The 72,089-nt window shown below is 46.0% G+C and overlaps 2 protein-coding genes and 1 long non-coding RNA gene across 4 annotated transcripts in view; 1 reads left to right on the top strand and 2 right to left on the bottom strand.

Moving 5' to 3' along the window:
* Positions 1–16,786, top strand: part of LOC149337055 (uncharacterized) — a 17,551-nt gene extending 765 nt beyond the window's left edge. The window contains exons 2-4 of one of the 2 annotated variants that reach the window (XM_089554813.1): positions 2,507–2,651; positions 6,417–6,806; positions 16,493–16,786. In XM_089554813.1, coding sequence (XP_089410939.1) covers positions 6,537–6,806; positions 16,493–16,774 — 552 coding nt within the window. In that variant the 5' untranslated portion in view covers positions 2,507–2,651; positions 6,417–6,536 and the 3' untranslated portion in view covers positions 16,775–16,786. The remainder of the gene's footprint in view (positions 1–2,506; positions 2,652–6,416; positions 6,807–16,492) is intronic. The other variant, XM_089554812.1, reaches the window with a different exon arrangement.
* A 12,634-nt stretch (positions 16,787–29,420) lies between these two features.
* On the bottom strand, positions 29,421–30,574 carry LOC149337056 (uncharacterized). The gene is made up of 2 exons (XR_016284596.1): positions 30,452–30,574; positions 29,421–29,727 (listed from the first exon to the last, which is right to left on the bottom strand). It is a non-coding gene; the product is annotated as an uncharacterized LOC149337056 (long non-coding RNA).
* Positions 30,575–36,692: 6,118 nt separating this feature from the next.
* On the bottom strand, positions 36,693–60,102 carry LOC149337057 (uncharacterized). The gene is made up of 5 exons (XM_089554314.1): positions 59,968–60,102; positions 52,926–53,062; positions 47,423–47,509; positions 45,087–45,186; positions 36,693–36,931 (listed from the first exon to the last, which is right to left on the bottom strand). The coding sequence occupies exons 1-5, from the start codon at positions 60,062–60,064 to the stop codon at positions 36,693–36,695; spliced, it is 660 nt and encodes a 219-aa protein (XP_089410440.1). The 5' UTR covers positions 60,065–60,102.
* Positions 60,103–72,089: the final 11,987 nt, after the last annotated feature.

Consider the following 72,089-nt stretch of genomic DNA (forward strand, 5'->3'; position numbering starts at 1 on the left):
CACAAATCGGTTGGCACCGCTTGGAATGTCCTACGTTAATTTGGCCGTAATGAACGATTTAAGTTTCAAGAAGGCATTGTTTGGGGAAACAAAGGTCGTCGGTGCGAATCCCTATGATGCTCTACGCTTTGATTTCACGAGTAATCTAATGCTCCGTAACATGCTGAACCGTTTGAGGCCACTCCCAAAATTCTACGCCAATTAGGTGGACCACAATTGGTGTACCAGCCAACTGGTCCCATTTGAACTCCTCACTCACTGGAGTATACGTATATAGGGAAACGAAGGTATAGTACAGCATGCGGTGTGCCGCGCTGTGTACTTAGGTTTGGTTAACACCTAGCGCGCACGGACGGACACTTGCGCCGCTCACAAGTTTCCCCTCATGACATATACACCGATCATGTGACTTGGCATGACGTCGACTTGTGGCATCACGTGTTTGATTGAGAAGTTCGCGCGGACGGACACGCTGGCAAGCCATGAGCCTGATAAGACTTTCGCCTTAATACAGCGCGTCGCTCGAGCGCTGTAGACAAGTTTGTGGACATCTGTATAAGTTTGTTTTCATGAGTATTGTGCCATAAGGGGAATGAGCGTACTTTTGTGGACTTGACAGGGTTGAACTATTTTTTCATTACAATCCTCTTGAAAGTATAACTGCTCTAGTCTGAAAGTCGCATGGCACTTACAAGCTTTTCTGCTGCGAAGATCAGAAAGGTCATAAAGAAAATTCAAATTGCTGGGATCATGTAAATTCGCAGCCAAGTAGCGGATGTTTGATTTCCGCGTACATATATGTCACCCTTTACTACGCTTAAATAATTGAGCAGAAGAGTGTACATAAATGAGGGATTCGTTCTGGATATTTAGAGGTGAAGCCAACAGCCACCGAAACAAAGAAAAGCGCAGGGGAACATTTTTCTTCTCATTTGTAGAGTCGATCAATTATTTTTTTTTATTTCTGGTTTATAGGGTTTTAATTTCTAAAAGCGACTCTGGCTACCAGGGGCGCCGTAGTTCAGAGCTTCGGATAATTAGGACCTCTTGGGGTTCTTTACAGTGCGCTGACATCGCACAGTTCACCGGTTTATAGAATTTCGCCTCCATCAAAATTCGACCGCCGTGGTCGGGATCTAACCAGTGTATTTCGTGTCAGCAGCCGAACACCATGCATAACCACTGAGCGACCGTAGCGGCTGTTGATCAATGGGAAATTAACAATGTAATCATTACTTGCCACAAGACTGGCTGATTAAAAAATCTACACAGAATGTTTAAAACTTTCCAATCAGTGCGAAAGCATAAACTTCTGCTACGTAGAAGACGACGATGAACGGGTAGAGCCACAGGACGGAGCGCTTTAGCTAAGCCCATAGAGTTTCTAACTATGGCTAGTCCAGCTTCTTGTACATGCTCCGGACGATTCTGCTAGGCTCCGAACCTCCGCATTAGTGGCATGTAGAAGAAGTTGATGAGCGGGCAGTGCCGTTTCTCCTCTTTACAGAGCCACCTGCTAGAGCATCCGTTACGACAGCTAGGTCTAAGTCTGTCAGCTGCGGTTGTTCTCTCTCTTGGTGCTTCCTCCCTTGGGCACAGTAACTGGAATGTGCTCTCCGCCATACAAAACTTCCTTGCAGACACTAAACGGCTGCCGTCTTAAGCTCTGCTCTTTCTCATGATCAATATTTCTCTGCGACGAAATCTTTCCTAAACATGGAATATTTAGCCCCGTTCTCTATTTCAGTCACCGACCTCACAGTACTTGTTTAGTTTACTTCAATTTACACTTCTGAAATTCTTTCATTTATTTCCTAATTATTAATATTATTACCATTGCCATTACTTGTTTATCATTCTGAGTACCTATCAGTTGCCGCTTGTGTTTTAGCCAATCCCCCGCAGTAGGTACGCGCCATTATTTAGAGGACAACAACAACAATGATGCGCTCGCGCTAGGCCAGTTTCTCGGACGTACAGTGGTGAGCAGCCTTGTCTAGAGCGCTTGAGAAGTGCGCACTTGGTAACAAAAAGCGAAATTAGAGAGCAGCCCCTCATTACAGGGCAAAGTTTTCGTGCCTGCTTTGTTTACGAGGCGATCTGGCGCTACTTCCGTGCATGCGTTGCAGCTGGACCCTAGAGGCTGCCACAAAATCTGGATTTGTTTGCAAGGAAGTGCACCGCCCGAGCGCTCTAGACAAGGCTGCTCACCACTGTACAGTAGGCGCTTTGACTAGGTTATGAACCTCCGTATTAGTGTTTTCGGACTAACAAAGAAACAAAACCACTTGGTGCCAGTAGGATCGATAGCCATGACCTCCCTTTATCGCGTACGGGGCCCTAACGATTGAGCTATGGTGGTGGCTGTCCAACCTTCTGCTTTCGAGTGTATTCATGTTGGGCGCAACCTACACTTGTGAGAGTTCACCAGCGACAACTTCGTTTGTAGCGGTTAAACGTATAGCATTCTGTAATAATGCAAGTGCCGGGTGCCTATATTCTGCAGGCAGCCGGCCGAGTGCAGCGCGCCATGGAGGCTATGGAAGCGCCATGAGGTGCAGCCGCCTGCGACATAATGCGGCAGTTCACCGCAGCTAGCCATTTGCAGATGGACGCTGCACAATGCGTCCACGTTGCTTCAATTTAAAAGCGTATGTGTTCTGGCGGAGCGCGTTTTGATATTGCTCGTGAGCTCGTGCGCTCCATCCTCCAGCCGCGGATAGTGTACCAGGCCCAATTTCATCGCCTCACCCATCGACAGTGGGACTCCCTTGAATCAATCAATCGAGAGGCTATGCGCGCCATGACTTATCGTCCTCGTATCACACCCATACCCATTCTACAATAGTACGTTCAACTTAATACATTAAGTGAAATCATCGACCAGCGAAAGGCAAAATGAGCACGCAAGATGCCGCTTCAGCTTCATCGTTTACAGACTCTTTCACCATGGTCATACTGTCAGCTCACAGACAATCGCTCCTCTGCTTCAACGCCGATATCAGCCACGCATCTACCTTCAGTGTGCATAATATGCACCGATGCATCTCACACGCCACTGCAGGCAGTTACCGCACTTTACAGTCCCTCCCATCCTCATCTTAACTCCCGCGCTACTTATAGGGCGGATACTTGCTGCCCCCTTGCATTATAGCTTCAAGCGATACACAATGTAAATGCTTCCCTTCCACTCGTACCCACTTTCGATATCGCTCACATTTACACTGAATCCCTTGCCGCCCTTAAGCAGCTTAAGGCTGTCCGGCGCACATTCCAAATTACACAATCCATCCACCAACTTTGCCCAAAATACCCCTCTTCTGTGCGTATACACTTCGCGGCCATACGTACGATCTGCATAATGTTCCTGAGGATACAATGACACACCTTGACACATCCGATATCCCGCCACCTTCCCCTCTTCCCTCAGATCCGTTCCTGTCCCATGTTTCCGAGAAACAGGCTTTGCGTCAGCGAACACGTGCTCTAATTCCTCCGTGTTTGTACCCTCTCCCCCCTAGTCTCACTCAGGACGAGGAGGTATCTGTGCGCCGAATTCGGGCAGGAGCGGCTTTGACTCCCGTACGTCATCGGTGGCGAGACAAATGTTTTGAAGTGACTGACAAATGCACCCATTGTGCTGCTGCGCCAGACCTGTGTGACGAAAAACACTTGCTGTGTACTTGCCCGGCTACAGCTTCCGTGAGACGACGCTTCCTAAGAAAGGTAGGCCTGCGATGGGATGTTGCAGGCGACCATCGCAAGTGGACACTGGATAATCGATTTATCGAGAACCTTTTGCCACTTTTAGGCGAGGCTTGTTTACACTCCTTCTTCTAAATTTCTCTCTCTCGCATTATGCCTAATGGCAAACATCTCGAATAAAAAAAAAATAGCTACTCTCTATGCGCAATGCCTTATCAACTCGAATGTACCAGAAGCTTAGAACGCTAACATCATCTTAATCGATAAGATAGGAGAGCCGCCGCGGTGGCTCAGTGGTTATGGTGCTCGGCTGCTGACCCGAAAGACGCGGGTTCGATCCTGGCCACGGCGGTTGAATTTCTTTGGAGGAGAAATGCTAGAGGCCCGTGTACTGTGCCATGTCAGTGCACGTTAAAGAACCCCAGGTGGTCGAAATTTCCGGAGCCCTCCACTACGGCGTCTCTCATAGCCTTAGTTGCTTTGGGACGTTAAACCCCATAAACCAAAACCAACCAAAACCGATAAGATAGGAGACACCAAGTAACTGAAAAATTACAGATCGATCAGCTTACTGTGTTGTCTACAAAGCATTTACTAAGGTAATTGTTAGGACAATCTTAGACTTCAGTCAACCAAAGGATCCGGCATACTTCCGTAAAACGTACTCGACAGTCTACCTTATTCGCACTCACCCAGGTGATAGCGAAATGCGCAGAATATAAGCAACCCCTGTATATAACTTCCATAGATTGCGAGAAAGCGTTTCAATAGTCGAAATTCCAGCAGACATACAGGCATTGCATAATCATGGTGTAGAAGAGCCTTATGCTAAAACATTGGAAGATACCAATAACCAGTGCACAGCTACCATAGATCTCCAGAGTCAGCAATAAAATTCCATTAAGAAACAGAGTCAGGTAGGGAGGCATTATCTCGCCAATGCTGTTCACCACCTGTTTGCAGGAGGTGTACCGAGGGCTAGATTTGGAACAGTTGCGAATAATATTTAATAGAGCATACCTTAGTAATCTACGATTCGCTGAGAACATTGCCTTGCTAAGTCACTCGGGACGTTGAGAGCAAAACATGGTCAAAACATGAGTTGCACAGGCAGAATATTCCTATGGGTCTAAAAATTAATATGCAGAAAACTAAAGTAATGTTCCACCGTCTCGAGAGGAAACAGCAGTTTACAATTGGTAGTGAAGCTCTGGAAGTGGTCAGGGAATACGTCTACTTAGGCCAGGTATTGACCGCTGATTCGAATCACGAGGGTGAAGTAACTACAAGGAGAAGAATGGGGCTGAGCGGATTTCGCAGGTTCTCTTAGATAAAGAATGGCGTTTACCAGTATCCCTCAAGAGAAAAGTATATAGCAAGTGTATATTAGCGGTAGTCATCTATGAGGAAGAAACGTGGAGGTTAGCGAAAGGGCTGAATTTAAATTAAGGACAGCGCAGCGAGCTATATAAAGAAAAATGATAGACGTAAGAGATAGCAAAACGGGCCGAATGGGCAGGCTTGTTGCCAAATAAAGTCGATGCATCTCTTATGTCAGCGACGGTAAGCTGTTATCGATAGACCTGCTTGCTTCTTCTAGGTCCATAAGTTGCTTGCAGCTAGAACAGGGCATCTTGATGAAAACTCGATGTCATTCAGACCTCAAGACTTTGCACACCGTAAGTCCATTACCTTGTTATGGTAGGTAACCTCCAAGTAACCAGCAAAGTTTGTCGAGTAAAATGTTGTTACAAATATTGAATCCGAGTGCTCTAGACTTGCAGGTGGCCGTGGCGATGAGAGGAAGAACAGTACCCGGTCGTAGATAGAAACAGCGAAAGGTCCTTGGTAGAAGAAATTAAATTAACTAATTTAGAATTTTGAGCAAGTTGATGGCAATTCATTTTAAAACCGCGCGGAAAGACACGGACTCAGGGCAGAGACGACACACGAGCGCTGACCATAGCTACCAATTTTTTGGAGGCGTTTTCTTCAGTGGAACAGCGAATTGAGGTCCCAGTTCCAGCACACCGAACACATCATGAAGAAGGGAAACCCCACCCCACATATGCAGTGGACGGCGCTCGCAGCGGTGTGTGCCTTCTTTGGAAGTAGAGACTGCAGATAGGGCGAGGCTTGCTGCCAGATGAAGTCGGTGCATTTGTAAGTGATGGTAACGTGTTGTCGGTCGACCTGCTCGCTTGTTGTAGGGCCATAAGTTGCTTGTAGTTGAAAGAACAAGGCATCTCGATGAAGACGGATCAGGTCCTGCCATTCAGAACTCATGAGTATCCTTCCCTGAGTCAGCGCCTTCTCGCACTGTTTTGAAATGGATTGATGGAGGGCTACATTACTTTCTCCCGATGGTACAAGCAAAAAAAAACAAAACGACCTTAGCCATTTTTGCGCACAGTTCTTAGTTGTGCCACTGACATCATTATTTGTTTTCGGCAGGTCTATTGCAGATCGAGTCATGTTAATAGAAAGTAATCCTAAAAAGCCCGAAAGCATTCTCTCTGTTGTATAGAAAATTTTAGGTGAGCCCCTTCATGTTCCGAAATGGAAGCTTGGAAACAGCGATTGTAAAGTGCCTCTTGGGTTGAAATAATCGAAACAGGCGCTGGTTTTTTTTGATGAAAGCATGCTCAGATCGCCCATCCCCGAATTTAATGCTGGTGCATTTTTATCTCGTTTTGCTGTCCACGCTGCAGGAAACCTGCTGTAAAAAACTTTCCACACCCAAAGGTTCTCCTTTGAGCTTCGACATTAGGAGCCCAACCTCCAACCATCGTCTTTCTGAAGAGGCAGAGCCGTGGACGGGTCACGTGAAGATGGCCGATTCTACGAGCTCTTCCGACCTTTGCAACGTGTACCTCTGCAGCACGCCTATTCAGCAAGCCGGTTCGCAGGCCCTCTCTTTCTTCGCCTCCTCTTCGCGGTCGGTGACAGGACATAGTTGGGAAAAGCACTGGCTAGTGGCGTTCGACTACGGCGGACAACAGGTGTTCATCTGCGATGCCGACATGGACCATGCAGGAGATTTGACCGCACGCAGCACATGGAAGAGGAGGGCTGTCTTGGAGGAGGTGTACCCGTACAAGGTGAGGAGAGGAAATGCATACTGGAACAAGAATGCGCGCGGAAAAAATTTAACTAGAAACTGTGATTCAAAAAGGTATCCTGTAATGCTTGAAAGTAGCAAGCGACAAGCAGACAAGCTATGCTGGAAGAGTGGAAGCCACAATAATTCTGAACGTCAAATAACATTAGGACGTAAATAACTAAAACAAAAAAGAAAACGAAACCTGCAATGGTAACCACTGCACTAAAGAATTATAAATAACGTTTGACGACATCTCGTCTGGTCGGACAGTTAATTCAAGCCGCATGAAAAGGGTCCCCGGCCAAAGGTTGTTGGTTGGTTTGGTTGGTTTATCGGGTTTAACGTCCCAAAGCTACTAAGGCTATGAGAGACGCCGTAGTGGAGGGCTCCGGAAATTTCGACCACCTGGGGTTCTTTAACGTGTACTGACATCGCACAGTACACGGGCCTCTAGAATTTCTCCTCCAAAGAAAATCAGCCGCCGCGGCCGGGATCGAACCCGCGTCTTTCGGGTCAGCAGCCGAGCACCATACCCACTGAGCCACCACGGCGGCTCCAAAGGTTGTTGTCAAAAATGTTTGACATTTCGGCTTGCGTATGAAAGCTTTGCTCAATGAACGGAAAGCCGAAATCACAAAGTTCATGCCAGCTTTGCAATAATCTGTCAAGGTACCTTGCGTGCGTAGGCGGAAGGTTACTGCCGCTGAGATGTATGGTTTTTTATGTTGTCTTGTTTATCACGCACTCCAGACGTCGCAGTGGCAGCCATTTCGTTTGTCTTCCGATAATTGATGCTACATCCCAGGCGATTGTGTGTCGCCATTTCTGCTTGTGCCGCAATATTCAGTTTTTTCATATTTGACGTCGTTGTTGGAGTCCCTCAGCGGTGTTTTGAAGTTCCTGCTCTTACCTATGTAAAAATACTTGCTCTTTGCACAGAGATTTTTAGATACTGCAGGAAACTTTTTTCTTTCAGTTTGTCTTTCACGGCCACCAATTGTGCATCATTTGCACACTGAAGCGCGATGGCCATGCATTTAAAATGTCCACACCGCAATTGCTAAAGGCTCGCTCATGAACTGCACATGGTGTTTCGGGATTGGCGAGAAGGTCTAACCCGTTCTGAATGGCGAGATGACCAGTCGTAGAGAACGGCATCCATGAAGTATTTGGGTTGGTGCATCTGTTGAGCTCTCGGCACATTGGCGTCGGTCACAAGCCCCATCTTCAGATTTTTTCGGCACGCTGAACATGAGAAGCAACGTGAGAACGCTTGGGGCATGCCGGATGAACAGAATCGAAATGAAGATGCCGGCATGTGTCCCTTACAAAAATGGGCGTTGAGTTTTTGGTGTCATGTTCATGCATTCCTTGTGACACATTAGAAAGTCACCACGAATCAGGTATTCATGTCTTTCGACAATAAAAACTCAGAAGAGACTCTTTTTCGTTAACAGAGAAGTTTTCCTTATGTCATCGGCCATCAGCCACTCAAGTGACTTTTCTCGCCGTTAACCCCCATGCAGAAATATACCACTACAGATTCAAATGTTATTTCACACGAATTTCTCTCATGCCATTGCCTTTGTGGTACGCACAAAGGCATGCATGAAATAAATGCAGCAAGCGCCGGAGGCACTAAGAGGGAAGGGGGTGCATTGGGGGGGGGGGGGGGGGAGCTATAATTTACGCTTTTATGACTGTGTCGGCACTCTAGAAAAAGAGAGGTTGTTTACTGGTCAGTGAAGGTTTTTTTGAAAAAAAAATATGCTTGTCGACAGCTATTGAAACATTACACGGAAAATTCGATTTTTTTTGCTCTTTAGTGTCCAGATTAGTGGTCGTTACCTGTGATCATTATTCAATGCGATGAACGTACCGTGCGGTGGCGTTAATACGAGTGACCAAAAAACGTGCTACCAGCAAGGGTGAAAGGAAGAACTTTTCTTTTTGTCTGCAAAGTGCAAAATATAGGCTTGAAGACACTGATACAGCAACGAACAACTTAATATCAAAGGCCGGCTCAGTCGCAGGCTCCATATAGTGCGTCACGTCGAAAGCGTAAGCGCGCGCTGTTTTCAATATAACTGCGAACAGGGCAGAAAGGAACGCAACAAGAAAAAAAAAACAAGTGACAAGCATGCGATGTACCAGTGTACAAGATAAAAAAAGAAGACAGCGCAGTCTCTCGATCTTCAGTCACCTCCTTATGTGTGTTTACAACATTCAAACGTTTAGCTGGATTAGAAAGATGTGAGTCGCTAACATGCTCGCAGGTTTTGAGGCTACCTAGCGCATTATTCCATTAATTTCTGCCCCGGAATGCAGTTTTCCACAACGCTGTGGTCTGTACCAAGGATTAGGAGCGCCAAGACAGTAAAACGGACAGCTGTCGCGCTGAGACTTGTAATTTCCCAAGCGGTCTGATACGGCCAATGCGCTGTATGTCAAGGCTCAGAATACATTGGCACTTCCAACAGACCTGAAAGGTCCTTCTGAACAACGTTGTTGTCCCGTGCGAGCATGTAGATGCTCGCAATGGAAAGAACAAGAAACAACTGTGGCTGCGCACATCACGCCACATAAGCTGACTAGTTAACGTCTGGTGGCGTGGTGTAAACTGTACCGTGCTTTGTGCGATGTAGTTTTCCCAGTGCCCTTGTACAGGGCCTTGTACAGTGGAGGCCCAGGCAAATATGTTTTAAAGAGAGTGAAAAAAATGCAGGTGCCGCCAGGAACAAAAACCTTCTTTTTTAAGCTGCACACCGAAACCTTACCGGTCAAAAAATTTTTAGAGGGAAAGGAATTCTTTTTACCCTGGGGATCTCATTGTTTGATTTGCAGGAAGCCGGAAACAATAGACCATGTTTTTTTCACACTGTTGGGAAGGGGTTTATTTTTGGGATGTGTTGCAGCGAACCTTAAAGAAAGAATTTCCGCTAGACCCGTACGGCATTCGGTACTTATCTGTTGAAAATGAGGATGGGGTGCCTTTCGACATAATAATGATGACAGGCCTCCACTGTATATGGCGCTCCAGAATGGCAGGCTACCATTGTGACCGAGACGCAAGACCTGCCAGGATGTACTTTCGCGAAAATATGGACATGTTTCTGGCCATTCAGAAGGTCGCTGCAGACCCTCCGGAGTGGCTCTCAAAACTAGAGCCGCTCTGTACATTGCCTGCATTTTAATTAGACGAAGCCAGATTCATGCTGGCTGACCACGAGTCGTATGTACATAGCGTTTATTGTGTTTTGTTGATTGTTTCTTCTGTCCAATTTTCTTTGTAAAAGCCAGGCAATACAGAAAAAAAAGTGTAGTGCTTAGCGTGGTAAGATAGGGAGTCTGAGGTCAGCGGTTCGAATCCTCGTGAAGGCCGGCAGTTTTTATTTATCTTTTTTTTGTTTTTACTCCACTTTTTTTATTTTGACTCTTATTTTGCATTAGTGATCCCCATATTTGGATCAGGTTTTGCAACGGCAGGAAGGACACGAGAGAGTCACGAAAAAATCATCAGAAAAGCATACATTAAGAACACACTAGAACCACGGTGGCCAATTTGTTTTAGAAAGCCATTAGGAATTCATTAGGAAAATCACCAGAAAGTCATGAGAAAGGCATAAGATCCTAATGTCAAAAGTCACTAGACTTTCTAAAGAAAGTCATTAGATTTTTTCTTAAGGGGTGTGCGTGTGTGCGTGTTTGTGCGTTTGTGTGTGCGTGTGTGCGAGCGTGTGTGTGCGCGTGCGCGTATACGCGCGTGCGCGTGTCCTTTCTGCAGACCTTGAACGAAAGGTGGCCTCTATATCGCTCAATCAAGCCGCCCACATATAGAGCACAGCATGCACCATCCACCTCGACAGTGAAATACATTAATTCTTCCGTGCTGCTAACGTGGTCTCTGAAAGCAGCAAGATGTTCATTTGATACTGCCGAAGCAATCGATCTATAGTAGAAATCTGCCGTTCACAGCTCGAACGAGGCCAGTGTGCGATCTTCTGAAGCTTCCGTGGTAAAGTTGGCGGTTGTGACTTGAGATACTGAACCTCTGATTTTGCAATTTGTTCTACCGCAGCACAAGTCGCTCCACTTTAAGCTCCTTTCCCACATTGCATCTGCCCCACCTTCATATGCCCTCCCGATTATTCATAAGCCCAACGTCGTGATGCGACCGATAATAGGCTTTGCAGTTTCGCCTTTATGCCCCCTGTCGGGCTACTCGTAAAAGGATATTGCAGACTCGTTGGAAACACATTTGTTCAGTACGTAACTCTTTCTGTTTCATTGAAATGGTATGGGCGGATGACTACCACATTAAGGTGCCCTTGGATGTCAAGTCGCTGTTCGCTAGTGTGCACGCGGATCTGACTGTGAAGGAGTGCCATTCAGCGCTAAAGTACGACGAAGGACTATACTAGAGAACTCCTATCGACGCATCATAGCTTCCAAAGCTGTTGCAATTTTGCCCGGAGAAAACGTACTCTCTCGTTCGGGGTGCAGTCCACAGAGCTTCACGGCGCTACCATGGGTCCAGCTATCTCGGTAACAATCGCCAACTTCAATATGAACCCATTACAAATCGGGAACTGCCATAGTTCGGCCCCCACCCAAAGGTCCTTTCCGGTACATCGACTACTTCTCTGCAGAGTCAAAAAGAACGCTTGGCTACTTTCACCACTGAACAGCACAGAAGAATTCATACGGTTCAGTGTCGAGGAGGAGCCTGCTGGCTGTCTTGCTTTTTTGAGCGTCTTGATTGAGTCATGTAGCGGCCGCCTTTCATCACGGTCAGCGGAAATGACACACACATAGGCTGGTCTCTTCATTTTTATTTCGCTCTCCCGCTGGGCCACAAGCGTTACGCCGCTGCTTCCCGCGTTCAACGTGGCGAAAAAATCTGCTAAAGATCTGAATATCGTGCTTTTGACCTACACCCGGTGCACCGAGTGTAGGTCAGAATGCCAATCTAAGGTGACATCACGGCTAGTAAAATCAGTTGGTCCTCCTTGCCGAAACCCCAGCCACCTTCCCTTATATGCCGGGCGTCAGCGAGTCTGGCGTGCGCACTTACGTTCTGCTTGTCGCTCACGCTGTAGAGTGCAAGCTGCGGAACGAGTTGGTGGCCGTAAAGAAGAAACTAAAGAAAGGAGAGTTTCATTTATGAAATTCCCTGCGCAGACTGGGGGTATTCCGACATAGCGAGAGCCGTAACCTCGAAAGACGATTCAGGGATCACAAGAACGACGTCGGAAGTGTGAAGAATGCCTCGGACGCGCTCACTGAGCATATGGATGCCGCGACTCACATTACCGCTTGGGATGAAGCATCAATAATCAGAAGAGAAAACAACTGGCTCTCACTCTATAATCTCGAGTCTCTGGTAATCTAGACAACAGGAAAAACATTATACGTAGCACAGCCATAAAATGCTTACATATTAATATAATGATTACCTGTAAAACAAAGAATAAGAAAGCGTACCAGGCACAAAATTCGGCCGGATTTCTCGCTCGCACATTTCCGCTTCGTACGCAGCACCATTTTCCCCCGAATAATTCTTTAAGAGCAAGCAATACGAATGCGTTCATTAGCATGTAATTTTGTTACAAAACAAAAGCTTGTTCCTCGTATGGGGGCTTCATTGACAACAGACGTAGTGTTCTGGCATTCTTTGTGCCTTGCAAGGTAAGGCTACAGGACTATTAGAGACAGACGATCCAGGCGGCGGAGTTTTGGTGGAAGCGCCTTTTCTGCGTCTTGCAAAGAACAGCCTTAAGAAAAAAATATATGGCGGTGCTCTTTTAGCACTGGGCGACGTTGAGCTTCGAAGCAAAATAATGTGTGTAAAAAAGGAAACAAAACTCAGCATGGAGCCCAATGTACCAGCACGCGAGCTGCTGTCTTTGAAGCGGCAGTTGGCGCGCAGAGCAGACGACTACGACTGTGAAAAGTATCTACTAGATAGTGTTGACTGCCTGCTGCAGACTGCTACCGGTCCTCAGGTTGGTGAGATCAAAGGGTCATAAAGCTCAAAAAATAAAGTGAAAGAGATCTCCTTTTTTGGAGATAGCGAGCTGATCATTATATAAGCTAGCAGACAAGCCGGGAGGGTTCGTCTTACAACTTTTGGGTGTTTTTAACGACAAGGTCACTGAAGCTGTCACAAAAAACTGTGCCGAAAACTGCGAGAGCTTCCAAGAGAAAGAACTAAAGCTATAGAACTCTGCAAGGACCTGTCCTTGGATAGACTGTCGATTGCTGTTACTAACTACACTCACAATAGCCTAGAACGGTTTTTTGCAGTGAAAACCTTAAAAAATTATAAGCCCTTTCGGTGCATTTTGAATGAAAGGGGTAGCCAGCAACGGGACATCGGCCTCTTTTTCCTGAAGTGTTTAAAGACGTTCGTGATAAAAGACCCGTGATTCGCAGCAAAGAACTCAGACAATGTAGTCTCTCCTACAGGGTTTCTCATCTTTGGGTTACGTTGTCTGTACTGACACAAAAAACTTGTTCTTCCTATTCCTCATGCTGCCCTGTTTTGTGCTAGGATAATGGTGTTGTTGATTTTGAAAACACCGGAGGTTTGGCCCTGGACATTTTTATGGCTCTGCTTGAATTCTGTCTTGAGTCCACGTTTCTAACAGTTGTCAAACAAGTCCTTGTTCAACGCAAGGATATTTTCATTGGTCCTTTTGGGCGTCTGCAGTTGCTGATATTTTTTTGGTCAGCATCAATCTTGATCTGGTGTGCTCTTTAGACGAAGAGATAGTTCTTAAGGTTTTTAGATACGTAAATGGCAATTGTTCTTAAAGCGTAACCCGGTTGGACACATGCGGTGTCCGTGCTAGAAACTTTATTGCTCTTTGAATGGCATGGGATAGGTCTAACGTTTACCCACAAATTACCTGTCCAGAATAGATTGCACTTCTTAGATACTAACTTGACGTTAACACCAAATCAAACGTGCTGGAAGTACTCGCCACGTACCTGAAAAGACCTGTTGCCATTTTAATTTGCTCATTCCCAGACGGTAAAACGGGCCATACGTACGTTCTACGTCAGGGGAACCTTGGGACAACTATGTTTTCACTTGGTGCATGGGAGCCTCAACAATCAGGTTGGCAGATTGCTGAAAGCTGGTTTACCTGTTTCAGTCATAGTCGCAATGGCGGGGAAGCTCCTGCAGAGGTACATGGTTATGAAGTTGACAGTCGAGAAAAAAATGAAACCGGCGGTTGTCCGCTATATCCATAGGATGTCCCACGATGTCGAAAATATAGCCAATCTCTACGGTGTGCCGGTGGTATTCTTTGCCCCATGCACTGAGTGCCCGTAAATTGCCTCCGTACAAAGGAGTGATGTAGACTGCATTAAGCGTCACGCCACTCAATTCGTCTGGTGTTCGGGTAGCGTTGTGTATGAAATTCCCCTGACCTGTGGGAAAATTTACATCAGCTAAACGGGCCAATGTATAAATGAACGACTGAGGGAGCACCAGGTTTTGATAAGTCACAGAAAAGGATCGAATTTACTCCTGCACTACGGCGCATCCTATTTGGCTGCGCGTGAGAACTCGGGCCGGCCTTCGCTGGTAAGTACAAAAATTTTAGGGCGAATTCGTGACCAGATGGCACGTAAGCTTACTAAAGTTTTCTCAGTGATACTTTGATAAATTGTATCACATCAATCAATCAATTTATCAAGTTACTATCACACCTGCGCCCCATTCTTCATCTTGCTTAGATCATGCTTATAAAGTCTGCCCAGTGCTCGCGCGCACAAAAAAATACCAAAACTCACCTCTTGTTCGGTCGATAAATGAGTCGAATTCCTTGCCATCTAGCGTTGCGTCAATGCCAAACTTGCCACTTTTTCAGTCTGCTTTACTGACATCTCTTTCAATCGATAATAGTTCGTAAATTTAGCTTTTCTGTGCGTTTTATATTTTTTTATTTTTATTGTTGCTCAGTGTTGATCTCTTGTCCTTGTATTCTATGAATTTATTTGGCATGTTTCTTGCCTTGCTTGCATGTGTATTTTTGCTTGCTTCTTTTTCTGCTCTTCTGTAAACATTTTGTGCACGCTTGTTTGTTTTTCATCAGTCCCCCCCTATGTAATGCCCTGCTGGGCCCGTAGGGTATTCTGAATAAATAAATAAATAAAAGGAATGTAGGCTTTTGGCATGCGCTTAGTGAATGATTTGGTAAACATGACGAATAAATACGCGTTTTTTTTTCAATAAAATCAGTCGCAAGTATACGCCATGTTTTTGTTGCGTAGTCTGTTGCGTAAATTTGTACCTGTGCTTTTGTGAGTTGAAAGATGTAACTCTATATGCATTCTTCGTCAGCTCTATGCATGCTGTTTTTCGGCTAGGTTTGAAATTTTCAATGCAGAGACACAACTGCACATAAGGAGCCTGCTTCTGACCGCACTGGGTTCCGGCAGATAGGCTACTCGTCTGGCGCAACCCGGATATGCAGAAGGAGGGGCCAACTTGAAGTGGGTTCTAAACATTGCCTTTCTTACAAAATATCATGGGAGGGAGTCAGGGACGATAACAAACGGGAAGCCGCTGATGAGAACTTGTTCTACCGTGGTGACGTGGTGAGTTCCCATCCTCTTTCCGGTAACTTTCGATCCACGTGACCTTCACAAGCACATGCACAAAAAAAGATGGCTGCCTTTCAAGAGCTCCAGGAATAGACACCTCTTCAATACTCTGCCCGCGCAAGCTTGACTAGTGCCGAGGGTACTGTTTTACTAGGCGCAATAGCAGTTATAACCCCCATTTATCATATTCCGTGCACAGATTATGTATAAGAGACCATGGAAGCTTTCCGCACCCACTTTGAGGGAGCTACCCATCAAATAGATACGATGCCGGAATACACCTACACATGATCATTAAGATTCAACATCGTACACCACTCTCCCAAAATTAGCACCCTATACATCCCGAGAGAGATGGCTCCCATCTCAATCTCATCTATGTATAGCTCCTATCCCGGTTTCCTTTCCTCTTATTCCTCCTCCACCTCCTGTCCCGGTGCTGAATGGACGTGATCGCCATCATCATCATCATTTATTGACCCTTAAAGACCCCTGGGTGCTGGGGCATTACATAAGGAGGGGGGGGGGGGGGGGGGCGCTACATCTCAATAATACACCAGGTCACAATCAGTGCCATATACATATACTGGCCGGATATAAAGAAAAAATGTTCATGAACCCATCACAGAGAGTGGCCAAACATACATCAAACGTAGTAGAATGAAAAGTTGGGCGAGTTGGTATACGTTAATTTTTGGTGGAAAAAACAGCGCGAAACGGACGTGTGGTTTCCTTCATCTTTGTATTCCGTCCGTTTCGCGCTGTTTTTTCCACCCAAGAAAATGATACATTAAACGGTAGTAAAACACAAAGAGAAGCATAATCAAGATCAGGTTTTTAAGTGCGACAGCAGCAATTGGCGGAACTTACATGGATCTCGTTCCATGACAATGAACTCGGGTAATGAATTCCATAGTAGAGAAGAGGTGGACACATGAAAAGTTTTGAGTATTGCGCGTTAAAAATAACATTTTTCTATCTCCGCTTGTCTGCGTTCGACACGTGGACACAATGAGGCAGCCTCGAGCACCAGTTGCGAACCTACCGCTTTCTGTTCGTTTTCAGAGGCACCTCGGTGAACACAGGATCCCTCAGACGCGTATCGAGGTCGTGATGAAGAAGATCAGCGACTCTGGCAGCTACCACCTGACGAAGAACAACTGCCAGAAATGGGCCGAGCGCTTCCTACGAGAGCTCGGTATAGATGTAACTCTCTGCGAGCAGCAAGCGGAGGAGGTGGTCGAGCAAGTCATCATACCGAGTGTCGTCGGTGGGGCTTTGCTAGCTGGCGCTGGTATCCTGGCCACGATTTTCACTCTCGGATCACGCCGAAATAAAAGCGACTAACTGCAGCAGTAACACCGGTCGGCTAACAAAAAGAAAGGGCCTTTAAAGACGAGTGCCCACTTTCACAGATTACCCACATGCGACATTTAGTACTGTCGGCGCTAGTCAGTACGCCATATCAGCTTTACACAAATATTCGGTAGTCAAGTTCAACACGTAGGCACGTGGTTTGTTAAGAATTTTAGGAAATTTAATTGAATAAATGTTCAATTTCAATGGTGCCCTTTGTAATATGAACAGCACGAAGGCGTGGAAAGAAGCGTCACAGTTTAATGCATATACTTACAAGAGAAGAGTTTATCCAGAATATTGCAGTTCTATTAAAATAAATAGACGCAGTTCACAAGGGTAACATGTCGGTTGCCAGTACAGTCCACGTCACCCTTTTGTAGAGCGCTCAAACAGTGCTTACCTGGTTACGAAAACTGAAATTAAAGAGCAGCCCCTGATTTCTGAGCAAAGTGGTCGTGTCTACTTTTTCTGCGGGTCTATCTGACACTACTTACGCCAAGTGTTGCCTCTGCTCCCCAGAGGTTGTTACAAGATCTGGATTTGGTTCGAGGGAAGTGCAGCTCCCCAGCGCTCCACATGAGCATGACGCAGACTGTACGTATGTCAACTGGTGCTATGCATTTTTTTTTATTTTTCATGCACTAATCTTTTGGTACTTGCTCGCAGCCAACAGTGAACCATGGTTATAAACAAAAATGTAGACAACGTAAGACATAGAATTATGAATAGGCCCCGCCGCAATGGCTCAGTGGCTACGGCGCTCGGCTGCTTACCCGAAAGACGCCGGCTCGATCCGAGCAGCGGCGGCCGAATTTTGATGGAGGGGAAATTTTAGAGGCCCCTGTACTGTGCGATGTCATTGTACTCTAAAGAACCCCAGGTGGTCGAAATTTTTGGAACCCATCACTACGGCGTCCCTCATAGCCTGAGTCGCTTTGGGACGTTAAACCCCCATAAACCAAACCAAATATGAATAGACAGTCTCTGTCGCACGGAGATATGACCTCTGTGTTACTGGATGAACGTTTGTGCTGCCTTTCTGGAAAATATACAGTCCAGTAATCAGGTCCAGATCTAGGTCATCTGTAGCTTATTTTGCACCGCCAGCATTGAAAATCTCTTAACAGTGAAACTCAAGTCCACACCCTTCTGGACCCCAGGACCAGCGTGTGCTCCAAGAGCTTCACTGTACTGCTTTCAAGAAAATCTCGATGGCCTTTATAATTTTGAAAAAGGCTGTACTTCTCTGTTGGTAAACTTGGCTGAAACAGTACATTCATGCAATACAACCAATACACTAGAGGGCGCTTCGCAAAGAGTCGCAAATGAAACCAATGCAATATAGGCACTGATTACCGAATGTGAAGACGGAACGAATGCGACGTTTCAGCAGTGGCCGCCAAGAAGCTTTTGTCAACAAGAAAGAACAATGGGAAGTGTAAAAGTTCTTGTACGACTCATACACCAGAAATTATTCTAGGATCACGAACAAACTTCGGTTCTTTATTGAGCCCCCCTACCCCCAGACCATCCTTGGTGCATCCAGTAAAATTAAATCTTTTTTCCGGGCGTAAAAACTGTGTTCTCGAACTCAGTTATTACAAACAAAAAAAATTTGAGGAAGCTGGAACGCGACAGCGTGTTGCAGCGCTGCCAGGGAGTCCACGGAACGCCATCGCCAGTTTGGCGCGACGCCTTGCCCCTGATGCCTTGACAGATCGAAAGTTTGTTTTCTGAGGAAAATAAATGAGGCAATAACAGTCTCACTTGTCTGGGCGGACACCCGAACCGCGCATGACACGATTGTTTTTTTACGCAGCCCCCGATTATAGGCCACCGGTTCGAATGCCTACCGGAAGATAGGCTCTAATTTAACTAGTATATTCATGTTGCACAAAACGCTGAATCGTATGACACTATCCGGAACATTCTACGGCAATTTTTACGCAGCTCTCGATTATTTCCGACACGTGGGGCCAACTACTACTACTACGCCGACGGCTTTTCGACCGAACGAGTTGTATACGCTGTCGCATATTAGGCACTTTGTACGCTCTAATTATATTGCGAAACCTTAGTTGAACCACAGATGTAGGGATGGTTGTAGCCTTCCCACCTACACAACATCCAGGAGTCCTTGTACCCTAGCAGCGGCTTCGGCCAGTCGGACGATCGGAGTAAGGTGTCCCATGCACAAAGGGAAACACAAGGAAGGGTCCCTCAATGTCTCCCTCGAAGGACAGCTAATTTCCGAACGAGACAAGATACGAGTCTTGGGAATGTGGCTGCAGAGCAACCAGCGATGCGGCCATACGCTCGGCCTTCTCAAGCAATCGACCACTCAGGTCGCCAGAATGATCACGCGCGTGTCGCAGAAGCGGAGCGGCATGCGAGAGGGGGATACCCTGCGCCTGGTTCAGAGCCTGGTGGTCAGTCGCGTGGGTTACGCCCTCCCGTACTTCAACCTCAACAAAGCAGAAGTGGATAGTGCAGATACCATACTCCGCAAAGCTTACAAGACAGCCCTGCATCTACCAATGAGCACCTCCAATGAAAAACTACTGGCTCTTGGAATTCACAACACCTTCGAAGAGATCGAAGAAGCCCAACTGGTCACGCAGTTAGCTAGGCTCCAGCAGACTCCTACGGGGCGCTCGCTCCTTAGGCGACTGGGGCTTGGCGGAATTGTAAAATTCGAGAATCGTACTGCGAGCATACCGGACGCAATTCGCCAGACGCTAAAGGTTCGCTCCCTTCCCCGGAACATGGACCCCAACTTGCATGCGGCCCGTAGGGCAGCCCGGGCGAGGTATGTACAACAAAATCTAGCTACAAAATCCACAACGGTATACACGGACGCGGCTCCGTATAGAGGAAGCTCACATAACAGCACAGTGGCGGTAGTTATTGATTCGAACTTAAAGGAATTAGCTAGCGCCTCAGTGAGGGATTGCACGGTAACCGAAGGGGAGGAGCTGGCCGTAGCTCTAGCGGCGGTAGCCGGTTATCGAAGCAACATGTCCCTTACCATCGTTACAGATTCGAGAGATGCATGCCGTAACTACATGAACGGCCGCATAGGTCGCGCCGCGCTCCGGCTCCTCCAGAACGCGACCCCACCAAAAGTCACACATAGCATTTACTGGGCACCAGGACACACCGACATAGCGGAGAACGAACGCGCCGACGAGGTAGCTCGAGGGTATACGAGCCGAGCTTCCTCCCAATCGGACGATCTACCCGACCGAGTCAGCCCTACGTACTCATTCTCAACTACTATAAGGGGGTACGGATCCGCTATCCGCCGCCTCATCCTGATCTAAATCAACTAGAGGCAGTGTATTGGCGAAGATTGCAGACAGGAACATTCCCAAACCTGCATATCCTTAGCAAGATTTACCCGACGCAATATCGGGACACTTGCCCGTGGTGTGGCAGCAAACCATCGTTGTACCACATCACTAGGGAATGCAGTAAAAACGACAGCTTTCGCAAAGACCCGAGTGCAGAACAGTGGGAGAGCCGGCTCTCCAGCGGCGATCTGGGTTGCCAACAAGGTCTGATCCAGCACGCCCAACGAGCAGCGAAGCTCAGCGGCGCCCTGGAATAGGGGCACCGGCCCTGTGAGAAGAAGGAAGATGGACCTCTTCTTTCTCGTCTGCTACTAGCACCTTTCTAGAGCAATAAAAGTCTTTCCTACCTACCCATTGGTCTGCGACTTCGTAATTTCCTTTCCTCAAAACCAATTTTCATGTTTTTCATTTCTTCCCACAGAGGGAGCCTCAGGGCATTCCCAGACTTTTTGAAGTCCTACTTTTTGAAGCTAGGCCAGGGTGCCTTAGAACGCGCAGCTACAAAAAGAAATTTAACGAAGAAGATGACACATGTGCAGTGTGTGGTCGATCTGTGGAAACAATTCAACACCTCATACTCAAATGTGATGGTATCCTTCCGGATTTCGATGCAGGCACAGTCACTCTTCCGGGTGCCCTGGGGTGTAAAGATAGCAATGGTCACGTAAATAAATCTGCAGTGGAAGTTAGCAAAAAGCGATTGGAGGATTGGTGGCTGAAAAGCAGAGATGTGACATAAGGTTAGAAAGTGTTGGAAACCGTAGGTAAGGAAGATGGCTAGTCTTAATTAGAATCGACAACACAGGTGTAACAAAAAAAAAGAAAGAAAAGCTGAGCATGGTGGCAATTGCCACCACCCCGTTTAAAAGGGGGCGCTCCTATCCATCCATCCGTGCATCCATCCATCCAGAGGATGTGGTAGAGAGGAGCTCTGGGTTTGCATAGCTTACACTGGCTAGAGTACTGAACACTTGGTTCGGAAATGAGTTGGTTCACAAGCAACGCCAATTGGCGGCTTGGATCTTGTTTGAAGATGTATCAGCTGGAGGATATTTAACCTGCCCTTGTCTATACTGTTGTCTGATCTCTCTGCAAGACACTAAGGGAACGCCCCGTGAAGCCCTCGGCAAGCCCGCCAGCTCGACAAGTAAGTCCTGGGAATAAAAGTTACATAGATGTGTATTATTATGTAAGAACATGCACGTCTCCCAAGGTCGGCATGTTCCTACAAATGACGTGTTGAGCGTCAAGAGTCGCGGCAGCAAATAATCCAAGACCTGCACAATTTGCCCGGACTGTCATCGTAAGCCAAGGTGAGTTGTAAGCATATGAGGGTCTCTCGCGTGGGTGCTTGATGGTACGTACACTGAGGCGCGCTAGAGTTTCGAACTGCACGTGGAAAGTGATGTGGCTTCAACATTAGCGTTAGCTGGACTTTCGCTATTTGTTGCAGCGTATACAAAAGCTATCGTGCATAATATATTCAACACTGCGAGTGCTGGTTTAAATACATTTAATCGCAATAAAACCCAACAAAACTTGATTAAATGCAAATGATGTCTGGAAAAACGGCATTATTCTAGTAACCTCAAACAGCACACAGCTGCAGTTAGTGCACTCTTTAAACGGGCACTGCAATGTCAGTCTAAAAATTCTCAAAATTATGACTTGAATAAAACAGTTTGCAAGGACAACATCACCTGCAAATGTTGGGCGCATGTGAGTTGAAGCTTTACTTTGCGGGTACGTATCACGTTATCAATCTTAATGGCCGCGAATGCAGCGTGCTCGCGCCGCGTGAATCATGGTAAGGAAAAAAAGTTGTTTTCAAAATTTTACAGTATTGTACCAACACCGAGCGCCACCTGTTTGCCGTGAAAAGCATTATCAGAAGGACGAAAGAAAAGAATTATAGCAGCAGCTTGCCGGCAAGAACATTCCTTTTAACTCGAGAGCGTTAAGAAGCTCGTGTCACAGAAAATTCGGCTTCATCATCGGCGTCGTCAGCGTCGCTGACACGGTGAGCAAACTGCTCACCGTGTTAAGTGCCAGTTAAATTAATGACTGGTCGTTCGGGAAAAGCAAACTGGGTCTCACAAGGCCCACTTCTGGAAGCACCTGCCATCGCAGGGCAGTGGCGCATCGCTTAACCGCTGCACCACTGCTCAAGGAGTGGTGGAATGAGGACTCCCAGGGATCTGAGGATGTAAAGTAGAGAATCATCAATTCTTCACATATGGGAATTAGCCCGTTACGCTATGGCGTCATACCCTTAAGGCGGAACTTTAGTGTCCCATGCAGTTTCATTGTTTTTCGGGACCATTTTGGCCGACGTGAAATTCTAAATTATGTTTCCATGTGATTTCATTTTGCTATCTTTATCCTGATGAACAGAAATAACGAAACCCTAATGAAATACAAAAATCCACGTTTACTGGAAATTAAGAATTTCGACGCGCTTTTTAAGCCAGAAATATTGACCTATTTGAATATATAGTGAGGACAGCCATCCCTGCTGAGTAGTAGAAAGATAATAAAAATCGGAGAAAAGATGAAACGCAAGAAAAAAAAACAATGTGAAAAACTTTTACTAGAAATCAGATGCACCTAGAGCGGAATAAACGATGCATTAAAGAAAAGAAAATTCTTATTCCGAAATAACTACAAGCGCGAATACGCACCTGAACCTTAGAAAACATGTGTAAGAGCAAACAGGAGGAAAAGCAAAAGTAAACTGCCGTCAAAAAATAAAAAAATAAAAAGTTTTACTATTTCACCTCCTTTCCACAAAGGGTTGCCACGGGAGGCGGCCACTCTTCGCCTAGGACCTATAGTGCTTGCGTGTCGATATTCCTGTCAGTTTTTTTTTTTACCATGAAATGAGCCCATGATAACGCTCGGTGAATCCTGGCATTTCAGAAAGTGAAACATACTGCTGTACCAAACACGCGTCCACAAGCCAAAATGAATGACTCAAACAAGTGGCACATGGATGCTTTGTTTGAGAAAATACTGATGCTGTGGCTATTTTCTTTCATTTGCAGGAGCAAGAAATATGCGATACACTATTACGCAGTGTCTTATTTCCGTGGGATGACATCTCGACGGTTCTCACACTGCGCGCACCTCAAAAACAGCCGACATGCCGCAACTGCAGGCAACGAACCATACGTGCGGCTCCCTACTGTATCAGGTGCGCGGGTGTTCTACAGTAAAGAACATAAATCAACTTAAGTGGACGGCATCATCATCATCACCAGCCTGACTACGCGCACTGCAGGGCAAAGGCCTCTCCCATGTCTCTCCAATTAACCTGGTCCTGTGCAAGATGTGGCTACATTGTCCCCACAAACTTCTAAATCTCAACCGCCCACCCAACTTTTTGCCGCCCCCTGCTACGCCTGCCTTCTCTTGGCATCCACTCCGTTACCCTTAAGGACCAGCGGTTATCTTGCCTTCGCATTGCATGCCCTGCCCAAGCCCATTTCTTCCTACATGAAACATCGACATAGTATACCTTTCCTTCTGACTTGCCTGAACAGTGATGTACGGATAGCTTAACGCAGAGAAAAATTCCTGTACGCCTTTTATTTGCCCCCAATGAGAGGCACAACGAATCGGCAGCGAAGAACTTGTTACGAAACTTGTTACGTCGGTTTGAAGCGAGCAGTCCCTGCTTCAAAGGACGTTGCCATGTTGCTGTAACCTACAGGGCATCAGGGAGTACGCTTTCTCCCTCAGTTTGGGCTAGCAGCACCTGCTAACCACAAGGCTAGGCAGGGTTTGATCTAGGCGCAGGCGTACCAGCTGCATGCTATTCCTTTATTCCTTTCTTATAGGTTGATCACATTATAAAGCTCTCCGTAATCAACTTCGAGCGCAAAGAAAAAGTGTTTATTAAATGTGGTGTAACTGGAGCATGTCCTTTCCTCCATGATGAAAATGACTCGTTTAGTTGCAGAGAACTTTTCGAAAACAGAAGTCGTGCAACTTTAAGTAGGAAAGTCACACGAAGGGACGCCCCTTTACCTCGCTTGCAGGATTCGCACAAAAAGAAGATTAAGTTCAGCAGACTGCACAAATTATAATCAGGTGGTTAAAAGCAAATGAGAAAAATAAAGCCTTTTTGCACACCGCTTTTTTTAAACGGGCTTCAAGTAAATTTTCATAGTAAATGAAGATGTCCTAAAGCAGCCAACGAAATTTCTGCGGGACCCGAAGGCGTAAAACAAACTAATATTCTAAAATCTATTACATCGGCACACGGCCAGAGTAGAGGGCCCGGGGAGACTCCCCTGATGTCTTCTGGCACGTAGCTGGAAGGGCTGGGTTGTAAGCGAAAGCATTCAAACTGTGCGCGCCTGACACCGAAACCGGAGGTCTCTCACCCAGCCGCTTGGTGCGCTACAGCTAATATGACCACTCTGCCCTATGGGAGTGTCCGCTCTTTATGAATCCCTTTCTCTATGTTGCAGTTCTCGCTATGGACGGAGCGAGTTGGCCGGAGCCGTCTACGTCGTTAGGACAATTTCGCTAAACCACGCTTAGCTGAGCTAACCTGAACCATTTTTGACCGCAAATTTTCGATGCGCGTGGGTGGAACCCTCATACCAAGGCGTCTGCGGCTGCTGCGGCGATCTTTGCCAGGTCAAACAGCTTTGGCTGCTTTTCCAACCTCTCGCTGTGCAGCACCGCTGCCCACTGCTTCGTTATAGCAATCTGTATTTTGATAACTGCCGCTGTGTTTTGGCAGCCCCATGTGCGGCTTATATAGAGTCGGTTTTAACCGTACCATGGGCATACGCTTTGATATTGTGTGGAATAAATGTTGATTAGAATGTGAAGATTGGGAAAGTGTTGTTATGTATTTGTCTCCAGTGAACCGACTCTTCCCTAGTCAACCTCGGCTGAGGTTTTAGGTATCGTATGCGGGCTGCCCGAGTATGCTCCAGAATAGCGCAGTACATTTTAAGGACCGCTGAGAGTTCCCTTTCACCATTTGCGTCTTAGTTGACGTGACCTCGAGCGATTGTATAAGCCACTTGCTTGCCCTTGAGGTCGGCGTGCTCTGGAGTCCCCACGATGTTGTGATGCGTCTCTTGAGGCTCATATTGCTTCAGATTGTTCAAGGCACTCCTTTATAGTATGCCATTTGTGAAGTCGGACACGACGTTTGAGAGTCCGGGTTGATTTTTTCAAGGATTTGGCCCGTCTGTTGCTCTCGGCGATAGCTGGAGCGCTCGCTATCCCCTCGGCCGCAGGTAAACGACAGTTCCTAAGGGTGGCGCTAGCAAGCCCACGGTAATTAGCTTCGACCACCGTAGCCACCATGGCAGTGCCGTTGGAGTAGCTATCGATGTTAACATATATGCAGTCGTTGTATTGGTTTAGCTCGGGCTGCTTTTCTGCCCTGGTGTAGGTTGGGGGGCATATGGCGAGGAAAGGGAGCGACCGTGCATCTGGCCCCGATCTCTCCCGGAACGTCTCCTGTGTCCCTGACTCTGCCAACACTATCCAAGTACCCACGTTTGGTGTCTTGAAATCATGCAGGCCACCTGTGCTACGGAGTTCGTATTGTGATGGTATAGTTTGCTCTAGTGATGGACGAAACCACATCCATAGGGCTGTTAGAGTCTGCAGCTCCCTTCACGGAGACTCAGTCGGATGGAGTCGACATAACGGGACTTTTGAATTGTTATCACTTCCGAGTTTTCGGAACGTGCAGAACAGTCCACGGGCGCGTGCTATTGTGCTACAGCGTCGACTTCTGCTCGTAGTTTCCTGATCTTTACGCCAGAAAAGCTCTTGCTGGTCCTAATGGTTATATCATATGCGTAAAGTGCATTTTTAGTGTTTTCTATGTTGCCCAGCCGTACAGAAAGGCTGATCATGGCACTGTTCAATAGTAGGGGTGAGATGACTGAGCCTTTTGGGGTGCCTTTATTTATTTTACCTCAAAGGCCCCAATGAAGCGGCATTATATGAGGGAGTGGGTTAGAGGGCATAACATTACTTCAGTTTATGACTTTGCGTATAGCCCCACTACCGTCCTCAGAAGTGATGGGCCTAGTGCAGCTAATTTAAATCGGATTTGCAGCAAGTTACAAAGCACTGTTCGCTCGAATGCTGTGCACGCCACCGGAGCTACTTGTATATGCGTGCATCAGAAATTGAATTCACCGTGTGCTGCACGGAACAACTTGACTGACGACAGGAAGGTCATTAGATAATGCAGGTGCATGTCTGAACACATGCAAAACGATGCTTAATCCTATCAAGCCAGCGTGTTCTAGGAGCGCAGCATCACTTAACCACAGGCGTCCCGGTTTCGTGTCCCTTTTACATCTGACGAACAATGCTAGTCACCCAGAAAACCACCCTTCATAAAAGTCTAACTCCAGGCTGTCTTGATGCCAAGCGAAAAAATAATATGCTTAGTCATTGCAAATGTGGATGATTATCCCGATTATTGTGGAAGGCATAAGTGAAATGACAATAGGAATTGTCCTGCCTAAAACATTGGTTTATTGCGTGGCATGTAAGAGATTAAAACTCGCATGGCTTCTATGCGGGCCTGAACAGAGCTGCATACAAAGTTATGCTGACTTTACAATGCGCGTGTCCGAAAATGCAGCACACAGGAGAGGAAGAATAGGGGTGAGTGAGAATCAATTAAGAAGAGACTCGGAAGTTTTCTGAGCCGTTTCTGGAAAATAAGTGGACGAACTAGACATTAGACCGAATAATTTAACTATAAAAGCACATCAAAGTTTATATGGTCGCAAAAGATTTTCTGTAATGCTTCTGACCAACAAATTCGTAGTAACAACTAAAAGTTTTGTGGTTAAAACAGAATTTTGTGTAGTTACTACAAAAAAGCACTACAGGAATGCACACTACAGAAAATTCCTAAAAAAAACTACAGTTCTACGCAAGATTACAACACAACAACTGAAAACTGTTGTTACGTCAGGACTATAAATCATTTTGTCGTACTTTTGGCATGCTTCTGTCGATTTTTTCTACACAACACAACACTTGAACTTCTCGACAGGTTGTTAGGATTGGTTAGGTTTATTAGGGTTTGACATCCCAAAGCCACTCAGGCAATGAAAGACGCCGTAGTGAAGGGCTCTGGAAATTTCGACCACCTGGGGTTATTTAACGTGCACTGACATCGCACAGTACACTGGCCTCTAGAATTTCGCCTCTATCGAAATTCAGGTTGTCAGGATAGCTATGACTACCAAAATATCGGTCTTGGCTTAGCTGCCACAAAAGGAGACGCATATCGAATGCCCCAGTTCATGCTATCATTGGCATTCTTCTGCTAAAGATTGCTAAACACCGTTTCTTTTGTCTCACCGCCGACCCTAAGTACATAAGACTGTATCCCCTTAAGATCTCAGGGCTAGCGTCCTCTTGACGAGGCAGCGGAACCTTTGGCTATACATGCTGAAAAGGCGCGGCGCGTAACAGCCCAACATGGCGGCGCATCAGCGCGCAGCTTGCCTCCCACTTGGGGTCCTTGCAGGCGGAGAAAATGGCGTCGTTCTCCTCGGCGGTCAGACGCGTCAAGCGCTGCATTCCTGGGCCTTGGCTGCGGCATGCACCGAGCGCCTGCTTCCGACCGGACATCTTGGCTACTGCGCCGCTTTCAAGCACTCATGACTTCGGCACCGGTGATTATATTTATCGCGACGACGGAGGCTTCACCCGGTGTCGAAGCGCCCACACTCGACATAAATCTCAAACCGTGCCTTCTTCGTATCGATAAAGATTACACACTCACTCAACAAGGAATTGGCCTCAGAATTTCTCTGCGCTGTTCGCATGACAGACCATAGATGAAGCGCCTAATGGAACGCGGTTTTCGCAAAACGCAACAAAAATCGTGTGAGAAAAAATTTGTAGTGGCTTAGCTCTGCTATGCCAGGATATACGTAGCGTGAGGTGAGGGCAAGGTGTCCACATCTAGGTGGACACCTCGACCAGAGGGAAGGCGCATGACTGCCCTCTTGGAGCAGTGGACACCTCAACTGTGCTTTAAGCTAAGTGGCAGTAGCGACAGGTTCTTTGCCTAACGAGACAGTTCTTGCCCGTCGTACAAATCCTCGTCACGGCTCCACCTTCTTCGCCCCACTCAGACGCCGCCAAACTCAACGTGTCACACATTTCGCTACTTACCGGCGTCAAGTCTTTTAAGTGTCATAGTCTTTCACGCACGTCGCACACATGCCCAAACGGATTGCTCACAAAGTCTGCCTGAAAGGTCCGAGTCGCACTGGCACTTTTACTGAGTTTCACCGTATAGTCCGTCGATCGGCGAATCTTGACATTGTCATGAGGCTCCTGCTGAGAGGCCCCGGCACACCGCTCAGCCTCCTGACGACGCTGCTTTGCTAGGCGTTCCTCTCGTTGCTCTGGCATCTCCGCTGCGCGCTTGGCCTTAGCCTGTTCATTCTTCCTCTAGTTAACCGCTAACTGCCAGGCAACCACTTCGGGATCCGGCGAATTCAACTTTTCCGCTCTTCTGCGCCGCTCAGCAGCAGCTTTGCTTTCCTTCTCCACGGCTGTAGCCTGCCTGTCGTTCCTCATCATCCTCTCGTTCTTCTTGTCGGCTCCGGCGCACCAGCTGCGCAGCTGTGACGTCACTCGCTCCTTGCGCATTCGCAGCTTGCCTCATCCACACTCACACGAAACTGCTCACCCACGGCCAGTGTAGCTCACGCTACAAAACTGGGTCAGCTGTGAGGCACCCTATGCTGCTGTAGAATTAACGCGAGCGTGAGGCCACTTAATCTGCCAGCACCTCCTGAACACAACACACGACACTTTCTCTTGTTATTCCAAACGCTGCTGCTTACGTCTACTAAAGGATGCACTGTTTTAGGTCAGGAAAAGTTTGACGGTAATTTCGCATATCCAGCTGTTCTCGTCACTAATCTTAAGAGTCCTCAGCCATTGTGACCCAAACGCAGTTTGTTTGTTTTTTACTCCTTCGCATAAAACACACAGTGTGTGAAGAAGTGTCTCCTGTGCCAGTCTGTACAGGCCGGTAAAGTTAAACACACTGCAAGTGAGTTGCTCGTTGCTGGTTCATTTACCAAGGTCCCAGCCAGTGAGATTCTTGGCTTCACTTAAAACCCCAGTCATATACCTGAAAAACAAGGCCCAACTTTTCGCTGGAAGCAAAATACTTTTGCCCCTAGACAGACACATGTCGCTCTTTTTCTTTTCTTGGGCGATCAGTGTATATTGTCACTTCATTACCCGGTAAATGGCGGAAACACTCGCGGTATGTTTCATGTTTATTCAGCGCCAACGATTTCAAATACACAGTTGCCCATTGTCTTAAACAAAGATGAGAAATACAGCATATTTTATACAACACAAAATTGCGTCTCGCAATCTGAAAACAAGTACGCGAACCATTCGGCTACCGTACTGAGAGAACAGAATTAAGTTATAGCACGAAGTCCGAGGCGTCAATGCAAGTTGTCCGCACTTCTTGCTGGGTTCGTGGCACCAAACTGTCTTCCGTCGTTCACACAAGTTGCGGATGTTGCCTGCATTTGTGGGTAGGAACTAAATAGACAGAAATAAAAAGTAATCGCAATTTCATTCACTAATAGCCACGTCACTAAAAGCTTTCCTCAAATAGTAAAATTTGCTTCTGTGAAATGCGCTCTTCACATTCTGCTACAAGGTCCAAGATGAGCCTAGCCGAAGCTCAGTATGGTCATTTAACGAACGCTAAAACAATAGCCATAACAGCCTTGACACTGTACTGAGGACACCACGCATTATTCTATAAAGCCTTTTAGCAATGTTAATTTAGAACACAGCGAAAACAGCGAAAACTTCCCGAAGGACGCAGAAAGGTGAAACTAGACACAGGCGCTGACTAACAACTAAGTTGTTAGTCAGCGCCTGTGTCTCGTCTTCCCTTTTCTGCGTCCTTCGGGAAGTTTGCGCTGTTTTCGTTGTGATGGAAAAGCAACTAACTCGTGATGTGTTCTTAAAGTCAATTTAGAAATTTTGGCTAAGACTCCACGGAACACCTCGTGGTCAACTTCAGAAGTTTACGACGTGGAGGTGTCGCCTTTAAAAAGAAGCACGAGAAATTAATGCTGGCCACTAGCAGTGCAGTCCTGCGTGCTAATGGACTTCTTTCATGGAAAAGGGAGCTTTTATTACGCGCTGCCGCACAACCCATCTTTTCTTTATGGAACCTCTAGCGTATGTAGCGACAATAGTGCGCATGCGCCAAACCGCTAGGTAACTTTTGGCACGTAGCAAAAGCACTCACCGCAAGTCTGTCGGCCCCATTGATGAAAGGCTTCATGCATGCCTCCCTGCACTTAGTCCGCCTTGCTCGTATTTGGCTTCTCATTGCAAGGCTGAGTCGACAGGGCGTTTGCTCCTGAAAAAAACAAACGTTGACAATTTTAATAAGGTAAAATCTGGGAATAGTTGGTGCATGATTAAAGGCGAGCAACAGTGCTTACATGAAACAGAGGAAAGTGGAGACACGACGCTGTCTAGGAACCACATTTTATTGCGCGTTCGTCAGTTATATACATCTAAATTGCACAGAAAAAAAAAAGAATATACGCAAAGAACATCAAAAAAAACTTGTGCTCCCGCTGTCCTTTGTTTCCTGTAGGGGCTGTTTTTCGCCCGCAAGACCCGCTATTTTCACACCTTAAGGTAGCTGTAGTCTGTTACTGTTTATCGCTCTCCAACGACAAAAGCGTCCACTAATGCATGAGTATAAGAGAGAACGAACAAGATCTGTGCGAGAGAAACAACGCTTGCTGATGATATACTCGCTGAAATGAGGACGTCGAAACGTACTTCGCACATGTATGCAAAGGGAGGTGTTAGTGGTGAACTGAAAAACACAGAATATATGAAGAGAGTGTACCAAATGCTGAGGAAAAAGGACAACAGGATTTTATTTGCTACTCCGAACCCGAACCGAAAAGCAGAGGATCATGTTAAGTAATGAGCTCGACAAATTGGCAAGCATCGGAGAGCGAACTATGGCGCACGACAGCGGTAATTGTGTGCCACTGAAAGGGGCTTTCATACAGCAGTGAATTTGGCTCATAAAAATGTTCCTTACCAAATCGAAGCGCTAGCTGGTCATTTGAACTTCGTTGCGAAGTGCAAAATTGTAACCCAGAAAACCTTCGGCATCCAGCACAAAATGCCGAGTGTAAAGTACGTTTTAGCTTTACAAGGGGCCATATAAACGCCTTTCGTCTCGGGAACATCGGCAGATGTAAGCCCAAAAATTGTAACATTTTACTGCTTGTGCTCCAATTTGAATAAAAACCTTCAAGATTCTAGGGCAACTTGTCCTAGTGACTTGACAGCCAGAAAAAAATGGTTTGGTTTGGTTTATGGGGTTTAACGTCCCGAAGCGACTGAGGCTATGAGCGACGCCGTAGTGAAGGGCTCCGGAAATTTCGACCACCTGGGGTTCTTTAACGTGCACTGACATCGCACAGTACACGGGCCTCTAGAATTTCTCCTCCAAAGAAATTCCAGCCGCCGCGGCCGGGATCGAACCCGCGTCTTTCGGGTCAGCAGCCGAGCACCATAGCCACTGAGCCACCGCGGCTCAGAAAAAAATGTTGCGCTTATACATACACGCAACATCCAGATATAAAAAAGAAGCCAACATTTCTCATAACTGAATGAGTGAAGCACTAAAAATGTGCGACGTGACACTCGCAAAGCAGCGCACTGAACACGAAGTATAGAAAACAGGAACACAAACCAGCTCATTAAGTTTTCTATCCTTGGTCTTCAGTGAGTCAGATCTGAACAGTCCTAAATCTAAAGCAATTTCACAAAAAAAATGGGAATGAAAAGACGGAACGTAACCACTTTTACGTTGTCTTACGGATATTACCATTGGCGGATACGCTATAGCTGAGATTCGGACGCGATAACGAACTTTTCCAGTCCGTAATGCACGCGCAGGAGAAATAGCGCGTGGGGTAACAGCACCCATGCGAAGGTAGCGGACCCATTTTCTAGCCAACTAGAGAATACGGCAGCATAATGAGTAAATTTGACTCGCAAGTACATGGCTGTCAGCTAACGGGCAGCAACTTCCGCTTGCATCGAAAGAGAGATATAGTATAACGGAGACATATTAGCGTATACGGATATACGTATACCGGTTTACCGGACCCCCCTACGCACGTATAGTAGCATAGGAGGCGGGGCCACTGCGCATGAGCAGCGGGCGTCCGGTAAACCGGTACACGTCGACCCTAGAACGTCCCCTCTACGCTTATTTCTCTATTATCTTCAACGCCACGTGACCTTTATTCCGGAAGCTACTGTTGGGTCACGACAAGAAGCCGAGTATGTTCTTCACTGTGCAGCCCATTTCAGCCAGATAAAAATCGATAGTTTTAGCGTAGCCGGTCAGCCGTACGGCAAATACGGTAACGCGTTGCCGTTGCTACCGGTGCCAGGCTTGCCTAGTCACGCTCGCTGTATGGTAGCAGTTGCCGTGGTTACCGTATTCACCGTACGGTGGGGCTAAAAGTCTCTAACATTATCCTAACGTATGCATAACGGTCAGACTTATTTGTAAAATGGCGGCGCAACGTTCGTGCCCTCTCCGTGGGAATGCAGAGACAACCGGTGGCGACCATGACGCAGGAGCGAAAGTTTAGCCTTTCAATGGCGACGGAGCAAGCGAGTATATTTATTTTCCTGTGCATACATTCCGTGTATATTGTAGAATGACAGCTCACGTAAATAATTTCTTTCCTTCTCATGAGCTGCGGGCGAGTCACGTTACCATCAAATGTCTGACATCGCCCGACCACCACGCCCGCTGCCGACATATTGCTGTGCACACGCATATGGTTAAAACGCACGGCCGGCTCCCCTCACCTGAAGAGGTTAACCTCTTTGCGCAACACGTGACAGTGCTCTGCAGAACTCATGTTAAGAAAACAACTTCGTGCATAACGTTGCGCTCAATCAGTCTGATCACTTTATTTCAGGGCACTGCCTGTGAAGGCGGATAAACCGGGTGTTTCAGCCAACACTTTCAAGCCTCCTGTTTTTGCTATTCTGCCTAACCTTACACATGCATAGTTCTCAATGGCTTGCACATCACCTTTGGTTTGGTTTGGTTTTGGTTTATGGGGTTTAACGTCCCAAAGCGACTCAGGCTAGGAGAGACGCCGTAATGAAGGGCTCCGGAAATTTCGACCACCTGGGGTTCTTTAACGTGCACTGACATCGCACAGTACACGGGCCTCTAGAATTTCTCCTCCAAAGAAATGTAACCACCGCGGCCGGGATCGAACCCGCGTCTTTCGGGTCAGCAGCCGAGCACCATAACCACTGAGCCACCGCGGCGGCTTGCACATCACCTTTGTTCGGTTGTCAAGTTTCCTTAGAAGCGATAGCTTCAAACCTCAGTACCGAGGAGTACAGAAATATTTTCAAGAGTTCGCTCTTTTTACGTAATACATCTCATGGTATTTTGTTACAGTAAAAATTTGTTGGCCTGAATTAAATGTTTTCAAGCGTAAGTGCACCAAATGCGCCCATCTGTTCAAATGCGGGCTTGTAAATTAGGTTATACGTTGTTAGCCCATGCCGATATGACCATCAGTACTCGGCATTCACCGCACGCTGCTCTCTTCATCTTCCTAGAGAATGCATTGCTAGCAGTCGTCCATGCGTGATTATATTTGAGCTCTCTTTTCTTTTCTAATGCTCCGCAAAGCAATTGTTTGTGATTTTAATCGAAATGGGCTGTTCAGAAACTTTGAGATTGTTCTCCAGTCATGCCAATGACTTTCCAACTCTATGACAAATGTAAATATCCTTCTCGTTCACTGCTTCCTCGAACAAGTCCCAGATTTTTTTAAAGACCACGCTCGTCTAGTACTCCTTTGTATTCTAGTTTGTTACTCATTCCATACTGTTTCATTTGTTGTAACATCCCAGCAAGGTAATTTTTGCGACTCTGAGTCTGTGATTATCAGAGCTCAAGTCCTTTAAAGGGATACTGAGGCGGTTTTCGAATGAGCCAATTTTTTAGGGTTTTGAAGTAGTGTCATTGCTGATCACGTCTGTGTATTTTTTCGATTTTGGCTAAAACAGTGGCGCAATCACCAATTAAAAAGGCAATGTTTAAATCTCCCACGCCCCGCGCGAGCGCAGGGAAGGAGAACAGCGGAGAGGGAAACTTCGTCCACGTCGGCCAATGTGACGTCACGTTGAGGAGCCCGGGATGCGTATTCGCCAACTGCAGCCTGTACAGCCACAAGGCTTGAAACCACGGTGAATTGATCACGGTGACTGAAGATTGTCACAACGGCTTACCTAAAAGGGATAATTATTGCCTAAATAATGCTTAAACGGCGTTATATGCCACTAAGCATCACGATTTGCGACCTAAAAGGGAAAAAAAATTAAGAAATGAAATTTAAAAAAAAAACAATAAAAATACAGTACGGAGAGCGGAGTCGAACGGCCGACCTTCCATACGCAACACATGCCTGTAATCCACTGCGCCACAGCGGAGATGTCAAGCCGTTGTTCTGAATGACTATTTATAACGAGCCCTAATGGTGGCTGCTACCTGCCGGTGGGCGGCGCTGTCATCGCTGGCTGTACCGGCTGCATTTGGCGAACACGCGCCCGGGATACTTCGGCGAACCCGAGCGCGCTTTCAGCGCGCGTTGTTTCTCGTGCTGCATGCGTTGTTCCTCGTACTGCGTGCGTTATGACGTGCAAAGCCTGTCAGCCGACCTTGAGAATCAGGTTCAACACAAGGTACTACTCTGCATTCGTGTCCACGAACAACTACGCCCGCGACTGTGTCGCCTTCCACTGTTTTCCGCAATCATAAGCTCGCAGCGCAAGCTCTCGCTGCTGTGACGAAGAATTCAAGCCGACCAAAGCAAGCCTACCCTGCTCGAAGCACTTTCGTCAGAGCGGCTACATGCAGAGCTTGTCCCTAATGTGATCTCTGGAGATTTCTGTCGCGGCTGAACCATGACGCAGTTCCTTTGAATTCCTCGCGCATGAGAGGCGTGTCACCATTCCGAAGAAGCGCCTCTTCTAAAAGTAGAAACATGCTCACTTAGCCCCTGAAGAAACCTAATAGAGGCTCAAGCATGAGTTGCTCTCCTCAGCGTAGGTGCGGCCAGACCACCTGAGGCGTGCTCATCAAGGCTCGCTTAGTGATTTTATACTCGGTTCGACGTGTCCAAGCAAGCAGGCAATCAAAGCAAAGCACAATAAAGCAAAGGAAACAAGCATCGGAGCTCTTCATATGCGGCATCTCGTTTAATCGTAGCTAAGCGATTAAAATGAAAGCGTTCGACGTTCTGATTTCGGATGCAAATTTAACAGAGAAAGGAATGCCAACCAAGTTTTTGCAAAAAAACACGATTTTTCGCAAACTTACTCGGTTTCTTCATCAAGTTGTGGCAGCGGGCGAGTTGCAGCTAGCTTGGCTTTTAAACACACAATAGTTGGCCACTACTTCACTGAACCTAAACTGCAAATCTAGGAAGGGCGAACGTTTCCGAAGCAGCGATTAATATTTTCTGGCACCTGCTGAACAGTGCTTGGCCACTGCTCTTCTCTAATTGTGACATCAACTTTGTGCTGCTTCATCGTTTCCTTGAAATATTTTCTTCCCCAACACACAACGCCGGATACTGAGAATAGGATTTTTTGTACATAGCGCTTTGGGCCTTTTCTTTAGGATGACGCTCTTTCGGGCGAGCTAGGAGGAGTACGGTGGTGGCAATTGACTTGAGTATTGTTCGCACCCCTTCCTTTCCGAGAATACGCGCCGAGGTTGTTCTGGCACCTTTTACGCATGGTCTGCATCGCGTCTTTGACGCTGGCGTATGCTTGTGCTAGGCGTAGAATTTTTTCCTTGTGTCTTTTTGGGTTTCAGGCGATACGTGGAATGAGCAAACTGTAATATCCTTTTCTTCGGAGGTCACTAAAAAAAATAGTCGCCGTATTCGCTTTTACAACCACACGGAAAGCTGCGATCTGCACTCAACGCAGCGCCGGATCCGCATCGGCAGCTTCTCCAGTCCTCAAAGTGTCGTCTCGACCTCATATTGCCGCATATTTCTGCTAAAAAACGTAATTCGCGCTTGTTTTTGCCTTATTTGGATGCGATATTGGAGCATACAGCGTGAAAAATTATAGGACGCCGCTGCCAGCCTGATTTTCAAAAAAAGTGCTTCAGTCTCCCTTTGTTTTCGTCTCTAAGTACTTTTAGTTCATTATTTACATCTTTAACATCGTCACACGTTCCGCAACACTGCTAACGAGACCTTAATCAATTCCTTCAGTTCTTTACGCCTTTCCTCCTTAAGCAAATGGTCTCTTTCTTTTTCTTACTCAACCCCGTTATTACCCGTCGACAGCGTAATATAATACATGCATCAGTCAGCCACTTTTCAGACGAAAATGGTGTGAACGACAGAATGTGTTTGGCAGCAACGTAACGTTGTGAACAAAAACAGTGACTAGGTGGATATACACAACTTCTGACCTGCAAAAAGTCGTAGTCTTGGTCGAGCTTGTGCCTGCTTCGAAGCACTGTCACCAAACGGGGCAAGTGTCCTCAGGGGAACTGTACTTAAGTCTCCGGTCTTCGTGTAGACATATCGATCCCCATGGCTGTCGTTGGTATGTGGCAGCGGCATGGTTGACTGCTGCAGTGCTTGCCTCTGCTTCAGAAAATTTTCGCGCGCTCTTCGCATGCCTGCAAAAAGATGCACATTTTCGCCGACCGGGCTACGCTTCGATGCGATGCTGCCGATCTGGCCGCAGTTTCCAGTCAGGATTAGCATTTTTGTTCAAATTTAACAAGCTCTGCCTGAAGTGCTTTGTAAATTTCATGTTCAAAAAGTGCCGATCTTAAGTCAGCTGTTTTTATTATGAGATTACGACGCATAAAAGCATATGCGCAAAGTGGAGCATGCTCTTCTCGTCAGCGTAGCTGGACGCCCTCAGTCAGACATCTAATTCAGCTATCTGGTCTTAGTCCATTTTTTCGCAGCGCGCAGCGTTGGCAAAAAAATTTACTGGTTGCTTAGCATTGTGAAACCTGAAAAAATGCACGAAAGCAGGTTTTTGCAGGTAACGCCATGTAACTGAAAGCGCCATGTAAACTGAATGTACCAACGCCATGTAACTGAAAGCGCGATTGAAGGCGCGGTTTCTTTCCTTTCGTTACTTTCGCACAGAGGTAAGACGATGAAGCCGAAGTCGTGCAATGCACAGCGCGAGAGTGCGTTGTAGTTTATGCGTGATCGGCTGCGGCGATAGCATGCTGCTCTCGTGCAGTAGCCAGCGGTGGTGATCTGTTAGCGCCGCCGCGGGGACAAAACCCAGTCATTTTGTTCATTTCGACTAACAAGGTCATTTCAAGGTCAGGCTTCAGCGAAGAATCGCTTGCGCAACTTTGGTCGTAAAGAAGAGCTTTCGCTTTAAAACGACACTAAAAGAAAGAGGACATATACGGAAGAAGCGCACATGGTCAACTGCATTTAAAAGATTGGTTTATTAGTTTACTGGGGTTTAACGTCCCAAAGCAACTCAGGCTATCAGGGACGCCGTAGTGAAGGGCTCCGGAAATTTCGACCACCTGGGTTTCTTTAACGTGCACTGACATTGCACAGTGCACGGGCCTCTAGAATTTCGCCTTCATTGAAATTCAGCCGCCGCGGCCGGGATCGAACCCGCATCTTTCGGGACAGCAGCCGAGCGCCGTAACCACTGAGCCACCGCGGCGGGGGCGTTTAAAAGAGAAACAATGCTGTATACACCTATAAATTTTTCGATTTTTGTAGCATGGACAATTTCTTCGGCTTTCCAATGTGTCACCTGGAAAGCTCCAGGGCGGCTTTAAAAAATTGTATCTCATTTTATCGTGGTAATTACAAATTCGCCCGATTACCGAATGAAGAAGGCTAGCCAGGTTTCTCGAAGGATTCTGCTTCTTGGGGCGGCCGCCGTTGGTGGCTACAAGTGAGTACAGTAGTTATTCGGACCACCTGAAGGAGCTGAGTTCGAAAAACCTTGGGAGCCTTTTTCATTCTATCAGCTGCCCCATGCATCAGCACTTCAAAAACCCTACCATAAAAAAATGTAATGATTTATTATGCGCGCCACTTGACTGCAAAGGCGAAAAAGCTGTTCATATAAGAACCCGGGAGAGCTATGTAGGTGTGTATTGTCACTTCATCTTTAATAGAGAGTTTATAGTTTATATAATTGATCTACTTTTATTCAGTGTCGTCTTTTGTCAACACGGCCCACAGATCAAAACATTAGTAGAACATGGTTGGTGATCTTGTTTGGTTTGGTTTGGTTTATGAGGTTTAACGTCCCAAAGCGACTCAGGCTATGAGGGATGCCGTAGTGGAGGGCTCCGGAAATTGCGACCACCTGGGGTTCTTTAACGTGCAGTAACATCGCACAGTACACGGGCCTCTAGAATTTCTCCTCGTTGGTGATCTGGCACTGGTAGGCTCGAAACATTGTGCGAAAGCACAGTTTTTTGCAGGTGGACACCAGCGCCACGCACTTGAAAGCGCGATTGTCCACCAACCCAGGGAGCCAGTTATGCACTGTTGTGCCGGCGCCCACATTTCGCTGGCTGAAATCTCTGGAAACCAGCGCTGCGCACCCACCGTCACTCAAAGCAGGCCCAGACTCTCTCGGACATATCGCGGCTTGCAGCGTGAATCATCCGCCTCGCCGGCGCCTGGCACGGACCCTTCCTCCTCCCCCTCCTCTCCGTCGGCTCAAACACCTGCGGCGCTTCGCCGGCCAGCCTTCAACGGCCGGCCGCCTCTCGACCATTGGTCTAATTTGAACGGTGGCCAGTGCCGTGAGCTGATTGGAGGATTTGAACGGCTGGCTGCCGCAACGGACACCGGCGGCTTTAAAAACGGAGCCGCGCTGAACCCGAGCAGCAGACGGGCAGCAGAAGAGCCATCACACCGGAGCTACGCTCGCCGCCGGGGCCGCCCTTCTTCTTTGTGCTAACCCCTTGGTGCTCTTGGCCCTTGTATCATGTAAAAGCCCTTGTACATACTGTACATAAAAGTCATTTGACACACCGTCGCCTCGACCGTTTCCTGGCTCTGACTCCCAGTCCCAACAGCGCCTTTCCTTTCCTCAAGATTAGCGGATTCTACAACGTTGTCAATGCCAATGAAGCCAATGAACGGCGGGGGCCTATTGCTCCAGTGCCGAGTTTCTACCACAACGTTGTTGACGCCAACACATGCAGCGCACATCTCTCTCTCACCACCACCACGTAGCTCAAACTGCGAGTGAGGCGTCCATGTACCCGTTGAGCCCGTTAGGCCTGTTTCCTTTCCTTTCGTGACTATATCCGATGAAGACGACGTAGGTAGGTAGGTAGGTAAAAACTTTATTGATGAACCAAGTAAGGGAAGGAAGTGGGGGAGGTTTGGTTGGCTTGGTTCTTAATCCCGGTTGGCGGCCATCAGTCCATGACTTCTGGCGACCTACTCCGCCCATTCCACCAGCCTCTTCTGTGAGGCCGGCTCGGAGCTAGAGACCGCGATCTCCCAACCTTCTAGGTCTGTGAGGTTCCAGCGAGATGGTGGTTGGAGTTCTCGGCATATGAAGAGTATGTGTTCAAAGTTTGCTCTCGGAGCCCCACAAAGAGAGCATTCGGGCTTGTGTTGATCCGGGTGTATTAGTGCCAGACAGGCCGGTGAAGGAAACGTTCTGGACTGGAGTTGCCTCCATATAGTCTGCTGTTCCTTCGTGAGGGTGTGGTGTGGTGGTGGATATGTGAGCCTTTCCTCTCTGTAGTGTAGAGTGATTTCATTGTAGGTGATTGGTCTGTCCCGCGCGCAATCCCTCTCCACTGTTCGGCCTGCTCGGTTGACGTACGCTCGAGCAATAGAGTGCGCCTCCTCGTTTCCGGGGTTGCCTGCGTGGGCTAGCACCCAAACTACCGTATTTTCTGGTGTACAAGACGCACCCTTGTATAAGACGCACCCGCCATATATGCAGGCTGTCATTGAAAAAACTGGTATATAAGACGCACCCGTGTATAAGACGCACCCCAATTTACCCAGTTAGGCTAGTGAGGCTTAATTAAACATGCTTATGCGACCATCGCAAAATGCACCGTACGTGTGAGAGGTTCTTAAGCAACGCTAAGTGATCGAAAAAGACAACACTCACGCCATACCAGCCCACGTTTTAGCACAAAAGAAAAAAAAAGCGAAAGAACTCTCTTTATGTCCATAACAATTTATTTTTACATAAAACCTTCACAGTCTTCACCTTCGGATGCGCTATCGAAAAGGCAACACGTCTGAAGCATTCTCTTCGCACTACGTACTTGCAAAGCATGGAGGAAGGAAAGAGCAAAAAACATCGGCTTCTCTAGGCTTGTCTTGACAATGGCGAGAAGCGCGACTGTCGCCATCTTTTGGCATCTCACATTACCTTTGCTTGGGGCCTCCGAAACGGCCGCGTATTTAAGATCCCGGAAGTGGTCAACCCCGCCGTTTCATGATAAAGTTCACCTAAAAAAGTTGCGCACGGCGGTCTCCGTATTGAAATATTAACCATGTTACAACCGCGTTATTGGTAGTAATATTTTTTCGGTGAAAAAAGCTTGAACATGAACCTGAGTAATTTCTGAACTCGCAAAAAAAAAACGGAAAATTCGCATATAAGACGCTCCCTTGTATAGGACGCACCAGCAAGATTTTTGAAAAAAAAAAACGCGTCTTATACACCGGAAAATACGGTAATTGAATTGGTCTGGGATCGTGGGGGTTTGATTGGAGAATTTTGTAGGTGGCAGAATGGATCTGTCCCTTTGCAAAATTCCTGATTGCGCTTTTGGAGTCGCTCATTATGAGTGTGGCAGTAGAAGATGCTATGGCCAGTGCTATGGGCGCCTCTTCCGCTTCAAGAGAGGTGGTTGCCCATATCGAGGCCGAAGCCTTGTGTTTGAGGTCGTGTGACACCACGCTTAGGGCGTACGCTGGGTGGCATGGATATTCTAGAGCCGCAAGCCCCCATGCACTTGGCAGCAGTACAGTGTCAATGCTTATATGCAAAAAAAAGATGCTATAGACAGTACAGCTCACAGTACACCCTGATAAATAAATTGCATTTTCTATACAGAACAGAACATAAAATTTTGTGATATACGGCATAAATTAATAGAAAGAACATAGAACAGAGCATACAACATGATGGATAGAACATAAAATTACCGTGGCTTAAGGCATGAAACAATGACAGATCAATTCTATGAACTCATAAGAACAAAATACACAGGCGGTTGTAGTCTAGTAAGGCAAGAAAAGATAGTCAAGATTACAGTTCACTCGACAAGAGCAAATAGCATGGATACAATGCAATAAGAATAAAAATCCGGTCACAGAAAAAGAAGTGTAATTTCGGATTGTCAGGGACAATCAGGCATGATCATTTAGACATGTAGTATTTTCTGATTTCTTTAAATGGATATATTTGTAATTGTGCATTTTCTTTATTCAGTTTATTCAATACTCGGCAACTGATTTTGCAATGTTTGATGACCATAAGTTGTGCGGTATGTTTTTACTATCCAGTATTCGCTGTAACGAGTGGCATGACTCGGGGTGTTGTTTTGTAGATTCGCTAACTGTTTTAAGAATGTACCACCATTCTTTACTTCCTGTTTATAAAGCTTACTCAGTCGGTAGTCATACATTGTCGTAATAGGCATCACATTGTATTTTTAAAATATTTCATGTGTGAAAGCGACTATGTAAATTTTATACTGTACGAAGAAACCTTTTCTGCAGTATATGAAGCTTTTGTACATTTTCCTTTGTTGTAGATGCCCAGACTAACTGACAGTAGTTTAACCTTGAGGAGAACAGGGTGTTATAAATGGCCAGCATAACCTTTCGGGGTAGAACATTTCTATTGGGATATATGAGGCCAATAACTTGAGAGAGTTTTGCTGCTAGATAGTTGATGTGATAATCCCAGTTTAAAGTTTCATGAAAAATAACTCCTAAGGTTCTAACAGTAGGAACAATTTCAATCGGAATAGAGTATAACGCTATATTTCTGTTTACTGTTATATTTCTCCCCTTAGACCTGAACAAAACCTGAACTCTTGGGGCGTGAACAGACCTGAACTCTTGGGGCGGGATGTCTTCCCCTTCAACTTGGTAAGCCATGCTGCTGCAGGCACGCTCGACGTCGACAGAGGTCATGGCGTTGCACGAATCGGGTGGTTACGCCTGGGCTAGGTCAAGGCGTTCCGTGGTCGAGCTATGCCTGGCGCGTGGCCAAGCGAGGCGTCCGCCCCGCGTTCGGAGCAATAATGGAAAATTTCACGCAAAAAAAGGGCTCGAAAGTCCCGAGACGTGGATGAAAATGATGTGGAACAAGTTTACGAACCGATTGCAGCAGCTTTCAGGTCATGGGTCTTTGAAAAACCGCACAAAAGAGTAGAAAATTCCGGAGCCGACGCGACACACGTTCGCTCGCTCTGGTGGCCACCTGGCGTTCAAGACGACGTCGTGCAATGAACAGCGCGAGTGTGTGGCAGTTGAACACGAGGCTCCACCAACTTCATAATCTCATCAGCATCATCATTTATTTTACCCTTAAAAGCCTCTGTTGAGGCGTTACATAAGGGGGGGGGGGGGACAAAGCAAATGCAACTGAGAATAATACGTTAATACAACAAAACATAATGCAATACAATAAAGTGAAAAACGATACATCACAATGCAACGTTGGTCAATAATGAAGGGCGCACGGCTGAATTAGGCGGTAACAACAACAACAAGAAAAAGAATAAGTGTAACTGGGTGAAGTTTGAGAAGTATCTTTTATTCAGTACAGTGATTAATTAATGCCTGTCGAAATTTAGTAGTGTCGCGCTCGTTAACAATGTAGTCGGGTAGCAGGTTCCAATTTTCTATTGCAGTTGGAAGAAAAGATTTATTAAATGCCAAGGTCGATCCATGTATACGTTGAATGCTGAGGAGGTTAAACAGGCGGCGCGATGTTCTGATGGGAGCTAGTAATAATGTGTCACGAAGATCAGGAAAATTGTAATATAATTTATAAAAGAGGCAGAATCGTGCAATTTCGTCCACCTAACTTTCTGCCGCCTCCTGCTGCGCTTGCCTACTCTGGGAATCCAGTTCGTTAACCCCTCGCATTGCATGCCCTGCCCAAGTCCAATTCTTCCTCTTGATTTCGACTAGGATGTCATTAACCCGTGTTTGTTCCCTCTCCCACTCCGCTTTCTTCCTGTCTCTAATCGTTACACTTACCATTTTCCTTTTGCATATGCGTTGTCCTTACGTTTAACCCTTTCCGTCAGTTAGCTTCTGCATTTTTTCCCCAAGGGTGAGTACTGGTAAGATACAGTTGTTTTATACTTTTCTCTTCAGGAATACTACCATTCGTTATCTGAGAGTACATGCCAAATTCACTGAATTCCATTCTTATTCTTCTAGTTACTTTATTTCCGTGGTCAGGACCTGCGGTCACTGCCTTGCTACCAATCGCAACAGCTGCTTCCTTATCGCCTCCATAAAAAACGCCCTCCACGGCCGCGATCGGACCTGCAACCTTCGAATTAGCAGAAACTTGAATCTGATGGCAAAATGATCCCATGAGTTCAAGCTATGGCTCTTTATTTTCTTTTTAACGCAATAGGCTCTTTGGCACATTAGTTCCTTAGGCCAGCCTAGGCTAGCGCACACACTCCAACACCACAGTAAAGCATTTCGGTTAAAATATATAAAAAATAGACAAATAAAAAACCCGTATTAACCGACCCTAACATTTATTTAGTCTGATCGTTGTTCTTAACAGAGGGATTGCGCATTTAATTGATGTGGTTTGCCTGAAGACCCACGTATATTGAACATCCTTTTTTCTAAAACTTTTTTTCGGAGAACAAGTAGCCTCAGGAAGAACTGCCTACTTACCTAACAGTGCATTCGCTTCCTCACTGCAGCAAAATTCTTCTTGGTCATGGTAATATGTTTTCGTAAGAAATGCAGGGTTATTTCTTTTTTCCATCTTACACTACACTTGATTATGTTGTTGATATATATATAAGAACGTAGACCAAAGTTTGAAACGCTTGAAACAATTTATTGACGTTTCGACCGTGGAACGGCCTTCGTCAGTCTGACGAAGGCCGTTCCACGGTCGAAACGTCAATAAACTGTTTCAAGCGTTTCAAACTTTGGTCTACGTTCTTACTACTACATACCGTGCCAAGATTTTCCCCTTTTTTGCTGCATTATATATATATATATATATATATATATATATATATATATATATATAGCGAAGTATACGCTTCGTTAAAGGAAACATATTTATTAAACTCGACGTTTCGATCGGAAGACCAATCTTCAGGATCTTGATCACTCATGAAGAAGATCGGTCTTCCGATCGAAACGTCGAGTTTAATAAATATGTTTCCTTTAACGAAGCGTATACTTCGCTATATATTCTTATAAGCAGTCTAGTACTTCACGCTTTCGCAACCTATATATATATATATATATATATATATTGTAAACTAAAATTATCCCAGAGCTCTAGGAACGCAGCCTAGAGTTACACTATTATTGTATACCAGTACAAACGATGAAGAAGCTACAACAATCTATAACACAAGTGTTCAGCAAGCTTCCAGGGCTGTGCAGAGGAATAACTTCAATGCAACTTCAGTTCCATTTTTTAATTGCTCCCAACATGAGCTATTGACCATCCAATCAGGTATCGGCTAGTGTTCAAAACAAATATTTAATTTAACAAAATCTACCTTTGATGTTGTGACGCAGAGAATACCTCAGAATGGGGTGTTAATTCCTTACCTTCTAACCTCAGTTTCCCATTTCGCAGCTTTTCTTGCACAGCATTTTTGAAATCCACCGCTTCGTCTTCAAACGCAAAGTTGATACGTCCATGACGGCCCTCAAAAGAAAGTAGGCTAATGATTCCGTGCCCGCGCAGTCATGTATGAAATTGTGTGCCCCAAGACAAACTGTTCCGGCCCGAATGAGCTTAACAGCCCAGGGTACATGTCGATCACAAAAGTGACGCCAAGGGTGATATCAACAATTCCGGCAAATATCACAGGTAGATGTTTCGGAAGTTATAGAACGCATTATTTATCGTCAAGACTCTTACCATTTATGTAAATAAAATTATTATTTTCACAACATCAGTACTCATTTAAAAGAAGTGAAAAGAGTTAGCTATATTGCATGCAAAATAAAGGCTTCTAGAATGTAAATAAGAATAATTTACGTTTAAAATATTCTTTCATAAAAGGAAAGAATTTGATTGTGTCAAATCCTCGCTTATCAAACTCTCCAAATATGAAATTCGAGGGCGTGCACTGGAGCTCTTTAAAAGTTAGAAAATAGTTCGCAAGTAAATAATAATATATATTCTAATAAAGAAATAATCACTCATTGACATCTACGTAAGCGCATCCATTCTATTCTAACACAACCTCGTTAGATCTAATACATTTATTAACGACCATGTAGTGGGCACTATTTTTCTCACTTACAAGAATGACCGATTTCTTCTACGCACACACAAAGACAATTCGTGTATTCCGACGACTCCAACGTTTCCTTTACTGGCACAACTCTATGAAAACTAGAGATAGACGGAAATAATTTGCTGTGTGAACTCCACGAATGACCAGCAACAAATGAATTACAAAAAATACAAAAATATAAAGCTTGTAATACTTGTATTTCTAATAACTTTTTCCCCTTTTCATGATGACGTGATCCACCGTACATTGCATCAAATTTTAGGAGTTTTTCCATGATTATCTTTCGTGGAGGTCACATATCGATCATGTGAAAATAAACCTGTCCTGAGAGGTAGAAATCTTGCGAAATTAAAAAATCAAATAAGTAATCAACTGTGTTCCGATACGAGGCACTAGTGCTTCTTCTAATATCGCAAACATCTTAATGACACAAAAAATCAATGAGAGCCCTGAAACAATTAAAGCATAGAGAAAGCGCCCGATATTTGTAAGAGAGCTGCGTGAGATTCTGGGTAGACCAGCTTTAAAAGCGCAAGCTTGCAATTTCCTCATAAAAAGAAATTAGAAACAACATTAAAAACTACGAACAAGCGTACAAAGCAGTAACTCACGATAATCTACAGGGATAATCTTCGTAATAATCTACAGGGTACTGGAGTTGAGAACTAATTACGATGACAAAGCGTAAAGTACTGATATCCGGGCCTTTTGAATGAGACATCATTTTAATGTAACTCAACGGCCCTCATCAATAAATGCATTTAGGGGCGCTCTCACTGAAGTAATGTTCTTTTGATTTTAGTGAATTTTCTACTCTCTTGGGCAAGAGAGCGTTCAGTTTAGAACATCCGTTTCCTTTTTAACACATGTATATGGTTTGTTTGTTTGTTTGTTTGTTTGTTTGTTTGTTTGTTTGTTTGTTTGTTTGTTTGTTTGTTTGTTTGTTTGTTTGTTTGCTTGCTTGCTTGCTTGCTTGCTTGCTTGCTTGCTTGTTTGTTTGTTTGTTTGTTTGTTTGCTTGCTTGCTTGCTTGCTTGCTTCCTTGCTTGCTTGCTTGCTTGCTTGTTTGTTTGTTTGTTTGTTTGTTTGTTTGTTTGTTTGTTTGTTTGTTTGTTTGTTTGTTTGTTTGTTTGTTTGTTGCAAGGTCAGACGTGCATGCAGTGAGTGTTATCCTTTCTGTTCTCCATGTCCAACATTCTTGGAAAAAATTTTTTTTAACATTGAAAAATTGTAACGTACTGTTATCAAAACACTGAAGCTCCATTGTTGCGATGTGTAGCAAAATCTTTCTTTCCAATATTTCTTATCGCTGGCATTGAGCAGTTAAGACTGCCATAAAGCTCGGATGGGGAACGCTTTTGACGATAGCAAAAATCTCAATAGCAAACAAAAAAAAATCGTCTGTCGACGGAAGGTCTGCGGATAAAGTGATTTTCATCGAGGTGCACTACCCAGTCTGGTGCGAGGACGCCCATTTTCACGGCACCTTTTGGTTTCTTTCACGAGAAAACTACAATGAGTAAAAAAGATTTAAAATAATATGCTCAAGCATTCTTCCGGAACACTGAATAATTTTTCAGAGCAGCTCCAGCAAGCATGAAAATCAAACTAGCACAGAGATCAGGAAATTCAATCTTACTTGTGACTCGAATGTGTGAAAGCGGAGAAGAGGTGCTTCATAAGTGCTTTGAGGAAAGAACTCCTGCTCCCAGGTAAATTTGTGCTCCTGTAAGAAAAAACGTGCGACTTCACAAAAGTCTTCAGGAATGGAGAAATGTTTCATAGCGTGAAATATTGTTCTCCATGAAAGCTCACTTAGAAGGATTTTCTACGCCAATGAAATCCGCTTTATACAAAAGTTATAAGCAGCATACACTTTAATAAATGCCTTCATATGACCGCTCTGCCATGTCGGCTGACTTTTCAGCATCGTTCCAGCTCCGCACAGCTTTGAATAACACCAATACAAAGGGCTACATAACAATGAGTAACACCCATATATACATGGTGTTTCCCCTAAGACTTCACACAATTTTCAAAAATCGTCTTTTTAAGTTAGAAGAAAGCTTTCTTGGCATGGCACTTTCGGCGGTCCATTATATCATAATACAGCTAAAACGTTTGAGAGGCGTGCAACCCACGGTAATATCAATATCAGTTTTTTAGAATTTTGAAAACGCGGTTACCCTCGGGGCTGTGACCCAACAAATTTTGGCTATTTCGACAAGTTACTTGCATTGGAAAGGGGTGCAATCTTCTCGAAAGCGCATATATTTTTACGTGACGCAACAAGAATTTCTTAGGCCACAGCGCCGAAGGCAACGACGCTTTCGAAACTCTAAAAACCCGCCGCGGTGGCTCAGTGGTTAATGAGCTCGTCTACTGAGCAGGAGTACCCGGGTTCGAACCCGACCACGGCGGCCGCGTTTCAATGGAGACGGAACGCAAAAGGCTCCCATGTACTGTGCGATGTCAATGCACGTTAAAGAACCCCAGGGGGACGAAATTTCCGGAGCCCTCCACTACGGCGTCCTTCATAGCCTGAGTCAATTTGGGACGTTAAAGCCCCATAAACGGAACCAAAATGAAATTCTAAAATCTTGTATGGAAATTAGTTATAGTGGCCTACATGCCTCTTAATAATTAAGCAGCCAAACATCGATAGTTAAAAGTTTACTATTCAATACTAGGTAACAAGCCTGCTAGTTAGCACGTCTTTACTGTTTCTGATATACTACACCGCTGACAATGTTATTGCGAAAAATGCGCTTTTCTAGCTCAAAAACCCAATTTTTAAAAAATATACAAAGTCCTAGGTGCACACCCTAACACCCTTTATATATACACACAGGGTGGGCAAAATTTGCACAAACGTGTGTAGGGCACAGTGCGTACATTGCTGCGTAGCCTAGGCTATCTGTGTTATCCAGGAGCCCTAGGAAGAAGATGAAGCAGTAATCGGCGTATGAGATAGCAGCGCATGCCCACACTCACCTGAGTAACAGGGGAGCACCTGCGTATTTAAAACCTTGCACTTACACAACCTCATGCAGCACACGCTGCATGCATATCAGCATCCATTATCTATGCTATCCAGTTCAGCTCAGAACAGCATCTAAAGAAAGGGAAGATGTAGATGATAACCTGGAAGAATTAATTGGCCAAGGTGACTAGTAGCTTGGCGAATTCGGTTGCTAGTGCACATGTAATGTATGACTTGCGTTACCTTATTCTTTTGGCAGTGTTCTGTTCTCAGTGTTACCAACACATATCCGCCCACAGTTGTGAAGCACTTCTTACTACCGCGGATCACCAGCAGTCATTAAACCCTTGGAATGTTAGTTTAAACCTGGGACAAAAGTCTCTAAGACGCACGAAAACAGATCTTGACGCACGTGTACCATGTCTGCCAACAACCGCCTTCTCTGACTGCTAAATATTCGAAAACAGTGCCTAATTTTTACCTGCACAAGTGTCGTGTCAAGCCACCAGCTAGCAATGCAGCTACCTTCGTCCGTTGAAGCTCACGCGGCCTGGAGATATGTGTCAGTGACTCTTTTTGCGAACCACGAACCTCAATCTAAATCTTTATGCATACAATATGGGTTAACACCTACAAATCTTTCTGAATCGTACATTAAATATAAATCGCTAGAGCATTACAATGTGCTTCTCCTGCCGGCGGTTCGCAATCCAGAAAAGGACTTATCTTGAAATTCTTCTCACAAAGTTAGGCCTCACTCTGTCAGCCACGGTACTTTCCTCAATCAGTGAGAGCAGCAGAATAGTGCACTTTTTGATGTCTGTAGGCATCTTTCAAGACTTAATTTTTTTTTTCATTTCGACCGCTAGACTCGCATGTTAAGTGCATTAGTTGCAAATTATGTGACGCTTCTTTCATAGTCTCCAAAAGTCTTGCAAAAAAGGGCAATTCTATTCATTTCCTATTGAAGATACAACGCCCACGCTACTCCTCTTTTTAAACAGATGGGTATACCGCCACTACAATCATTACTTGAATACATAACTGTCTTGACAATACACGCATGCCTTAAAGACAATTACCCGTTACACTCATCGCTATTCTGTACCCCACCACTATGCACTCGCAACGCCACTTATAGAAACTTCATTCTTCTGAAAACGAAAAATGCCTATGGACAAAGAAGGATGGCCCATATTAGTATTAAGCTGTGGAACAAGCTTCCAAGTGAACTCAAACATTGTAAAACTTTTCCTGTGTCATTGAAGAAATATTATAAACAATGAGTGAAGCCGGAGTACTTTCTTTTCAGGCATTTTTGTGCGTCTGTATGTGTTTGTAAAAGAGGCTTGGTGCTCTGAATATTGTTGCTCTATGTACCCATTTATGCCTTTCTAATTTCATGAGCTTTCATATGTATGTAATTAATTTTAGTTGTGCCTGCAATTTTCAACATTGAAACTGAATTGCATGGATCCCAACTAGCTTTTAGCTAGGGATCCAGATGTTTTCACAAGCATGCCTTGTATGAATGTTGAGAAATAAAAGTGAATCAAATCAAGCAAATCAAAGCATGTTTTGATATTTCCTCCAAGCTTTATACTCTGCGTTTATTCACGCTCAAAGTCGCCTTTATCCTTTTGTTTTTGACACGAGATGCAACCACACTTCACTCCCGCCGCGGTTGCTCTGTGGTTACGGCACTAGGCTGCTGACACGAAAGGCGAGAGTTCAATCCCGGGCGCGGCGGCCGAATTTCGATGAAGGCGAAATTCTAGAGGCCCGTGTGCTGTGCGATGTCAGTGCACGCTGAAGAACCCCAGGTGGTTGAAATTTCCGGCGCCCTCCACTACGGCGTCCCTCATAGCCTGAGTTGTTTCGGGACGTTAAACGCCAATAAACCAAACCAAGCAACCACACTTCTCTCGAATTATCACAACTAGGATCAACTGCTTTCACATTGTTCCAGATTGTTGTAGTCCCTAATGGTGTCTTGTCTCAAGTGTCCTTGCCAGCTTTAAGTTGAGCGCAGCCAAGAGCGTCAGGGATTCTGTTCGACGAGCGCCGAGGATCTCTGCTACTGCCACCGTCGGGCTGTTCAGTTCTTTGTGGGCCCAAGTCCGCTCAATAGAGACTTTTCTTTCTACGCCACTCTGCCCGTCCATTGTCGACGGCGTTATCGCCACCACGTGACATAGATACATATATAATCGGCGATTTTTTTTACGTTTATCGATTTTTATATTAAAAAGTGCGTGCGATACGTTGGTGAGGTCTGTGCTGTTGAATTCTCCAGCAAGGCGGACATTATGCACCTGATAGAGCTAAAAAATTAGACGAATAATTGAATATAAATAGCTGATCAACTTCTCTTCTTTGATTTTATGGGGCAAGGTTGTAACGCGAGATTGAAGGCCGTCAACATCTAAGGTCAGCCCAGTTTCTAAATTTTCTTTATCGGCGATGTGATTTTAAATATGCACGTCAAAAACACGCATGAAAGCTCCTTGGTTTAGATTTCCCGCGTTGCGCGTTTATAAATGGTGTCGCTCGCATTTTTAACGCAAGAAATATAGGCGCTGTTTGTGTGTTTTATTACGTAGAAGCAACTAATGTGATAAGTGGTGATACACTGCGGAGCGGCGCCATTTTATAAATATGTAACGCTGGAAAACCATCTCACGAACATTGAATTGCTTCATTTATACGTTTGATGTGTCGAACTACTTTGCCGATAAAGAAAATATAAAAATTGGGCTCATATTTGACCTTCATTTTGGCAATGCAATCTTTTTTCTAAAATCAAAAATAAGGACTTTGATTAGGTAGTGTGCGAGGATTAAGCGTCTAATTATTGTTCTCTACCACATGCATATTGTCTGCCTTGCTGTACAATCTACCTGCATAGACCCCACCGATGTATCTTTCACACTTTTGAAAACAAAAATCTGCAAACGATGAAACTCTCCTCACACACACACACACACACACACACACACACACACACACATATATATATATATATATATATATATATATTGTGCACCTATACGCGGAGCCTCAATTCAGATTTGAATACGTTGTGGGGGCGCGCTTTACTCGTCCCCTGTGCTTCGCTTCTCAGCAGTGCACCCTCAACTCGTCCCCTTTAGTTAATGGCCAGCGGAGTTGATCTGTTCGCGGCGCCACTGATTCGAATCCCAATCGTGGCAATATTTATCCATTTATCCTATGTCTGGCTTCAGCGATCAATCGCCTTTTGCGGCTTTGGTAGTGAACTGAAGCTTTCGCCCTAAAAGAGCCGTCCTAGCCATTCGGCAGTGGATGGCTCTATAGCTTGGCCTCAGTTAACCGCGCCGAAAAACCTGTCTTGAGGTCACTGCAGCCTGCTTGCGAAAGAGCAGTCGGTGGTGTTGATACCTCTATTGAAGTTTTACCGTTTTACCTTACCGAAAGCTCTGTTTCCAGCAAAAGTAGCCTGCTTGTCATTAGGTCGCCGCACTCTATTCGTAGAGGGCGAATACAGTTTGCCCTCACTCTCCCTTTAAAGTAGTTCATGGTGGAGGCCAGGGCACCAGTCTGCAGGGCACCTCTGCAGTCGCGAATGAAAGTGGCTGCTTAAGACCGAGCTCATGAGTGGCAGCTAAGAGCTAGTCCTAGACATCAGTCCCAAGGTTACAAGATTCGTTTTCATTGAGAAAACAGATAGTTCGCGAGAAATAGGAAGTAGAAAGAGCATTGAAGTAGGTTCTGAGGTGCAATGAGAAATATTGTGGATAATAAAGAGGTGCAACAAAATTAGTTCCGCTCCGGGCTTTCCCTTACCTCTATGGTTTCTCGAAGCATTAAACTGGCTTCGGCCCCATGACCGACGTCGGGATACACAACGTTCAATTTTCATTTTAAGGCTAAATTTCTCATTTTATCGCTGAATGTCCGTCCTTTCATTAACCGCTGCATGCAAAGGCGCAGCACAGACAGCTCATAAGCTCATTTTAGCAGCCTTTAAGGATGGATGTGAACGTGTCCCAGAGAATCTTTTTGACCCCTAAAGCGCTCCACAGATTTTGTCCTATGCCGCATAATGCCTTCAAACAGACCTCCTAAAACGTTGGCATAAATGAAACGCATTGTGGAAATAAACAGTGTTGAAACTCACATTGAAGTCATAAAGGCGAATGACGTAACTCTTCAGTCGGAAGTCCTTGACGAAACAGACAACGCCCTCCCCACATCGCTCGTCATCCATCGGGGCAGTCTCATAACGTAGACTTGAGCGACGCCCATTGCGAGCACCTGTGGGAAGGGAGAATCACGAGTCAATACTTCAAATCTCTGCAAAATATTGACTTCCCCGCGAAGATTTATTTGTTGAATTTGTACAAGCCTGTATTATTAACACTTCGTTTTGTATTTGGCGTTAGTTCTCATAAATGCGTTTCTCTTCGATGTGCTTCAGCATGCATTCAATAGTGACGATATTTTCGTCTGTTCTATGCTCGCTTTCTATATCTTCCGTTTGTCATAGTATTATTGTTCACTCTACTGCGCGCTTAGTGTTTCTACTCTTTTTTTTTTTGCTCAAAAAAAAACTACCAAAGGGAAAAATTTTGATTGATATATTTTAGCCTTTTAGCCTTTACTTTATGTTAAATATTTGTCAGCAGTGACGAAAGCTGTGCTAGAGCTGTTGAAGGCGTTAAGCGGATTTCGTATTGCCTTAGCAGTGTTTTAGAACTGCCATAACCGAGAAAATTTTTTAATTTGGCACGATGAAAAGAGAGTAGACAAAATGGGCTGCTTAGAAACTCAATATGTACAAGAGTCGTCAGCGAAGGCTCAGTCCGTAGGCTAACGTTTCGACAACTACTCGCGTCAAAGCTTTGGCCAGCGGACAGGGTTTCGTGCCGACTCTAGTTGATCTCGTGTTTGTTAACAGTGTGACGGGTAGATTAGGTTTTCGCTTGGTTACAGTAATTAAATTTACGCGAAATCCGCGCCGCAGTTTTGTTTTGGAGGACTCTAACATGCGATTTAAGCGTCTCGGAGCGGGACATCATAACCAAGAAACAAATCAAGAATGAGGTCTAACCAAGAGTAGGGACACAGTCGATTGTGAATGTTAGCGGGTAAATTTGGGTTAGCAAGTTAATGATGGACTGGTAACCTCCGCCAGGAAAAATATTCTTGCAAGGTCCTTTCACATTTTTTGTTATTTTTTTGTACTACTTGAGAGCTTTACAATAAAGGGAGAAACTCCGACAGGCAGGTTGGAAGCTAAAAGGTTTGGTTTCGTTTATAGAGTTTAACTTCCCAAAGCGACTCAGGCTAAGAGAGAGGCCGTAGTGGAGGGCTCCGGAGATTTCGGCCACCTGGGGTTCTTTAACGTGCACTGACATCGCACAGTACACGGGCCTATAGAATTTCTCCTCCAAAGAAATTCAACCGCCGCGGCCGGGATCGAACCCGCGTCTTTCGGGTCAGCAGCCGAGCACCATAACCACTGAGCCACTGCGGCGGCGGAAGCTGAAAGGCGCTGGCTAGCCGACCATGCTGCTGACGGCGACGTGCGAAAGCGTCCTACAGGAATATGACAAGTCATAGACCAGCAGCTGAGAAGGCGACCAGTAGTACCCCTCAGTTGCTATATCGTACATTCGCGAGCTAACCCCCAACCTGAAGAAAATAGCGGCAAGCCAGGCGCCCAGGCCGTGTTCTCTGCAATGCAGCGCCATGTGCAGGTAAGTCAACAGCACGGAATGACTGCAGGCGTGTGTACAATAACTATATTCGTCAAAGAAGATGCGTCAATGACCACTCGACGGCCCACACACTGTTAGGCTGCACAACATAACCATTTTAACAAAACACAAAGATGAAATCACGCGTGAAATTACCGCAGCGTCCGCCGTATATGACAGCACCAGCGAATGCTACCCATCTATCAGCCTCAGTGTGACAAGAAAAACAATGTCTGCGCACTACCTTGCGCATCGCTTGATCACCTCAACGTGAGTCATCAGTTAAACATTTATGCATTCATTTTTGTTAATGTTTCTGATCTACACTTTTCAGTTTCCAGTTGCTAGTACAGCCACATACCACTTGTTTGTCCTCCTTTGTTGTCAGGTTCCTAGTGAACCAACCAGTTCATTTTCGTCGACTTTCAACAGTACACTAAGGCTTAGCGACTGACAATATACGCAGCTCCATATTACCCCAGTACGATCAGATAATTTTCAGTCATGCTCCCGCATGTACCAGTAAACAAAGGTAACCTCATATGAGCTACAGCAGAGGCGCATATTTAAGCGAAGTCAACCAAAATATTGTCACTATTTTTTATTCTTAGCGGAACGTATCTCAGTTGTTAACATCCAGTGTTCTGTTAGCCCAACCCCGTTCTCAGCACAGATTAGCACATTGGCGATTACGGGCTGGACTAAAATTTATACATTTTAATTAAGGAGCTGTCCCACTGTCATTAATTACAAAGCATACTACCAGTTTAACGAAATTACCAGGTACACTTAAGGTCATATGTGGTTAATGCGATACAATTCCCGCTTTTTTTGAGCTAGTTAAGTCCACTAAGAACTAATTAGTGCACATTAACTAATAATTACGTTTCGCTAGCTAATATTTAACGTATGCTAATTTTCTATGATTGTTGATTTTGTAATAGCTAAGGGCAATTAACTATCTATATGTGTTTACTAATTAGTACTTAGTGTCTACTAAATATCATTAAGGTTTCATTATGAGGCTTCGTATGGTCTTTTTTTGTGTTCGTCCGGGTTTCTGGCTGAATGAGACTTCTAATGCGTTCGCATTAATAAACTTTGGTTGCTTTTAACAGACTCTCAATGTCGGCCATACTCCGCGACAACTTTTCCTGGCAATGGCGCTAAAGCTACGGTGCCACAACACCATCTATTTTCTTATGCAGTAGAATATAGTCTTGTGTACATGGCACTCAACAGACGAAGACGGCACAGGATACACTGGAGAAGTGCTAACTTGCAACTTTATTTCAGGAAGGCTTCACGATAGGAGTTATATGGCGAGCAAGCAACCACAACCAGAAGATACGCATGCGCATTGTATGAATAGTGTAATCAAATGTACAGTCTTCGCCAAACGCAACCAGCCTGCATGGTTTTCTTCTCATTAGTATAGTAGAGCCCTGACGGTTTCCCTAAAGATCAAAAAGTTGTCTGATTGTAAGGATAGGGGTTCTCCTTAGCCCGCCGCGGTGGCTCAGTGGTAAGGCGCCTGTCTACCGAGCCGGAGTACCCGGGTTCGAACCCTACCGCGGCGGCCGTGTTTCGATGGAGGCGAAACGCAAGAGGCGCCCGTGTGCTGTGCGATGTCAGTGCACGTTAAAGATCCCCAGGTGGTCGAAACTATTCCGCAGACCTCCACTACGGCACCTACTTCTCTCTTTCTTCTTTCACTCCCGCCTTCCTCACTTCCCTTACGGCGCGGTTCAGGTGTCCACCGAAATATGTGAGACAGATACTGCGTCAATTCCTTTACTCAAAAAACCAATTTATTATTATTTATTATTAATTTATTCTTCTTACCATACAGAGATTTCGAGCTTGAGGGCTGGCATAGTAACTTTTATATACGACTGAGAAGCAAATAGTGCAGCCTGGTTACTTTTGGCAAAGACTGTGCAACTTCTAGACAGAACGCCCAGGTGCCGGGGAAACGTAAAAAGTGAGAGAAAGGAAGGGGGAAGGGCCAGAACAAAATTTCAATAAAGGAGCCGTTGAAGTGCAGTGGTTTTTAGGTTTAATGAAAAGGCCAGCCCTGGCCATCTCATTAGGAACAAATAACACAGCTAAAAGTTGATTAAAAAAGTAAAACGAAGTAAAAGCTAAAAGGTGTAACAGAGAGAAGCAACCAAAAACATGTTAAAAACTCGAGTGCAGAAGCCTTCTTCAAAACAATTATGTGGTTTAAGAGAGACTACGGCAATAAATATTTATTTGAAATTTTAAATTCGTGATGCAAGTCAACAACGAGGAGTTTAAAATGCAACAAAAACACGGCAACGGCTAAAGCCCTACAGCTGAAGCAAAAGTTAAAAATAACAAAAACTAGACTGTAAAAGGCTTCCACACAAAATACTTGTGGTTTAAAAGACGAAGACAGTGAAGGAATGGCTTCTAAAATCGTGATTCATTTGTATAACAAGGGTTCTAAAGGCAACAAAAACACGGAAAAGGCTGAACTCTAAAGCAAAAAGTGCGAAATGTTAAAGAAATTTAAATTAAATAAAGAAACAGATTTTTGATGACGCGCGGAAACTAATACGTGCAAGGGTGCATCTGTAAGGGTGCATTAAAAACCCCTAGAGATGACCTTCCAGAAATTCAGACTCGCCTCCTGTAAATTAATGGAAGGAGTGCTGACGCACTTCTGCTCGGTCTTCTAAATAAAACAGGCATTCATGACTACGCGATCTGCTTTATCTTTAGCCGCTGTTACGAATTATGTACTCTGCACATTAGGGCAGCATAGTTCCTTTCTCTTTGTCTCGCATGTTTTGCGGAGGAGGAGGAGGAGGATATAGAAGAGGAAAGGCAGGGAGGTTAACCGAAATAATAATCGGTTTGCTACCCTACACGGGGGGAAGGGGGTGAGGGGATAAAAAAAAAAGAAAGAGAAAGGAGAGTTACAGAAAATTGAAGTCACTATAAAACGTCACTGTTCGTTAAAGTCACAGCCTATCGTGCAGGCCAGAAGTTCTCAAGAAGCGGAGCAGTGCCTTGCAGGCCTTCTCCGCCGACGACCGCCGCGGCCAGGGGCCGAGAATCTTCATTTCCGTGAAAGGGCGTGTATCTAGGCGCTCCAGCGCACGGCTGAGAGACTGCCTTTCGGTGGTGTAGGCAGGGCAGTCACAAAGAATGTGGGTTATGGTCTCGTCTTGCCCGCAGATGGAACATGCAGGACTATCAGCCATACCGATTAAGAATGAGTTGTGATTGGTGAACGCTACACCAAGCCAGAGGCGACACAGCAAAGTTTCTTCTCGTCGTGGTAGGCCTGATGGTAGCCGGAGCTTCAGGTCTGGGTCCAAGGATTGTAAACGGGAATTGCAAAATTGGCCGGAATTCCACGCGGCAAGCGTGATGTCCCGCGCAAGTGCGCGAAGCCTGCTCGCTGCATCCGATCTCGAAATGGGGATCGATACAAAATCGCCGTCGTCGTGCGCAGTTCGCGCGACCTCATCCGCGCGGTGATTACCTGCTATGCCACTGTGCCCCGGTAGCCATTGGTAGATAATGTCATGCCCTTTGTTGATGGCAGAGTGATGTAGCTGTCGAATTTCTGCGACCAGTTGTTCATGGGCTCCACGGCGAAGAGCAGCTTGGAAGGCTTGGAGGGCAGCTTTCGAATCTGTGAAAATAGACCACCGCTGAGGGCGCTGCTGACTGATGCATTCAATGGCGACACGAAGAGCGGTGAGTTCTGCACCCGTCGAAGAAGTGCGGTGACCTGTCCTAACTCTAATTTCTGTAGTGCTTGCGGGTATGACGACGGAGCCAGAAGAAGATATAGGGTTCACTGAGCCGTCGGTGTAAACGTGCACCCGGTTTGCATGGTGCTCATGTAAATATTCAAGGGTGACTTGTTGTAGTTCTGTCGGCGATAAGTCTTCGACAAGGTTGCGTCCTGACTTGAATCGCACGCATAGTTTGTGGTCCTTAGCCCTCTCGTTGAAGGAACGTCCTGTCTGTCACAGCTGATAAAAATCTTGTACACTACATTGGTTTTGCATTCTGAGAACTGCGTTGCATGTTTCGCCCTGCATTGTACTTGTTTTTTTTTCCTTTTCATAGTACAAATTTTGAAAGTTTGCATGGGAGTGAGAAATAACCTTTACATCATATCTCGCTGCCACTTTTTTAAATGAAATGTAATTCAATCGTAGTGGTTTTCTCGGCAATTTCCTCCGTATAATTTTTAATACATTGCAGGCAGTTATAAGGTTGCCTTGAAATGGCAAAAAATTCGCACTGCGTAGACTATAAAAGCTGTTTCCGACGACGTTAGCATTCTGTATAAGGAAACACCAATGTTGCGAAAATAGAGCTTGTATAAAATAGCATGGTTTGTCATTGTAAATATGTATAATTTTTCCCTGTGATTTAGGAAGGCATAAGAGAAATGACAATAGGAATTGTCCAGCCCGAAACATTGCTTCAGTGCGTGTCATGCAAAAGATTAAAACTCGCATGGCTTCTATGCGGGCCTGAACAAAGCGGTATACATAATTATGCTGACGATACAATGCGCGTGTCCTAGAATGCACCACAATAGAGAGGAAGAATAGGGATGAATGAGAATCGATGACGAGGAGACTCGGGAGTTTTCTGAGCCGTTTGTGGAAAACAAGTGGAAGAACTAGACATTAGACTGAGCAATTTCAGTCGAAAAGCACAACATCAAAGTTTATATCGCCACAACAGATTTTCTGTAATGCTTCTGACAAAAAAAAATTGTAGGAACAACAAAAAATTTGTAGTTACAAGAGAATTTTGTGTATCACTACAGTACCACGTACTACTGCAAATTACTACAAAAGAGCTACTGTTCTGCGCAAGAATACAACAAAACAACCGAAAACTGTCGTTACGGCGAAACTACAAAACATTTTGTCATATATTTGCCATGCTGTTGTAGCTTTTTTTTCTGCACAACACAACGCTTGAACTGTTCGACAAGTTGTTAGGACACCTGTGACTACCAATATTGTGGTCTTGGCTCGGCTGCCACAAAAGGAGACGTATTCACGAAAACTTTGCGCAGATTAACACAAGACGGGGGGAGAAACACGTAAACACACACGAGCGCTCGTGTGTGTGTATGTGTTTCTCCCCCCGTCTTGTGTTATTCTGCGCAAAGTTTTCGTGACTATGTCGCTCCACCAACTGGCCAACGTTCTGCTCTAAAAAGGAGACGTATATCAGATACCCCAGTAGATGCTACCGTTAGCATTCTTCTGCTAAAGACTGCTAAACACGGCTTCTCTCGTCTCACCGCCCACTCTAGGTATCTAACACTGTATCCGCCTAAGATCCAAACTTAGCGACCTCTTAATGAGGCAGCAGAGCCTTTGGCTATACATGCTGAAAAGACACGGCGCGTAACAGCCCAACATGGCGGCGCATTAGCGCGGAGCTTGCCTCCCACTTGGGGTCCTTGCAGGCGGAGAAAATGGCGTCGTTTTCCTCGGCGGTCAGACGCGCCAAGCGCTGCATTCCTGGGCCTTGGCTGCGGCATGCACCGAGCGCTTGCTTCCGACCGGACATCTTGGCTACTGCGCCGCTTTCAAGCACTTGTGGCTGCAGCGCCGGTGATTATATTTATCACGACGACGTCCTGCAGGCTTCAGTCGGTGTCGAAGCGCTCGCACTCGACAGAAATCCCAAACCGTGCCTTCCCCGTATTGATAAAGATTACACACTCACTCAGCAAGCAGTAGGCAATAGACCTTCTCTACGCTGTTCGCATAACAGACCATAGGTGGAGCGCCTAATGGGACGTGGTTTTCGCCAAGTGCAACAGAAATTGAGAAAAAAATGCGCACCAAATTTTTGTACCAGGGCTTCTTTGTGGTTATAGTATGTATATGAAGAACGGCAAAGCAGCCGTCAGTGGTTGCGATCAGAGTGGCTTTAGCTGTGAACAGGCCCAGAACAAAAATAAGTTTCACGATATCAGAACCAACTAGCAATCGTGCACGCAAACAACACAAACCAGCTTAGTCAACTTAACCAGACTCGGCAAGAGAATATTTTTTCTTGCACAGATGAACATTGCTGCTTTTGACCAGTAAAAATTGCGCGCCTTTATGCTCGCTTTAAGATGTAAAACCGAAAGTTCTTATCTGTTGTTGTGTTTATGCCTGAGGTTTGAAGCGAAAATTTATGGAGTGACATATGGGCTTTAAAGCAAAATTTCAACTTTCGAGCGTATACCCGGTCATTTGCTACGAATTGTGACCGTTCATGACCTGATATGAATGTAGCAGGCCTACTGTATGTTGCACGCTTGAAACATTTATAAAGCAAGCTCTGTCCCGGCATGGTTTAACGGCATCAGCCATGATACGGTCTACGCGCGCACTCAGAGCTTCCCTATCCCGATGAAATACAGTAAACTGTATAAATGAACTTGGAACACGAGTACACTTTCTTCAAAATAACGTAGCACCAGAGGAAAGAACATTACGGTCTCGCTCTCGTTTCAATAAAGAAATAACCCATTTGGACGCAGTCTGGCAAGGGCATTTTGTTTCGGAGCTGCAACTGGCGAGTGCGGACCAGGCACTGAATAAGTAAGACACGTCAAAACAAACTCATGCTGCGGCTCGAGTTGTTTGCAGTTCGATGAGGCTTAGTTGCAGATGACCGAGAAAAAAGGTACATGGATTACCACCGTGCAAAGGCCTAGGTTTCACGGCCTGAGTACACCTAGGAGGCTTTCGATGGATATGGTTTGCATGGAAGAAGTGAGGAACTTTTACCGATAGCCACGGCGAAATTAAAACCGAAATCAACGAGTAGTGGTCGCAGTCAAGCGCCGTCACTGAACGCACATCGAAGCACGCCTGTTGCTGTGGAGCTTTTGCAGAGTGCACTCTAATTCGAAAAGAATAAAAACGGAATGAGTTGTCCTCAAGCACACATCCTTTAATAAAAGGGTTGTGTGCTAGAATACAGCTGACTCCCTTTTAACTTCCATATAGACCAGATTCTTTTACCCTCACACGCAGGCTGCTGGCGCGCCCCTACTCTCGACACCAGTCGCCATCTATCGGCGTGCGCGGACCGATGGACTGCGGGTCGCGCCGGCTCCGCGCGTAGGATGCATGTTTACGTGTTCGCTTCTGTCGTTGTAGTGCTTCATCATAACGTATGAGGGTGTGTGCCGTGCATCACTACTCGCATTTTCTCTCTACCAGACAGTACTGCGGTTATCTTGCGCGCAGTTAGTCGTTAACGTGACATCTCCGAGTTTTTTTCGGTTCGTTTGGATGTAAGTGCGGCGAGGCAGTGCGCGTCTGTCTCGTTGTTTGTGCCCACCATGATGATATTGATAATGATGATTAGCGCTTGTGTCCTGACTTCACCTTTTTTGCGTCTCGTTTTTCAATGATGATATTCTGCTGGCTCAGGATTCTAAACGCTGGCACCGCAGCGGCGACGCTGCTCCACCGAGCCGCTGGTGCGGCGGCGCTGCTCAGGGAAATTCTGGAATATTATTGCAAACAGCAAGGATTTTTCCCACGGAGTAGTCGGCCAGGTAGCGTACGGACTGGAAACCGGCACTTCTAAGCAGATTTCTGCGCTGGCGTGTCGTTTGTTGCCGTCTTTTACGTGCGCTATCATCTGTGATAATTTTATGCACTGGAATAATTACAGGCACTGGATAGGGTTTACCGTAGTGTCTTTCTGCTTTTGCTATCTACGTTAATCATAGGAAAATATTTGCGATTTTAATACATTCATTCACACTTAACCAAACGCCTACGCAACGCTGTCACACGCGGCGAGAGCTACAGAATAGCGACTTCGGGCCTCAGAATTCGTGAAAGCTTGATTCGCTGCTAATATCTATTCAGCTTTGATAATTTGAGCAAAAGTACGTTTTTATGCACCAGGTTACATAAACCATGACAAATTTTGTTTTTGTTGGCGCTGGGACGCGGTTAAGCTCACAGCGGTAATTTCTTGATAAACTGGTGCACCACGCATGCGACAAGAAAGCCCTGTTTGTGGGTGGTACTTTATGGCCGAAGGATTAAGAGTGCATGGGAATTGGAACTGCATGCTAGCCGCACACCTAACACTTGATATTGAACAAAAAGTTTGTGTTTTTTTTTTTTTGCAGTGGAGCACCAAGACGGTAGCGATATAATCACGAGCGCGTTCTAAGCGTCAGCACAATTCACGTGAATGTCAAGCTAAATGTCATTAAAACGCATCCATGTGCTCCCTTTGATAACGTGAATACTTCCTGCAACACAGTCACGCTGCGGAAGTATGCTGGGCAATGTTTTTTTAGCGCCCGAAGCGCGGCTATATGCAGGCGCGCCCGCGGAGCTGCCGCAGCCCCGCAGTCCCCAAAGAAACGCCCGCACCGCGGCGCACCAGTCGGCGGAAAATGGCCGCGCCCAGGAGCAGCTCTGGATTCTGGTCTATAGGTTTATTCGTGTTAAGAATGTAGTGTCGCTGCCTCAAAGTAAATACATCAAGTAAGTACTTTTATTTGTAAGAAAAACCTAAAATAAGTACAAAGGTACATCCTTAAGCCGCTATACCGAGTGTCGTACGCAACATGAGCTAGAATTTCTAATAAGGATGGTGTACTCCACGAGGAAGCAACTAAAACATGTTTAAAGTGTATTTTGTACAAACAAGTGATTTGGTAATTTTGTATACAGTTGTGACTAGTTGTCAAGTTTGAGCAAAGCTGACAAGTATAAAAATGCAAGTCACCCTTCGAAACCTCGATCTCGGATTCAGCGATTCGAGTCCTGCGACCTTCTGCGTATTTGTCTGTACCCCTTTGCTACGAAGGGCTATTGATTAATAAAAAAGCTCATGTTACTAAGTGGCCCCAACCAACGCGTACAAGCCTGTCAAGTGCGCCGCTCTCTCCGTTGCCAGCTCACTGCAAAATACTATGCAGCGGTTGATTCCGTCACCACTGCTGTGCTCAGAGGCGACAAAGCACGCCCTTTCGACTTCTTCAGAGCCCCCGAAAGTACTGCCACTGTCACGAGCTTCGCATCAAGCAGCGAGTTTGAAATCAGCCACTGACTTTCGCTAGCGTCTCTACCTAGCTGCCACTTAACCTTTTCAGCAGCAGTGGTTTCAGAGACAGCAAAGTGTTTTCCCGACCGCCTCTTTTTGGGAACATTTTCCAATGTGTATTCAGCGCATAGTCAAGGTTTTCTGGCTTCATTCCTTAAACAATACATAAAACAAAACATAACTCAATTTGACGTTTTCTTTAACGCTAGAAACTTCTATTTCAGTGTATCACTCAGACTTAAAACATTAGTTTATATGATTGAAGTTTTGCCTAATATTATTGTTTAAACCAAATAAATTAGGAAATATATCACATCAGCGGTGGCCTAGTCGTTTGAGCATCCTCCTCGCATGTGGCAGGTGCGGGGTTCGATTCCCAGTGCTGCCGGTTGTTAACCGGTCATTACAATGGGTACAAGATTTCGCCCTGGTTCTCTGCTACTATGGGGTGAGCTGCTTGGAAAAAGGGTCCACCTTGAGACGAAAATTACCTGGTACCAAGGCACTCTTCGACCGCAGGTACCAGTGTGCTATAACATTCATCCTCATTAAATTAGGAAGACCGGCAGGCTCCCACATTTGCACCACTACCCTCTTCCGTCATTTCAAACAAACTTCAATAGCTGCAACAAAGGCATTGTCAGCTGTCAGCAAGTAGACGGGAGTACTTGTTTCCGATGTACTGCGTTGCGGCAATGGTTTTCCCGCTGTCAAGCTCACTCACGAGGTTATCGCTCTGAAAAGAGCCCGACTGGCTCCATCCAAAGTATCTAAAGCCGCAACAACCAATGCACTGGAACAGGACATACTACACTGGTGAGTAGTCAATGTACTAACTTGGCTTGAGCCAAGCTGGAGCTTGGCTCAAGTCAAGGAGGCTTGAGTGCTAACTCTCGAAAAAAATTTCTAGTGGATAAGCTTTACTGAGGACGAAATGTTGTACGACAGCACAGTTTCCGGCAGTAGGAAACCACTGCCATGTAGCTGAAAGCGCGACTGAGATGTCCCCACTCACACAGGTAGCCAATTATGCGCGTCTTCAATTTTTTTATCGTTAACGTCAATTTACCCAGAACACGCCGGCGACCTACGCCGGCGAATTACGCAGTAACTGTCTCGCATATCTCGGTGGACACCCGTCATTCGTTTGTAGAGGAAGGGAGGAAGTTGGAATGAAAGGAGAAACAGAAAGAGGGGCCGTAATGAAGGAAATGAACTTGAGGCAAGTAAATCACGCAGTAACTGTGGATCCACGTCCAGGAACGAAGATGAAGAAGGAACGCCGAGCAAGACGCAGCGGCCAAAGACTGTCTTTGCAATTCGACTGAGCGAGTTCCACACGGCCAGCTATAACTATCGCGTCACTTCACGTTTAACCAGAGCTAAACCACGGCCGATTGTTTTATTACTTTCACTTGGCACAAGCACACAAACACCGCAAGCATACAAACATCCAAAGATCTTGCTCGAGGTTAACCCATCGAAATAGTGCCTTCTCACTAAGAAGCGTTTTTCAACGGAATTTGCGCTTTTCAAGAAAAAGAGCTCGATGGTAGCGTATCGGGGTCAGGAAGGCCGTGTCTCCTGGCTGAGCTTTATTTAAGCACAATGAAGAACTTTGCAGATAGCTGGCGCATTATCGTGATAAGCCCTCAACGACGCACTATGGCCCATTCATAACCATGATTCCGTCCATCGGGAACTGTCAAGTTGCCACTAAGCAGCCAAGCACTATAGATAACTCGCTGTGCGCGAGGAACAATGAAATGATAAGGCATAAAAGGCTGATGACTGTATAAACTGATAACAACGGTGCAAAACGATTGTACACGCATGCTCTCTCTTTTTTGTGCGCAGTTGCGAGTGAAAAGGTCCGGCGCAAGTCAGCGAACAGCGGAGCGGCGCAACGCAACACGCGGCGCTGCGGTTCACGAACAAACCGAAATAAGAGGTCGACCTCCGCTTGCTGTAAACGTTGGAAAGACCTCTATCTGGCTATCTAAGCTGACTCGAATAGCAGTGTCGCATGGTGCGATTCCCCGGTTCGCTGCCTCTGTCAATTGTGGTAATATTTTGGCTCACAACTGTGCGTGTTGTCTCTGCGCTGTGGCATGCCATGTGTACAGTATTGGTCAAAAGTCTTCAGGCCAGAGGCTTTTCGCTTGAGCAGCGTAATGGAGCCATGAGGGCAGCAATAAAGAGCAAAGGGCTTTGAAATTCTAGCAGAAGCTTGTTACTCGCAGTAGAGAAGCTTGATGCTTGACTTTTGCTTTCAATGATCCGCTACTCGGGGCCTTCAAGGTACATTAACTTCACTAGAGGGGGCGCTATGGCCGGAAGACTTTTGACGGGTGGTGTACACAACAGTGTATTCAAATTCCGTCTTCAATCATGGATGAAACAGTGCGCTAGGGTGACGTACAACGCCCCGAAAATACTTCACTCATGACAACAAACCTCGCACCTCAATTGGTCGTGACCGCCTAAAATATAAATTTATGCCTGCCACAACGTTGTTCCAGATATGTTTTCATGCTTTTATAAAAAGACAACCAAACAAAATTACCTTTTAAGAGCATTAGTTTTTACTACTCACGTTAGAACGTTTATTGGCCTGTTCCTTCCTGGATTCAAGATGGCGGCCGATCATGTGATCAAATTGGCCTAGCATTGCAGTCTAAGCCGTTGCAACCACGTGACCACTGTCATGTAAGCTAGGTGGTGTCCACCATGATGGGCACCGCCACAGCTATGAACGTTATTCACAGTGACCACCAGTCAACCGACGTAGTGACCACCCAATGTAAGCCAAAGTTTACCGCCATGGTTGTGACGCCATAGTGGCCCCCATGGTGTCCTCAGGTTAGCCGGGTAAGCAAAATGTGCGACGTCATGACCCCGTCCAACCACACGCGCCACCCAACCACGCAGTCAGGCCACAGCGCCGAAGGTAAGCGCGTTTCGAAATTCTAAAAACTGGTATGGCTATTATTTACGGTGGGTTACACGCCTCTCCATTATTGAGGAGTCTAACAGCAATACCTAAAAAGTTAGATGTTCAATATTAGTTAACCAGCCTGCTAATTAGGTCGTCTTGGCTGTATTCTAACGTACTACACCGTTGACCATGCTATGTCGATAAACGCGCACTTCTAACTCAAAAAACCTACTTTTAAAAACTGTGTAAAGTCTTCTGTGAAACACCTTGTGTATTCTCGTACATTCTGTTCTGAACTTCGTGCTTTAAATATATACAACCTTCCTCCCAAGTCTGTCACTGCATCTCTGGCATCTGAGTAAATGATCTTCAATATATGGGATGGCTACTAAGTCCGCACTTTCATTGCAGCCTACTGGGATGCAATGTTCTGTTTCCATAGCAATGGCTGCATATTCTTTCTTTATTCCTTTCTTTCTTTCTTTCTTTCTTCCTTTCTTTCTTTCTTTCTTCCTTTCTTTCTTTCTACCTTCCTTTCTTTCTTTCTTTCAAAGCACACATGTGCTTACATAAAGACACTCAGTGATCCTTAGCCAGAGGCTAGTCGTGGCTCCCAAAATGAACACAAATAAGTCTACTGACGATTCAGGAGGAAAAAAAAACAGACATACATATGTTTCAGTGCAGAATGAAACAATCGCAATACAAAACAACATTATACAGACTGAAACACTATCCTATAACAAACATATTACCAAAGAAAAAATGGCTGAGGCTTAACTTGGTTAAGCCTGGAGAATGCGAAGCATCATCGTGTCGCGTAATTTGGAGGCGCACAACCACAGCGACGGCGCGAGGTGGGCCCCCGTTTCTCCACTGCCGTGACGTCAACAAGTCACGTGGTGTGGCATCATCGTGTCACGTGATTTGGAGGCGCACAACCACAGCGACGGCGCGAGGTGGGCCCCCGTTTCTCCACTGTCGTGACGTCATCGTGTCACGTGGTGTGACGTCATGTATCACGTGATTTGGAGGCGCACAACCACAGCGACGGCGCGAGGTGAGCCCCCGTTTCTCCACTGTCATAACGTCATCGTGTCACGTGGTATGACGTCATGTATCACGTGATTTGGAGGCGCATAACCACGGTGAAGGGCTGAAGTGGTAGCTAAAGTAGTATGCTTCGCATAAAAGAAAGGTCATTCTACATTCAGTCTGCCACGTTCAATAGTTTAACAGTAATATGCCACGCCACCCACGCATATAGTGTTGCTTTATTGCGACACTTCTGTGGGAAGAAAAAATTCTTCAGTGCTTTGAATGTATTAGGTGATGATATGACTGAGCATGGAGTAGCATTCGAAATTTTGACACCACAAAAACGTAAACATCGATGACAATAATGATTGTTAGATATTGGAAGCAAGAACTTTCCATGAGCGGCTTAACGAGAATTGGACGGAGGGGACTTGTATAAAACTAAAGGAAAGGTGCTAGGGTTGCAAATAACATTGTTTACAAAAATTGCTAAACGATAGTCTCTTAGCTTAGTTAGTGGCATAATGTTACTTTGTTTAAATAAAGGCCGCAATTGAGTTCTAGGTGCAACAAAATTGACCAGCCTAAGAGCATTTTTTGTTCATTAGCTGTAAAGTAAAAATATGCACATCTTTATTTACGCGTGCAGACTATTCATAGGGCACAAGATTCTACAAGTGTCCTTTCAAGGCTTTGAACTTTGGTCCCTAGAGTTGGACTCCTTGTTTCGCCTATTTACTTCAGGCCAGGTGATACCTGTATACTTTTTTGTTCACTTATTTTGCTGAAAATTAACGCAAAAAGAGAGAAGGCAGATACTCACGATTACAGGAAACGACTGTGTTGAAGTGCTCATTTTTGCTACTTTATCCTTACCTCACGCGAGAATCGTATTTATTGCAATGTTTTGTTTATTTTGATCTTCGAGCAATTTTCCCAGTTAAGCTACACTGATCTGCCGCACATCGAGCACTACTTCATGCTAAGATACGGCAGTATTTGTACCAAAAATTTATGCCACGATAAAACCTTCATAACCGTAAAGCGAAATCGGTTCGTAAACACGTGAATGAGCGCATTTGTAATTTTTAATGTGGTACAAAAAAGAATTATTTATTTTTGACCACTCGCTTCAACTCTACGTGATTTTTTTCCCGAATTAGCCACTGGCTCGAATGGTATAACGACGGAAATTAACAAGCAAAATATGTTAATAGGCTAATGTGTAAATAACGCCTCAATATACATTGCATCAATAAAGCGCTACGGGGGAGATTCATAACTTCCCACCCACTTAAGGGACATGGCATCGTAAGGCCCAAAATCTGAAAGTGACATTTCCTTGCTCCGATGTGGCGTTTTTATGTGCGTGTACTTATTAACCACTTGTCGTGTCCGGTCGCTGTGTTGAATGCAGCGAAAGACGCACACGGTACTTTTAGACTTCGTTTATTTAAAGCCGATGAGGGTGCGACCAGCGTCGACCGAGGCAGGGGCCGAACTGGCCGCCCGAAGAAAGGAGGGAGTGGAGAAGCGTCCACGGGAGGGAGTGGCTTCCCAGAACAGGAGGAGGGTGCGGGGGCGCACCGTGGGGGGGCATCCGGCGACAGCGTGCGACGAAAGGCAACTGTCGTGGTCGTTAGGAGGAGGATGCGAGTGGTCGTTAGGAGGGGGCGCACACACACAAAAGCAATAAGGGGACACAACACTTCCTTCCCCCTTAGAAAGTTGCCTGGTATCGTGCAGGGGGTCGGCGCTCACGCGTGGAGGCGCGCTGGCTTTGTGCGCTCGGGGGAGAAACACTTGTAGGCTGGCTGTTGTTCGCTGTGTCTCCTGGGTCTGTCCTGGGCGAAGTCTCTTCTTCCGGGAAGAGGTGCCAGGCTATGTGGGAAAATGGTGCACGTGTTCTCTCCGCTGGCGGACAGCTCTCAGACGGCGTCGTAAATCTACGCAGCTGGTTGAGATGTCGGCGTGCTACTGTGCCATGTATGTTGACGAGCCAAGAGCGCAGGCCTATGCGTCTGACAATTGTAGCTTCCTCCCAGCGTGGCTTTTTCAGAAACTGTCGGGCGAGGACGCGCTGCCCCTCATTAAGCGTGCCGCAGCGCGGAATTGCTTTTTCTTCCCGGAACGTCTCTGCCTTTGGCTCGGGGAGGATGGCTGTGAGCTGGGTTCGCATTTCACGCTCGAACATCATTTTCGAGGGGGTCTCGCCTGTTGTGCTCTGAACCGTCGTGTGCTGCTTGAAGAGAAAGCGCGCAAGGCGGCGCTGCAGCGAGCCTGTCTGATCTCTTTCAAGGGCGCGTTTTAGCTCGGCTACGTAGCGCTCGGCTTGTCCGTTTGTCGCTGGGTGGTAGGGGGCCGATGTAACTGATGAGATCCCGTTGTCGCGATAAAACTTGAGGATCTCCGCAGACACAAACGGTGTTCCGTTGTCCGACACTACCTTGCGCGGCAGGCCGAACGTTGCAAATAGTGATCGGAGGTTGTCAATGACTGCTGCCGAAGTCGTCTGTCCCATTTGCCTTATCTCAAGCCACTTTGTGTAGGCATCTACGACCACAAGGAAAGTGCAGCCCTCAATTGGTCCTGCAAAATCAATGTGCAGTGTGTGCCATGGTGTGTCTGGCTTTTCCCATTCTGGGACAGGAGCTTTCGGCGGGGCGCTCCGGCTGCTCTGGCAAGGCTTGCATTCTCGCACCACTGTTTCGATGTCGTTGTCAATGCCAGGCCACCACATGTAGCTTCTGGCACACTTTTTCATTGCAACGATGCCCCGATGTCCGGCGTGGATGAGAGACATAGCTTGTGCGCGTAGTTCTCTCGGCATCACAACTCGGGACCCAAATATGATGCAGCCGCGATGGGTGCTCAAATCTGTAGCTCGCCTGCGGTAAGCGTCGAAGTTGTCCCCTTTGAGTTTATGCACGTTGCCTTGTTGAACAGCTGTGTAAACTAGCCGGAGAGCTGCGCACTTCTGCGTAGATGCTGCAACTGTGCCTGCTGTAAGCGGAGGTTCTGGCAGTGCTTCGAACATCAGAACGTCTCCTGGTGGAAATGGTTCGTCAACAGTTGCGTCTAGTGGCAGACGGCTTAGCGCATCGGCGTTTTGATGTTTACTCCCATTGCGGTAGACCAGAGCGTAGTCGTACGCTGAGAGTTTGATGCACCAACGTGTCATTCGCGGAGACAAAGTTGGTGGCATAGGCCTTTGTGGTCCCAGAATGCCCAATAGCGGTCGGTGATCGGTTATAAAGGTCACCTTCCGGCCGGCAATGTACTGGTGAAAATGTGTCGCCGCGTAGACGATGGCTAGCCCTTCTTTGTCAAGTTGCGCGTAGTTGCGTTCTGCTTGCGACAACGTACGTGAGGCGAAGGCGATGGGAGCTTCCCTTCCTTGCTCGTCAGTTTGCGATAGAACCGCGCCGACTCCGTACGGTGATGCGTCGCAAGCCAAAAGCAGAGGCTTCCTTTCGTCGTAGTGGCGGAGGACTGTACATCTTCGAATCAGGTCTTTCAGGGCATCGAATGACTGCTGATGGCGTGGCGACCATGTCCATGTCACATCTTTCCGAAGGAGTTGGTATAAGTCGTTGGCCACGGTAGCTCTTTGTTCCAAGAACCGGTCGTAGAACGTCAAGAGTCCGAGAAAAGCCTGTAGCTCCTGCTTGTTTGTTGGAGCTCGTGCTTCTGTGATCGCTCGCACTTTGTCCTCGGTAGGGTGAATGCCTTCCGCATCAATTCGGTGTCCCAGAAATTGCACCTCTGGCACCGCAAAACAGCACTTCGATTTGCTTATGCACAAATTAGCGTTTGCTAGCCTTTCGAGAACGAGCTCTAGGCGCACTGCATGCTCTTCAGTGGAAGTGCCACTGATGATGACATCGTCAAGGTAGACACAAACTCCTGGGATGCCCTGAAGCACTGTCTCCATGAATTTTTGAAATATGGCCGGGGCTGCAGCTACGCCAAAAGGCAGTCGCTTGACTTTGTACAAGCCTTTCAGTGTGTTAATTGCCAATAATTCAGCAGTTGACTCGCTCACCTTCAGCTGCTGATACGCCTGGGTGAGGTCCAATGTGCTGAAGACTCTTGCGCCACGTAGTACACTGAATACTTCTTCAGGTGTCGGTAGCGGGTAAGAGGACGCTTTAGTCGCAAGATTGACGGTGCTCCGGTAGTCTCCGCAGAGGCGTATGGTTCCGTTCTTCTTGCGAACTACGACAAGTGGTGTGGCCCATTCTGAATGCTGCGTCGGCTCGATGACACCTTGCTGCTCCAGTTTGTCCAACTCTTTTTCAACTGAATCTCGGAGAGCAAACGGCACCGGCCTGGCCTTCAGAAATTTGGGTTGCGCGTTGTCCAACAACTCCAGTGTGACCGGGGGCCCTTCGTTTCCTGGAATCTCTTCCGAGAATACTCTTTCGTATTTCTCTTGCAGTTGCTCAACCATGTTCTGGCTCGGCGTCTGGTGTATGCCGCATATCATCACGCCTAGTGGAGAAAACCA

The sequence above is a fragment of the Amblyomma mixtum genome, chromosome 7, assembly GCF_055824585.1.
Source record: "Amblyomma mixtum isolate Tamu chromosome 7, ASM5582458v1, whole genome shotgun sequence".
Taxonomy (NCBI): Eukaryota; Metazoa; Arthropoda; class Arachnida; order Ixodida; family Ixodidae; genus Amblyomma; species Amblyomma mixtum.

Excerpts from the sequence above, each read along its gene's own strand:
- LOC149337057 (XM_089554314.1), bottom strand. The coding sequence starts at position 60,064 with ATGCCGCAGCCAAGGCCCAGGAATGCAGCGCTTGGCGCGTCTGACCGC. Across the intron at positions 47,510-52,925 it reads TTCGCCTTTATGACTTCAAT|GAGCACAAATTTACCTGGGA; the intron begins GTGAGTTTCAAC and ends TTTTTCTTACAG. Across the intron at positions 45,187-47,422 it reads TTCACACATTCGAGTCACAA|GGCCGTCATGGACGTATCAA; the intron begins GTAAGATTGAAT and ends CTTTCTTTTGAG.